We start from the raw sequence: 72,089 nt of genomic DNA, 5'->3' as shown, positions 1-72,089 counted from the left end.
ACAAGGTGTGGACCAAATGAGGTGTCTGTAGCAGTTTTCCAGGAGGAAAGTTTGCAGCAAGACCGCACGTTGTGAGGTGCGACAGATAGACATGTAGCAGATCTCTTTTGCTGGAGGAAGTGTGACATGAAGCATGTGTTAGAGACAGTGTGCCATCTGTGCAAAGAGCTAAAATGCACTTGAGATAGTGTCACTACTAAGTTTACCAGAGCGTTTTTATGTTGGGGCAGGATGTCCTCATGCCATGTAATAAAATATCGAAAGAGAATAGGTATGTTCTCTATTCAACAACAGTTTCCCTCGATTCCTGGCAATGGCGCCGATGCCAGAGTAACGGGTTATTACCACCCACAGGTGTTCTTAAATAATTGCATTTTGAAGTTTCGGTTACCTGATACCATAGTTTCAGATCAGGGCACCAATTCTGTCGTCGATTTAATGAACTAACTGTGCCACACGTAATTAACAGCTCCTTGGTAAGGACTAATCTAGTCAAACTTCTCAGATAATGTACCGCTGAACAAAAATTTTTCGTTCTACCTGAAATTCTGTTTACTTTTCCTTTAAGGATCACAAGGAAGAACTAAGATACATCCATGTGAATAAATGTTACAAGAGAAACACAGTGATTCCTACTCCAGTATTCTGTTCCAGAAATCTTCTTCCATTTTATCTAATACATACTTCAGAGATTAGTTGTACACCCTTAGCTTCTACTGAAACATGTTCTTAAAATACAAAAACAGTGTGAAAAAGGGCGTATGATGAGCTCCTCATAAACCAAGAAATTGGTTAGCCGAAACAAGTACTGTTAATCCGAAGAAACATGAATAACTTATATGTTCTCCCCGTCCTCAAATAAAAATACACTGGGGTCCAAAATTAAAGCAACAACGGAAATTTTGCAAGTTTCAAAAACAAATAGCATAATTTCAGTTTATTGCTTTAATTTCTAACACCACGAAACACAATAAAGTGCGACAGTAAAGTAGAAACAGTGTAAAGAATGCTTAACGTAAATAACTGTTGTATAAATAACGCTAGACCTATATTTAATTCGTTTTATCCAACTTCAAGGACTTTCACACACATTCCAACCGCTGGTTAACGTGCTCAGTATGAGGTGTGACCACCTCTGGCAGCAATAGTGCCTCACAACGAAGGGGCATGGTGTGAACGAAGCTATCAGTCTCATGCTGAGGCAGTACCGCTCATTCTTCCTGCAGTGCCGCACGCAAGTCGTTGGGAGTCTTTGGAAATGCTGGTGTGATGCAACCTGTCTCCCTAGTGTATCCCAGACGTGCTCTGTAGGGTTCAAGTCGGTGGATGGAGTAGGCCATGCCAAGCTTGCAACATTTTTTGTTTACAAGAAAACATCGACCACCCGTTCACTATGGGGTCGAGCATTGTCGTCCATCAATACGAAGTCTGAGTCCACACCACCTAGCAACAACTGCACATGACGTCTCAAGATCTAGTCACGATACCCCTAACAGCAATTAAACCTTGCCGATTCACCCACAGATTTTCAGAAATAGTTGTTCGCGTGGTCCACATAATCCCTGCCCATACCATTTGGTCTCTTTCCACAATGCTTGGCTTCCGAAATCGTGTTCCACTTTCCTTCCAGATGCGAATGGTTGGAGAATCACTCTCCAGACCAAATCGGGACTCATCTGTAGAAAGAACATTGGATCATTGTTCGACTTTTTTTTTCATCAGTCTACTGACTGGTTTGATGCGGCCCGCCACGAATTCCTTTCCTGTGCTAACCTCTTCATCTCAGAGTAGCACTTGCAACCTACGTCCTCAATTATTTGCTTGACGTATTCCAATCTCTGTCTTCCTCTACAGTTTTTGCCCTCTACAGCTCCCTCTAGTACCATGGAAGTCATTCCCTCATGTCTTAGCAGATGTCCTATCATCCTGTCCCTTCTCCTTATCAGTGTTTTCCACATATTCCTTTCCTCTCCGATTCTGCGTAGAACCTCCTCATTCCTTACCATATCAGTCCACCTAATTTTCAACAATCGTCTATAGCACCACATCTCTATGTTCGACTATCGGGGGTATGCTGTCGACTCCACTCTAGAAGTTCCCTTCTGTGAAGACACATCAGAGACACACATACAGAAGGTCTCCGACAATAAAGCCCACTCTGCCGAAGGTTTCTGTCACCGTTTGTGTGGATACAACACACCCAACAGACGCTGCGCGGTCAAATGCCAGTTGCTGTGCAGTAGTAAGGCGACACCGTCGTGCCCTTATAGTCATGTAGCACTCCATTCTGATGTCACACATGGGTGGCCCTGTTCTGGTCTTCATGCTACTGTTCCGGTCTCTAAAAATTGTCGTCACAGTAGAGAACAACAGAACGATTCTCATGAACCCATCGGGCCACAAGAGTTTGCGACTGTTCTGTTCCATTCTTCTTATGGCCCTCCACCGCGGAGATTCTGGTAGGCGTCTTCTATGTGCCGTACCGCCCCGTCTGTGGCTGTATACACAGTGATTGTGGATGTGGGACTACCCGGCACACAGTATCTTGTTTGATAGGTGCACTGACCTCACCGCTGGCGTGGTTGTCCTTTGACCGTAATGGTTCAAATGGCTCTGAGCACTATGGGACTTAATTTCTGAGGTCATCAGTCCCCTAGAACGTAGAACTACTTGAACCTAACTAACCTGAGGACATCACACACATAAACGGCCGAGGTAGGATTCGAACCTGCAACCGTAGCGGTCGAAGCGGTCCCAGACTGTAGTGACCGAAATGGCACCTTCCGTGCAAAACACGGTTTTACGGAAGTCTGTTGATAGTTTGTGCGATTATACCGTGGATTAGACACAAGACGGGGAAATAGAGATATCTTGCATAATTCTGGACACCAGTGTCTTTTCTATGCTACATTCTTTCAAAACTCTTACCATATACGTTAAACATTTTTTCGGGAAATTTTGCTTCATTTCTTTTCTGGCTGTCATCTGAAAACTTCTTAGAAAGGGGCTACGTGACGTACTCACATGCTTTGTTTATTCCCAAACAATTGTGAAGCTACATTTTTTATCTTTATAGTGCTTTAACATTGTCAAAACATTTCACTCTGCTGCTATATAGCGCACGTTGCACATATGATAGCGCTCTGAACCTCTTGTATGCTTCGTTTAACCCCTCATGTCGCTCACGTTGATTCGGCACAAGTTTTAGGTACAGGTATATCAACATTTTCGCCGTTCAAAGATAATATAATTTTCTAACTCGCCAGTTACAATAATGCCCCAACCAACACATTGCTGTTAAGGCAATAACAAACGCAATGCCGCTGAGAACATAAACTCCTGGAAATGGAAAAAAGAACACATTGACACCGGTGTGTCAGATCCACCATACTTGCTCCGGACACTGCGAGAGGGCTGTACAAGCAATGATCACACGCACGGCACAGTGGACACACCAGGAACCGCGGTGTTGGCCGTCGAATGGCGCTAGCTGCGCAGCATTTGTGCACCGCCGCCGCCAGTGTCAGCCAGTTTGCCGTGGCATACGGAGCTCCATCGCAGTCTTTAACACTGGTAGCATGCCGCGACAGCGTGGACGTGAACCGTATGTGCAGTTGACGGACTTTGAGCGAGGGTGTATAGTGGGCATGCGGGAGGCCGGGTGGACGTACCGCCGAATTGCTCAACACGTGGGGCGTGAGGTCTCCACAGTACATCGATGTTGTCGCCAGTGGTCGGCGGAAGGTGCACGTGCCGTCGACCTGGGACCGGACCGCAGCGACGCACGGGTGAACGCCAAGACCGTAGGATCCTACGCAGTGCCGTAGGGGACCGCACCGCCACTTCCCAGAAAATTAGGGACACTGTTGCTCCTGGGGTATCAGCGAGGACCATTCGCAACCGTCTCGATGAAGCTGGGCTACGGTCCAGCACACTGTTAGGCCGTCTTCCGCTCACGCCCCAACATCGTGCAGCCCGCCTCCAGTGGTGTCGCGACAGGCGTGAATGGAGGGACGAATGGAGACGTGTCGTCTTCAGCGATGAGAGTCGCTTCTGCCTTGGTGCCAATGATGGTCGTATGCGTGTTTGGCGCCGTGCAGGTGAGCGCCACAATCAGGACTGCATACGACCGAGGCACACAGGGCCAACACCCGGCATCATGGTGTGGGGAGCGATCTCCTACACTGGCCGTACACCTCTGGTGATCGTCGAGGGGACACTGAATAGTGCACGGTACATCCAAACCGTCATCGAACCCATCGTTCTACCATTCCTAGACCGGCAAGGGAACTTGCTGTTCCAACAGGACAATGCACGTCCGCATATATCCCGTGCCACCCAACGTGCTCTAGAAAGTGTAAGTCAACTACCCTGGCCAGCAAGATCTCCGGATCTGTCCCCCATTGAGCATGTTTGGGACTGGATGAAGCGTCGTCTCACGCGGTCTGCACGTCCTGCACGAACGCTGGTCCAACTGAGACGCCAGGTGGAAATGGCATGGCAAGCCGTTCCACAGGACTACATCCAGCATCTCTACGATCGTCTCCATGGGAGAATAGCAGCCTGCATTGGTGCGAAAGGTGGATATACACTGTACTAGTGCCGGCATTGTGCATTCTCTGTTGCCTGTGTCTTATGTGCCTGTGGTTCTGTCGGTGTGATCATTTGATGTATCTGACCCCAGGAATGTGTCAATAAAGTTTCCCCTTCCTGGGACAATGAATTCACGGTGTTCTTATTTCAATTTCCAGGTGTGTATTTTAACGTCAGAACAGACATAGAGAATAAAAGAGATATCTGTATAGAATAAGTTTAGTTCGGAATATCTCAGTTCATATTGTCAATATGACTCAGTGCGACATTAGGATGTCTCTGTTTTTCCCAAATAGATGCTGCAACAAATCCTCTGTAGAAGTACTTTAAAACAGTGTTTGTCCAATGTAATATCCAAACTTTAATTTGCTCGAATCGAGCATAGAATTACTATGACATACAAATGTATGCCCTGTGTCACCTGCGGTCATCATTTGTCTACTTTGTTTTGTGTATTACGTTTAATGTAATGTGCATGTTCGGGGATACACCACTGTTAAGTCGATCGTGGTTGTCATAACCATTTGTTTATCACATAAATAATCTTAATCGAGTCAGTGGCAATAGGTTAAGAACGAGAGGCTTGATATAATTTATTTTGACACCTCGGCTGAAACCACATGAATAATACCTACGAAAAAAATATACCTGGTCCAGATAGAGCATCAACAAAAATTATCTTTTCAACACTAATTATGATATATACAGTTTTGTGCTATGTTTTCGAAAACTGAAGGATCTGAGCAATTTCTACGATTTGGGGGCATGTGTGAGAAGCCTATGTTGTCTGACAACAATGTTCGAATGTTCCACGACAAAGCGAAATCTGCTGTAAATTACTAAAATAAATAAAGTGGTGATGCTACGGTGGTGGCTAAATGTGTCTGGCGATGGTGTGTTTCAGGTGGCAACGTGTAGACAGCTGACTTCCAACTTGGAACTACTTCAACCTAACTAACCTAAGGACATCACTAACATCCATGCCCGAGGCAGGATTCGAACCAGCGACCGTGGCGGTCGCGCGGTTCCAGACTGTAGCGCGTAGTACCGCTCGGCCACTCCGGCCGGTTTACAGATATTGGACTCACCTGTATTCATAGATATCATGAAAGGGAAATGTACACTGGTGTGCCTTGTGGCCTGGAATTGCTTCTCAAGTTAACTCGACTACGGCAGCTTGGCTGCTAGGTTGTTCACAACATAACTGTCTCGCACACGTGAGTGTCGTATTTATGTGCGTCTTAATGAAAGATAACACACCAATCTTCACCAAGTGCGCCAAGGTGGTCTCAAAGTTCGTGATGAATATATGACCACCCACACCTTAACATGTCCATATTCCCAAAGACATTGTGCAATAGTTTGGACATTTATCCAGCCCATTTTTGCGAAGTACTGGGATCAAGAACTGCACGCTAGTACTTCTCGACTACTAATGAAATACGTGAGATTTCATATGTTCGGTTCAAACCATTTATCGTTGAATCAGGCATGTCTAAGCTAGAGTATATGAGCAACTTTGGCGTTGGAAGTAGGTGCTATTTGCACTGACACAATTTATCTTTATCCCACTTTACCGTAGTTATTGACTTCAAGTTTCAGTACAGAGACACATATGTAGTGTCTTACAGTGTGTGTGTGTGGAGGGGTTTCCTTAATACAGCTCTATTACAAGAGTTACAGAGTTACCTGAGACATTGTTGCATAAACGTGTTTCGTCTCATTAATTTAACAAGTTATTATAACTACGCGTATCTCTTAATTTCTTGCCGTCTCCGTAATAAATGCAATAATGATTGCTTCACGTAGCAACATTCTTCCAGCTGGTCCCAAAACTACTTTCCGTTCGATAATTACACTTGCAAATTCCTCTGTTCTAAATGTAATTGGTTCATTAAATAAAAAATTAATTTAAACAAGTTTTAATGCATTGTTTTATTCTTAAGGAATTATGTCACGATGCCTAATTTCGGTCGATTTCTGCAATCATCTTCAGATTCTCCAAACCGTAAAAAACAGCTTTGGAAAATTTGGGAAATTTGTAGTAAGGTACTATGGGACCAAACTGCTGAGGTCATCGGTCCGTATGCTTACTCACTACTTAGTCTAACTTAAACTAACTTACGCTAAGGGCAACACACACACTCTTTCCTGAAGGAGGACTCGAACCGGTGACGAGGGAAGCCGCGCGAACCGTGACAAGATGCCTAAGACCACGCGGCTTCCCCGCGCGGCAAACGCATTGGACAATCTGAACATGGTTGTAAAACCTCACCGAAACTAGTTATCGTGCAATAACTTTTTAAGGAAAAATTGGGTATAGGTATTACAAAATTGTAGAGTAAAACTTTTTATTTCTTAAGTTACATTAAGGCCGCCGTTGCTACCCTGACAATGTCAGTCTTCAGTAATTAGTTCATATGCTAATTTGTCAAACACACAACAGCGGACGTGGTGGAAGCACCTCGTCAACAGCAGTACGTGAGATTGCACCTCCAGCGGGTATTCTCTGGTCGAAAGTCGGCAAGTTATAGTTGTTGAGAAGTTCCGCACGGCGGCGTCCCGGTGGAGCAGCGTAAGAGATCCAGTCAAAACTTTGGAAAAGCTCGCTCGCGATGAGAAATAAGGGTAACAGCCCGCCGCATCCTACGTGTGGGGTTGCAGAACCTGCTGGCACGAGTACTGAGACAGCAGAAGTTCCGATAAACGTTATTATAAAGGGTCTAACATTTTGTAATTAATAATTTGTTTCTGCTCTGTGTGAGAGTTAATTACGTCGTTATAAATGATTCCTTGTCACTAAAAGGCGAAGACAGGAAAGTCAGAGGTTATAGCGATATAATTCTAAAAAGTAATTGCTGATTTGTGAGTTGTGGGTTTACGGTAAGGGGACTATTGCTGTGAAACATTTTATTTCACAAACGTTCGAATTTACATTTGTCACCCTCAGATACTTACCTCCCCTATCTCTACGACGCTCCGTGCGAGTTTTCCATTGTCTTCCTCTGCGAGATCCTTACTGACATGTGCCATTTTTATGTCTTTCACTTCGTCAACGGACTTAAATCATGTTTCTTTTAATACAGATTTCACCTTGGAGCCAGGTCAGGTGAATAAGTTGGGGCTGCAACACTGGGATGCAGTACTTCGCTAGAAACCTTTAAACAGGTAATGTGGTATGAACCACTGCGTTGTCATGACGCAGAAACCATGACTTGTTGTTCCACAATTTGGGTCCTTTTTTTCCTTGTTTTCTCACAGAGTTGAGCAAGAACATCAAGTTAATAATGTTGATTACTAGTTTGATTACAATTCCGTGATTGTCGATAAAAATAATCGTCATCGCTTTGTATTGTGATTTGCTTGTTCGAGCTCTTGTAGCTCTCAGTGAAGTTGGGTCCTTGAAGTGCATGGAAGGATGCCTAGTTTCCGCATCACAAGTGAAAAATCAAGATTCGTCACAAGTTAGCACCCTTCCCAGCAAATCAGGACCGTTCTCAGTGGCATTCATAATGTCAATGCAAACATTTTCACGAGCTTCTCTTTGTTCCATCGTGAGAATTGCCGGCACCAGATTCGCACACACATTTCTAGTGTAAAACTGCTTATAAAAAAGTTGTCATTCACATTCTGTGTCAATTCCTATAGTTTCATCATTCTATAGAATAGTCATCCTATTGTGAGATCGACACAGATTATATGTATTTTTCACAATTTCGCTCGTCTCTTGTGTTGAATGGAGTCCTGCGAGTGAGACGTCTTGAAAGTCTTTTCGACCATCCTGGAAAAGCATGAACCACTCAAAGATTCGAATATTTCATAAACAGTCTTCGCCGTCTACTTCTTTTTGTGACATTTTTTCCAAATTACATGTAAAACTTCAGAGTAAATTTTTGTTCTCTATTACACTTACCTTTCTTATTCAGAACAAAAGAAGAACTCTTTCACAAACAAAGGCCACACTGACCTGTTTATAGATACGAGAGATGCAGCGGCCAACTAAGAAGGTTTCACGCTTTATGGCTACTGGTCGTTCATCTTAGGCGCATGCTTACCTTATGACAGCATCAGTTCCGTTATTTTATAGCCACGTCTTTTATTTACGATTTTTGAGCACAACACTTCAGTAACTTGCCTCCCTCATTTGCGTTGTGATATACGTCTGTGTGGACAATATTGCAGCAAATGCTACGTAAGGGAACTTATGCGACACTGTATTAGAAATATGAAATTGTTGTAAATAAATAATTCCAAAACGCGTCGTGAAGTACACATTTTCACATGTGTTCATTGCATAGTCTCATAATGCCTTTGTGTTGTATGTCTTATGCTGAAAATCACATTATAAGTTATGTTTTTGACGTTTGCAGTAATTTCTCTGTACTGAAGGTATAACAAGGCTTTCCAGTTGTAATAATGTACAGCTTTTAGTAAAGAAGAACAACTCTCAATTTATTAATTACGGCTGGAATAACAAAACAAACACGCACACACACACACACGATTTATTGTGCTAGTGATACGTGGAACATGAAACTAACTAACTAAGTAACTAACTGACACGAAACAATCCAAACAATGAACTAACTAACTAAGTAACTAACTGACACGAAACAATCCAAACAATGATCACAGGAGTGTAATGTGTTCTAAATTGTCATCTATAAGCAATGAAAAACAAAAGCACGCTCAATAACACAACAAATTTTGTATTTCATAAGTGAGATTTACATAAAAACCAAATGAAATTTCAGAAAGAGACGAAACCAAACGACTAGGATACATTCACTGTAAGTTTGGCCTCAAACTCACTGGTAATGAAACGATAAATCATCTGTCATCATGAATAAGGAAATCTACAGTGTATGCCGTTAGCCATCTAATACTCAAATAAAATTACAGGCAGGTGTAAAGTAATCTAAATGTATCAAAAATATTTAGTGAATCACCAATGCAGACGACTTTTTAACTGAACAAAGTACATCTGCCCCAGTTACGTTATAGCTTGTGACTTTCTGAAGTATTCTTTTCCTTCACCATTTCTCAGATGCAATACTTAACCTACACCATCCCACTTAAACACATATATGAAATGACATGCCCAACTGAATTCTTGCAGACTCCAAATGGAAGCTAAACGATCAATCTTTAAAACTCCGATGACACGTGCCTCACTAAAACTTCTTCGAAAAAAGTATGTCTGCCTGTGTTACGTTATATTCACCATCATCCACATCAAACTATCTAAACTCGCCCATTACGTCACAAGACAGTAAAATTAGGCTCACTGAAAAATCACCCAATGGCGCCTGCTCCCTATTCCATTACTTACCGCCGCCGTACTTCCATCTTTAGTTTCTTCCTAGTAGGTTTAGCTACACTACGGAATATCAACAAGTATAATACTTTGTAACTATGGAAGACCTACAAAATTCATTTACTCAAACCTTCCTGCGGAACTGTTCATTAAATCAAACATATCTCCACGTGGAACCTTGTCAGCCACTCATGAGCCTAATTTTCTTTTTCAGATAAATCCTTATGTCAGTTATAGCTTTGAGCACCCACTGAAAATTGCGATGGAGTGGCAAGAACATGGGAACGCGTCAAAACTCGTTCAAGAAGACCCTAGGCAGAGGTGAAACTTAGAATCCCTAATATGACTTCATTTATCGATCTCACTTTAGGAAGATAAACATAATCACAGATTTCAGTCAGAACTATGTGCATTACCTCGTAGCAGTCATTGAATTCACTGGGAATAATCAATCTTGCTATTAGAATTTGAGGGTAATACAATTTTTGCCTCTAAGTGTAGTATTGTAATTATGTTTCCTGTGACTGTTTTTTTAAGATGAATTAGTACCTCAAGAGAATGCTAGCTCTTTCATCGTAGGGTGTCTGTTCCGAGTACTTGATCTTAGACATGTAATGTAACGTTAACTTTGAGGTGAACAGCAGGTTACGGTGACTCTAACGTCTTATCTTACAAATGTCAATAAAATACACGAAAATATCTATTTTTAATATCATCGTCACAATCAAGAAGGTGACGTACTCTCACCAATTGTTACCAATACGCACTACGAGAAAATGCCGGTTCATGCATTCCAAGTTAGTCATGAAATTATCTTGATCTACTTACATTTGTGTCACATAATATCACATACATTTTTCATGTGTATGCACTATGATAATAATTTATGTTTTACTGTGTATCAGTATAGGGAAGATGTATAAAATACATAGTTCCCACTGGGGCAAACAGACTTTAAATATGCGTAACATAGCTACCGAAATAATATATAACAATATTACCTTTGGCAATCCGTTTGTCTAAAAAAGAAGGAAACATGTGGTATTATCTAGATTGTTAGTAGTTTCACCACCCAACAACTTTCCTTGAACGTAGTGCTATCATAAGCATTTTTTTTTAATTTAAACATCTTCACGTTTGGTCAACGTTGACACCATTAAGTTTTTAATTCCTTACGAGCTATGCATACTGCAAAATGAACATTTAAAACCCACAGACAGTTTTTATGCACTAATTTAACTTGAGATTTATATTAAAAGAAATTGCAATTATATTTCTTTCACTCAGACAGAAATATGACCTCCTTTTGTACCTTTTTTTGCAACAAGTCACTAATTTAACGAGACTACAAACGAGAAACGCAACGCGGTGAAAACAATCCAGTATTTTAAAGTAAACAGTGCTACAGGAATTGCTTCCAGATCTGAAGCCCACGTATAAAATCCATCTGTTGTTGGTGCAACACGAGAATGCGATTGTATACTAGCACGCTATTAACAAGATTTAAACCTCTTCAATGAAATCGTTTGAGTATGCTCAAGTCATTTTTCAGCAACGTGCTGAACACAATCGCTGTGTGCGCATGAGCGCGCGTGCGTGTATGTGTGTGTGTGTGACAGAGTGTTTGTGTGTATATGTGTGTGTTTCTGTATGTGTACCTTGAAAATTTCAGAGTAAGTCGACTTATGTATTTCAGAACCTGGTTTCAGTTACAGCTTAATCACTGTTTCACAGAATAATAAATAGTTTCTTATGTAACTGCAAATGGTGTGCGGCACGGAATGTGGTTATCTCTGGCTCAGTCCAATTTTCGATGATTAATGTGATGTGAAACTCAGAAGACTTTTGAATATAACTTTTCAGAAGCTAATGAGGGATTAATTCTGTACCAGACATCGACAGGATCCGATACGCTTAACAAGTAAAATATACAAAAATTAAAATTGCATATTAGAGATGCACCGTAAGAAGTCATCTACATATACATGACTGTTGTGCAATACACACTTCACTGCGTGAAAGAGCGTTCATGGAACAACTTTTCCCCTATTCCTCTACCGTTTCCTTCTCGAAGAGCGAGCAGAAAGGCGAAAACTTAGACCTTTCCGCAGCATTGCTTTTACGATCGGCTTACTTTCGTCACTTTTGCCATTTTACTTTCAAGATTTTCTGAAATACCACTTAACATATTTTTAATAGTGATGAAATCTGATTGTATAAGGTGCCCACACTGCTGTATGTATTTTTATAAATTTTGTTTGACCGTTCCCTAAAAATTTGAACAATCAATGTTGTCTCCCCTTTCCTTAATAGAAATAGCGTTACCTCTGCTTACGACAATGTAAATCTACAAAACGTGCTGTTAAGTTATACGCCACTGGCTTAAGAGAGTCTGCAGTACCATTTCAAAATGTATTAATTCAAGTCAAATATAGTTGCATATGATAATCTTTAACGTCAAAGCTGCAAAATCACGCATAGAGAAAGGTATCTCTAATTGGCAACGTCGATAAATATTTATTTTCTGTTAATTTCATGGTAGTTCTGTAACAGGACAGCAATAATAGATCATAGATTCACTTTCATATGTGTATTTGTCCCACAACATCCTAGGTAAGGGTGCAAATATATGGACATGTTTATAACTACGTTTAACTGCATAAAATCAACATAGGATACGTTAGAATGTCTAAGTCCTGTTTTATTGTGTTTGTTTTTTCTCATAACAAAGACAACGCTTTCGTTTGTGGGACTTTCATAGAAGTCTTCAGTTCCTGCATGAAATAAGTGCCAGAAGCATCCGACAGTTAAAAGCTTTGTATCAGAATATGACACTTCAACACCGTCATTGTAAAAACCCTTTTGGTGGGCTATTACTCTGACTTAAACTTCAGCATCACCTCCATATGCTGTCTTATGTAACTGATGGTGATTTTGACATCCTCTGTGGTTATCTTGTTTTGTTAGTCCTAGCCACAAATAATGTGCACTCTAATAGCAATTACTCTCAACCTGTTATAAGCCTTATATCTGCTACATAACACAGCCTCTCCTCTCAGTAATCAATCAAGCATTGGAAGGAATTCAAGAAACACGTTGTTATTTCTTTGAATTAAAGTGTATCATTTCGACATTTTATATGAAATATCTAGCTTCTCATTATCTAAATTTTTTTAAGGAAGAAGTTACTGTATGTATCAGTAGGTGAAGAAACATGTGTCCCTGAAAGCAAGAATACAAAAAATAAACTTTCTTATATGTTTATTTGTTTTTTTCGCTACAGTTTCTGGGTCGCAGCTCCGTCCTTAAGGGCCCATACATAAAAATAACATGTAAACATCAAGTCGCACCATAAAGATAGAAATCGGGATGAATTACATAAAAAGAGCATTTTTCACTGTCATTCGTTCCTGTAACACATGTTAAAAATAATTCCCCGTGAAATATGAAATTCAATTTAGGTTACAGACAGCTATGTAATGTAGTTCCCTAGGTTTCATCTGATTTACTTTTACTACACCCCTTCTCGCTTGGTTCACTTTTGTTGACGTTCACTTATAACTTTATTTCAGACTTTATCTATTCCGTTCAATTTGTTTCCTAAGGCCTTTGGCGTCTAAATAGAATCACTACATAATTGGCAGATCAATCCGCTTTCCTTGTTCGTTTTACTACTTGGTCAGTAACTAACTGTATAACAGGGTAGATAGGCCACAATCCTGTATCAATCCCTCCTAGATTATTGTTACCCTTTTATGCCTTTCGACGCTGTAATTTATCCTTGCAGCCGGAAGAATTTCAAAGAGTGTGTTCCAGTCAACACTGTCGAAAGCTTTCTCTAAATTTATAGTGGTAGATCAATTTTTCTTCGCCTCTTCCTATATTTTTCCTAAATGTATGTTGATCCTCCGCCAGGACGGATCTACCAGTCGCTCGATTCTTCTCCATATAATTCCTGTTGGCGTTTTGGGAGCTATATAAAAGGGAACAGTGCATTTCGTTGGTATGGAGGATAGGACGCGCCACTACATCTTTAATCAGTCATGTTGTAAACCTTACTGACACCATGATGATTTCTGTACGTTCTCATTCACAGCGGATGTAAGGGTGATATTATCGTTTATGCGTCGGTTATTTTGACGGTAGTGTGGTAAAAATTCGAAGCACTTTACCTAATATCTGCTACAGGCATTACAAATCTTGCTTCGGTCGGTTGTTCCGTCTGAACAACGAAGATAGCTGTAATCCTAAAGGGACTCCATTGTGATAAATAATATATGAACGAGCCCATCAACACGTATTCCTGGATTATAATTTAACATTATCTTGAAGTATTTACGCGGTATAACAATTAATCATCCATTGTCGTAGAACAAATACGATTTGATAACAGTATTTTTTAACTATGTACAAGTGGCCAAGCTTCTTCGGAAGCACATGTTTGACATTCACCTCTTCTGCCGGTACGCCATTGTTACAATTTCCGATACCCAAGGAACTGACAGTCACCCCTGGAATTCATCTTTTTTTGACTCATCAGTCGTCTCACTGGTTTGATGCTGGTCGCCACGAATTCCTCCCTTGTGCCAGGCTATTCATCTCAGAGTAGCGATTGCAGCATACGTCCTCAGATATTTGGTGGATGCACTCCAGTGGCTGTCCTCCTATAATATTTTTACCCTCTATAGTTCCCTCTAGCACTGCGCAAGCTATTTCCTGATATCTTAACTCATGTTTTATCATCCTGTCCCTTTTGTCAGAGATTTTCATAATTTTCTATGTTCGCCCATTCTGCAGAGAGCCTCCTCATTTCTTGCCTTACCTGTCCACATGATTTCCAACATACTTCTGTAGCGCCAAATCTCAGTGGTTCGATTCCTATCTATTCCGGTATTCTCACAGTCCATGATTCATTACTGCAGATTTCTGTGCTCAAAATGCACATTCTCAAAAATGTATTTCTCAAGCTAAGGCCTAACAGACTTCTTTCTGTTACGAACGCCGTCTTTGTCTGTGTTAGCCTACTTTTTATGTCTTTCTTGCTTCGTACGTCACGGGTTACTTTCCTTCCAAGATAGGAGAATCCCTTAACTTACTACAACTTGGCAAAATAAAATCTTGTGACTCCTAAGTTGTTTCCACAGAGCTGCTACAGTTGTAAGAAACATTAAAAACGAGGAGGTCTGAGAGACTGTCTCGGAACAGTGGACACTATACCGTGGAAAACTGAAATCTAAGCGCAGAAGCGAGTGACATTGAAGGAAACGTTTATGACAAAGGAACTATTGGTTTGCAGTAAAGATATAAGAGCTTCGTGTAAGGTGAATTTATTTAAAGTCTGTTTCAGCTGGATTACACAGAACGGATACAGCCGTCTTTCCACTTTTTCGTCCGCTGCAGAGAACGCTGCCGGGAGCTTTTGTCTCCCGGTTTCTTTATGCAGCCAGACACTCCTATTCTACACTCGGCACAACCGACTCGCTCCTTTTTATCGTCGCTGACGGATCATTAATTACGCCACTTGTTCCGTCCTCGCGTGTGGTTCCAGGCGTATTCAGTGCCTTTCAGCCCGTCTCCGGTAGCAGGCGGAAAGAACTAATGACAGAGCTCTATGCAACTGCCTCTCCAAGTGACGGGAACACAAAGTTGTCTGTCAGCCTTTGCTCTAAGTTCGCTCTTCCTCTCCCTGAGTATGTTTGGAGACCAAATTTAGAGGTTCGTCTGAGCAAATAGGAACATGTTCCCGCTTTTGATGAAGGTGTCTGTAGAAAATGCAATTTGGCGTTTTGACAATAGACCACTCATTATGCGACATCCTCAAGGGATGATTACACTTGTATGAAAAATGTAATGATGAAACAAAAGGAGGCATATGATTGTAAGAATTTATTCAGTGAAGTCAATAAATATTAAGTGTGCCGCTGGCATATTCATTTTGTATATGATTTGAAGGCTGCCAAGGTATGATAAATACGCAAAGACAGTACATAGGTATACGGGTTGGTTAAAAAAAAATGGCTCTGAGCACCATGGGACTTCACATCCGAGGCCATCAGTCCCCTAGAACTTAGAACTACTTAAATCTAACTAACCAAAGGACGTCACACACATCCATGGCCGTACCTGTCGCGCAGTTACAGACTGAAACGCCTAGAACCACTCGGTCACACCGGCCGGCTATACGGATGAGTCAGAAGCAGCCTGATAAGCTGAATAAGATATTGCAAGGTAGTTTGTGCTGCGAAATAATTGTTAACAAAAGAATTCTTTACGTTGTGCCGTTTCGGGTTTCATTAGCAACGAAGTTAGACATTCAGGCCGTTCCGCATGCGAATTCAAGCGGGCCGTCGGATGGTGTCGCCAAACTACTTCGTCGTTTGTGCAGTGTCCCGATTCGGTACCCCTGCACACTTCCGCTGTACCACATTACACACAGCCTTCCAGGTGCTGTCTCGCCACTTCACGTCCGCGGCTAATAAACAAACATATTGCGAAAAGCACCGCACAGCACCGTGGCGTTAGTATCACTCACAGAAATGAGCCTATTTGTAACACTGGTCATGCCTGGATTAGTTTATATATCTCTCTGCCGGGCATGTACTTAAACAGCTGCAAAGCCAACACCCAGCCAGACTTTCCGCGACGTCCTAGTATCCAGACCGGAGCACAACCATTCACAACCGGGAAGGACCTCGCCAGCTTCCCTATACGCTTCGCCGTCGTCCTGAGCGGTCTTCGCATGTCCTCGTGAGTCCATGGCCCTTCGATCCATGAGAGGCTACGCCGTCACCGCCCAACCGCCGCTCACACTCAGCTACAACCTCTGTTGACGCAGTCTGCATTACTTTCTAGACCTGCTTAGCTGTCACCAGGTGCTGAAATCGCTCTCCACGGAAGCCCTGCCTCGTGCAACTCGGTAGTTACAAACGCTACGAGGCAATCTTGCTTCAGTGATTAAATTTACACTCCAACAGAAACTTTTTGCTGGTGGATGCAGTGTAACCGTATTTCTTATTGTCTAGAAGTGACTCTTATATTCGTTATTGCCATAAAGCAGTGACAATTTTGCTGTGAGGTATGTTCCATTCCTCAAATGGCTCTAAGCACTATGGGACTTAACATCTGAGGTCATCAGTCCCATGCACGTCGAACTACATAAACCTAACTAACCTAAGAATATCACACAAATCCATGACCGAGGGAGCTTTCTAACCTGCGCCCATAGCAGCAACGCGGTTCCGGACTGAAGCGCCTAGAACCACTCGGCCACAACGGCCGGCTAATGTTCCATGTTTACCGATTTAATAAACAGTTGTTCACCATTACCGGCGGCACGTCAATAGGCTTTATCCCCTTGCGGGTCACAGAATTAGAAGTTTGCTTTCCTAAAACCGAAAAAGAGAGCGGTTCAAGATCTGGGCATGGGACGTTATAAAGGACGGAACACGAGCCCAGGGCTGCGCTATCATCTATACTGTAAGAACTACTGACACTAATTGTATTTGATGAGACGCTTGAAATTCCGCGCCCAACTCGTAATAGGCGCAGCGTGTAGAATTAGTTCCGCATCAATTATTTCCACAGCAAAACCTACCTTACTACGCTCTTATAAGATTTTCAGACTGTTTCTGACCACTCTGTAGACGATTTTATGCGACACAGCTACAAAGTGAAGTTCACCCTTAGAGAACGCCGGCACTTGGCAACTGAATGTTCCACAGTAGCTATTCCGAAACAGCTGCACAAAAAGCTAGTAAGATTGTCTACTGAAATTAGAGCCATCTTCGTCTAATAACTGTCTACTTGAGAGGTGAGGTTTCAGTCGGAACCATTGGGAACAGAGGCTCTCCGGTTTGGTATTGCTTGAAGAGATCTACACGAACTTTTGTAACGGATACGGTGAGGCCTCTATAGTATATGGACGTAGAGATTATTCGCGGTGTTGTGGCAGTGTTCCTGAGTGCTGAAGTCTGTGACAACCTAGAAATACAGCCGATTTTCGAAGAGCAAATCATTTAAGCAGAGACGTACGCGAAAGCGGAAAAACACTGCGAAATGTTTTTTATTGCATCTTCATTTACTACATGATATTGAAATGTCAGTTCCTAAATATTACTTTCCAAATCCAATCCTAAGTGAGATAATGATAATGAGTAACATAAGCTTGCATGCGCCATCACCTTTGTTTTTCTGTTTTCTTTTTTCCTCACAATATTTATTCATGCGATGTTCTTTTTTTCAGTTATATGCAGTCACAAAGTAGATAATATTTCCGTCTTTTGCAAATCCCGAATTTCTGCAAAAGTGTGTGCATGTAAGAACTTAATATCCTAATTAAATTTGCAACTCCCTGATACGAAAATCTTGCTCCAAGACAACATTTGTTTCCACAGTTGCTCATGAAGTTGCAGCATATGGTTTTTTAACTATTCTTGGCAGACAACGGACTCTACAAAGGCTAGGATTTGTTCCAGCAGCTTTAACACTATCGATACTGAATGAACCCGACAACAGAGGAATTGATGCACCTGATATTATTGCTACTCAGTTTGAAAATCAGATCATCCTTAGAGGACAAGGAAAGAAAAGACTGCTTGAGGAAGCAGAGGAAAATGCATCTGATTTTCACAAGTTCATTCGTATAAGGTGAAGCTTAATACAAACACGGTGAGATCTTTGGTTCAGATTTCCTCTAACTTATATTTTAGTAACTTTACGTTTCTTTTCCTCACAAACCACTGAAATTATAATACATAAATTTCGCATGCAATAAGTCAATACTATACTGAATTATTCTGTGGAACGGAATTTTCATTTAAAAAAGTTGTAATGCATTTACGCAAAAGAAAATATAGGAAAATATTCTGTTCCACCACATTCGTAATAATAGTGTATCAAACTTTGTACAAAAATATATTAAACGTTCTGACAGGTTTTTCAAAAAAGGAACCTTTTTATCCACATTCCTCATAAAAATTCAGTTTTTATAATTAAAAACGTGTAAGTTCAGTAAGCATTAAAATGTGTGTCTACGTAGCACCCCTTAACGAAAGTGTCAAATACAAATGTATTGCCTGATAAACGTTGGAATGTATAAGGTTTTCTTTTTTTTTAAAGTATTGCAGATTCACCTACATCCCGTTTTAAGCATCTTGTTACTCGCTGGAGCAATGACTTGATTAATATACATTATGATGATGGCTCAGGTAATGCTAAATCTTCTTCTATCGAAACACAATTTGAAGTAATATTTCCCTTGCTCACATTCATTGGCTACTGTATTAATTACCACACGTAATTTTCTCCTGTTACGCGACCAGCCACTGCTAGTGCTATAACCTGTTAAAGCTGAACCCATCGTACCATTCTTCCCCAGTCAATTCAATCCTATTACATAAACTGAGTAATTGAGCTTGTTTTACGTAATCGAGATCCTTATTGAATATATCTGTTAATTTGAGTCCGTCTACCACTTCCATTTACGTAGCGATTGTATTTCTGAAACAATTCACATTGGCTATTACCAGCTGTATCACAACTACTGCAAGCGACAGGCTAAGGTTACTAATGCCAATTATTACGAGAGAAGATGTTGCGTAGGTCACGATCAGGACCGAAAGATGTACAAAATTTCAGCAAAACAAGACAGCACCAGGAGGCGATCAAAAAATGGTTCAAATGGGACTTTTTTGCTGAGGTCATCAGTCCCCTAGAACTTAGAACTACGTAAACCTAAATAACCTAAGGACATCACACACATCCATGCCCAACGCAGGATTCGAACCTGCGACCGTAGTGGTCAGGCGACTTCAAACTGTAGCGCGTAGAACCGCTCGGCCACTCCGGCCGTTGGAGGCGATAAAATACACTCTTAACAGCGATGGCCGTAATAATACAGACAGACTATAAAAATCACTAGGCCACTAAGAAAACACTGTTTGCTAAAAAAATTATTGTAACAAGTTTTACAGTAACCAGTACCACCTGCACGTTAAAATTTTGTGATAACTGGCTTATGACTGCAGGCATTCATTGTCCTGTATCTGACCAAAAGCCAAAAATCTAATTTTGCCCTCTATGTTCCAAAACTTATTCGATGAAATGTGTACAACTAGCGATGAAGGTATCATTTGGTAACACAGATCTTGCAGACTGTTCATAGATTGCATTACACTGCGAGTTAGTTTATATGCCTTTTCCTGGCTAGTGTTTGCATAATAAATCCAAATGCTTACATTTTTTTTTACTACAGTAGACTCTGAATTACGCAGTAAAAGCCACTCTACTGGCTTTCGTCGTATTCATTTATTTCTTTCTGCAGAAGAAAATTCTGTCTTCTCAAGTACATTGATTATGTATTTTATCCTTCCGTGTGCAGATCTTTATATAACTCTGTATTCCTTCGCTATCACGGCTGGGTTTCTGCGATTGGACATATACGTACAAGCTTCGAGTGTAGTACTCCTCACAGTTTTGCTGCCGTCCTTGTAGGTTGTAATTTACACTACACACTCATTTGTTATCTTTGACCTAAGCTAAGTTTTGTATCCTGGTGCCTAACTCTTCTGGTGTGGGAAATGTGACCTTTCTTTGTCTTAGATACTTCGCTTTTGAAGTTCAGCCCAACATACCTGTCTTTCACATTACTTTGCGTTTATTTACATATACATGCTTTCGTACAGTTTATCTATTTCCTTCTGCATATCAGTCATGTAATCTTCTGCCGTTAATGTAAATTGCTATGAAATTGTTAACGAAATGTGAAAGAACATGTCTCATGCGTGACACATTTCATACATCTTTCTACTTAGAATCGAAGTGCGGCAGCTGCTAAAAACACACCAGACAAACAATAATACTAATACTCCGTTTTGTGGTCATTGATAACGTTGTGTTCCTTGGTTCGTTTTCAACCCTAATCTTTTGCTTAACCAGGTGACGTTGTTTCAGGGTCTCATGCCGTCAGAGTAAACGTGGGCATGCAACTATCATTCTTCTGTTCTTCCAAACACTCCATAAGCTCGCCCATTCAGCCTCCTGGATTAATAGTTCTGGAAGGAAAGATATAGCAGAGAATATTCATTTAGAGGTAATAACTCATAACAGGCTTTGAAAGTGGTTCAGCCTTGGGCAAACACAGCTTTCTTTGTTTTTTTCCATGCACACATAGCCCTGTGAATTTGCATTAACATCAGTGGGTTCGTTTTTGTATTCTGTCGAATTGCAGAAGAAAGCTACGGTACTCTATTAAGTTTTGGGATTGTGTTCATTATATTCATAACGTTCTAAACACGTGGAAGCGAGTTAAACGAACATTAGTATGTGCTAGTACGGTACACATTTTCTTGAAAATGTTGCTAATATAATGACCACAATCCCAAAATTATACGCATTAATGTGCAACTTTTATCTTTCGTTCGACATAAAATAAAAATGAACTTCCCGACAAATGTGCAAATTCACAAAAACATCACTGGATAGAAAAGAAGAAAATTGTGTTTTCTGTACGCAAGATCCTTTTCAAAACTTCTTGATACTAACGAAAAAGTTATCACTAGACTGTTCCAAAGATAGCAGGAGCGGACAATTTCGAGAATTATCGCACAATCAGTTTACCAGTTTACGCATCCAAGTAGCTGAGAAGAGCAACATGCAGGAGAGAAGGAAAGAAAATTGGGGATCTGTTAGATGGCGATCAGTTCGGCTTTAGGAAAAGTAGAGACCACACAGAGTCTATTCTGACGTTTCGGTTGATAATGGAAGCAAAGCAGAAGAAAAATCCTGGCACATTCATAGGAAATGTTGATCTCGTTGGGGCAAGACATTGAGGTCGAGCGGTTGTAGGCGCTTCAGTCCGGAACCAGGCGGCTGCTACTGTCGCAGGTTCGAATCCTGCCTCGGGCGTGGATGTGTGTGATGTTCTTATGTTGGTTAGGTTTAAGTAGTTCTAAGTACAGGGGACTGATGTCCTGAGATATTAAGTCCCATAGTGCTTAGAGCGATTTGGTTCATTCGACATGGTTAGGCAGCAAAGATTTATACATCGAAGAAGCAATGACGGAAATATAAGGAAGGTTAAAAGTTGAATTAAAACTCACGTTGGGAGTATATGAATGATAAGGTTCGCTGATGACACTGCTATCCTCATAAATCTCAAAAGGAATGACCGGATATGTGAAATGGAATGAACAGTGTAATGAATATACCAAAGAAAGATGAAAGTAATGAGCAGTAGCAGAAATGGTAATGACGAAAAACTTATCATTAGAATTGTGGATCAGGATGCTGAGGAAGTTAAGGACTTCTGCAACATATCTAGCAAAATAACCCGTGATGGCCGGCGCAAGGAGGACATAAAAAGCAAACTAACGCTGGCAAAAAGGGCATTCCTGGTCTAGAGAAGACAATTAGTATCAAACATGGGTCTTAATTTGAAGAAGAAATATCTCAGAATGTATGTCTGGAGCATAGTATTGTATCATAGTGAATCACAGAGTGTGGAAAAAGAAAACTGAAGAGAATCAAATCATTTAAGATGTGGCGCTATACAAAAAATGTTGAAAATTACATGGTCTGGTAAAGTGAAGAATAAGGAGGTTCTCCGCAGGATCGCCAAGGAAAGGCACATATAGAAAATACTGACAAGAAGCTGTAAGCGTATTCTCATATCGCTCGTTTGGATGTGGAGTGTCTTTGCGGGGAGCCGTTTCTGTGGAGTCGAGCGCGGGACACGAAACTGTTTTTTTTGTGTAGTGGGTACCTCTGCATGTGAGAGGCATTGTTAGTATGGAAATTGAAGTGTTTCTACAAGTGCTATTACAGTAAAGTGATAAAATAAGCAAATGATTCAGAGCAAAGTGTGTCAAGAAGTAATTTAAAAATGTGCAGTGCTGCTGATAACGTATTTGTGTATCTACATCTACATTCATACTCCGCAAGCCACCCAACGGTGTGTGGCGGAGGGCACTTTACGTGCCACTGTAATTGCCTCCCTTTTCTGTTCCAGTCGCGTATGGTTCGCGGGAAGAACGACTGTCTCAAAGCCTCCGTGCGCCCTCGAATCTCTCTAATTTTACATTCGTGATCTCCACGGGAGGTATAAGTAGGGGGAAGCAATATATTCGATACCTCATCCAGAAACGCACCCTCTCGAAAGCTTGCGAAAAAGCTACACCGCAATGCTGAGCGCCTCTCTTGCAGAGTCTGCCACTTGAGTTTGCTAAACATCTCCGTAACGCTATCACGGTTACCAAATAACCCTGTGACGAAACGCGCCGCTCTTCTTTGGATCTTCTCTATCTCCTCCGTCAACCCGATCTGGTATGGATCCCACACTGGTGAGCAATACTCAAGTATAGGTCGAAAGAGTGTTTTGTAAGCCACCTCCTTTGTTGATGGACTACATTTTCTAAGGACTCTCCCAATGAATCTCAACCTGGTATCCGCCTTACCAACAATTAATTTTATATGATCATTCCATTTCAAATCGTTCCGCACGCATACTCATAGATATTTAACAGAAGTAACTGCTACCAGTGTTTGTTCCGCTATCATATAATCATACAATAAAGGATCCTTCTTTCTATGTATTCGCAAAACATTACATTTGTCCAAGTTAAGGGTCAGTTGCCACTCCCTACACCAAGTGCCTATCCGCTGCAGATCTTCCTGCTTTTCGCTACAATTATCTAATGCTGCAACTTCTCTGTATACTACAGCATCATCCGCGAAAAGCCGCATGGAACTTCCGACACTATCTACTAGGTCATTTACATATATTGTGAAAAGCAATGGTCCCATAATACTCCCCTGTGGCACGCCAGAGGTGACTTTAACGTCTGTAGACGTCTCTCCACTGATAACAACATGTCGTGTTCTGTTTGCTAAAAACTCTTCAATCCAGCCACACAGCTGGTCTGATATTTAGTAGGCTCTTACTTTGTTTATCAGGCGACAGTGCAGAACTGTATCGAACGGTTCCAGGAAGTGTAGGAAAATAGCATCTACCTTGCAGCCTGTATCTAATAATTTCTGGGTCTCATGAACAAATAAAGCGAGTTGGATCTCACACGATCGCTATTTCCAGAATCCATGTTGATTCCTACAGAGTAGATTCTGGGTTTCCAAAAACGACATGATACTCAAGCAAAAAACTTGTTCTAAAATTCTACAACAAATCGACGTCAGACATATAGGTCTATAGTTTTGCGCATGAGCTCGACGACCGTTTTTGAAGACTGGGACTACCTGTGCTCTTTTCCAATCATTTGGAACCTTCCGTTCCTCTAGAGAATTGCAGTACACGGCTGTTAGAAGGGGGGCAAGTTCATTCGCGTACTCTGTGTAGAGTCGAACTGGTATTCCGTCAGGTTCAGTGGACTTGCCTCTGTTGAGTGATTTCAGTTGCTTTTCTATTCCTTGGACACTTATTTCGATGTCAGCCATTTTTTCATTTGTGCGAGGATTTAGAGAAGGGACTGCATTGCGGTCTTCCTCTGTGAAACAGCTTTGGAAAAAGGTGTTTAGTATTTCAGCTCTACGCGTGTCATCCTCTGTTTCAAATCCATCATCATCCCGGAGTGTCTGGATATGCTGTTTCGAGCCACTTACTGATTTGACGTAAGACCAGAACTTCCTAGGATTTTCTGTCAAGTCGGTACATAGAATTTTACTTTAGAATTCACTGAACGCTTCACGCATAGCCCTCCTTACGCCAACTTCGACATCGTTTAGGTTCTGTTTGTCTGAGAGGTTTTGGCTGCGTTTAAACTTGGAGTGAAGCTCTCTTTGCTTCCGCAGTAGTTTCCTAACTTTGTTGTCGAACCACGGTGGGTTTTTCCCGTCCCTCACAGTTTTACTCGGCACGTACCTGTCTAAATCGCATATTACAATTGCCTTACTTTTTCCATAAACACTCAACGTTGTCAGTGTCAGAACAGAAATTTTCGTTTTGATCTGTTAGGTGGTCTGAAATGTGCCTTCTATTAGTCTTGCTAAACAGATAAACCTTCCTCACTTTTTTTATATTCCTCTTCTTGCATGTCGTATCCTTACTGTATCATTCATCCGCGCCGTGTTCGGTCTCCCAGAAGGAACTAATGTGAATCAGCAAAAATTAGTTACTATAAAAGAGTGCAATCAAGTGGCAGTGATTTGTAGCTAGCGTGCGAAAGTGCGTTCGTTCATCGCGTTTCCGCATTATCAACTATAAGCCGCGCCGCGACGGTTACGCGCAAGCTCCTATAAGTGAGAACTGCGAACTTAAAAACTAACTTTGCGAACAGTGTTAAAATATCATTACTAGTGTCAAGGAGGACTAGTACCAAGTATCTGTGTATGTGTGACGAGCGTGAGAACTTTCGTTCTATCATTCGGCTTCCGCATCATCAACAATCACCCGCGCCGTGTCGGTTGGCGTACGCTCGTCTGAATTACATTTTGGGCTTTTAATCATCAAGATTGTTAATTGGGATAAACATTTAATACTTAGAATGTAAATGGTGCAACCTTCGATTCCTTATCGTCTCAGAATATAGATGTTCATACCTGACGTCGAACAGTGTTGCGTTTTAACGTAAAGTGGCTCCCCTAAACCCGCTTGCCTATTTGAATACATAATTTCAGGAAGCCAGTAGCAGTGTGGAGCAGAACAGCACGACCGCCACTGGATTATCAGGTACGTGGTGTGGACAGGGCGCACGGTCAAGAAAAGCAGAAACGTCAACCATTTTAAAGGTACCACATTTGTAATCCCGGGCGTGTTACAAAGGGACATGATAACTTCCACCGTATTAGAGGGAAATGCAGAGGGTTAAAACCCGTAAAGTAAGACTGAGATTGAAATACATTCAGCAATTGTGGACGTAGGTAGGAACACCTAGTCTGAGATGAAAAAAATTAGCGCTGTAGTTGATCTCGCGGCGGGCCGCATCGACACATTCAGAAGACTGATGACCCGAAATATAAAGGAAGTCTATGTGTTGCTTCCAGATCGAAACTTTCCCTCTTAACCGGAGCATGCTACGTAATTCAATTTTATGGCACATTAAAACTGCTAAGCAGCTGACAAAGTACAAAATAGGTAAGGCTTTCGTGCCAACTTGTTGAGAAACTGCCTTTTGACTTCTGTATCTGGTTCTCTGACTGACATTTGTTGCACGATTTCTCTGATATTTCACCAGCGCGAGTGGCTGGTGCTGTCAAAGCCTTGACCTCCGTGGCTGGTGGTGGACTGGAGTCGAGCTGGCGGCCGCAGTTAATATGTACCTGGCACGCCAATATGCAGTCACTTTTCCGTGATCATTTCTGAACGACCGTTCCAGGTAGCAAGAGTAGAACCGCACCGGAAATAACCACGGCGAAGTCCTCAGACATTGGCATATAACCTGTGGCCGCAAACTCGACTCAGGTCTACAACCAGCAGTGGAGAATGAAACGTTGACAATGTCAGCCACTCGTGCTGACGAAACACCATAAAAATCATAAAACAAACCTCGGCCGAAGATTCCGAAACTGAAGCCAACAGACAGTTTGTAAGAAGAGAGAATGTCGAAGCACAAAAGTCTGCTATACATGGACTCTAAAATGCATAACTTACGTCTTATGAGCATTTCAACTACAGAACAAGTGCTCATAGAGCTTATGGTATTCATTTTAGTGTCCACGTTCACTAGACAAATTTCTACAGTTTTTCCTTGTTTTACTCCATACCACCTCCTTCCAAAATATGGAAAGTAAAGAGCTTGCGGTGGAAGAGAATTAGCGAAGATGAAGAAGCGCTCATAGTTCTTAAGGTATGTATTTTAGAGCCCATGTTGAATAGGCTTAATTGCTTCATATAATCGTGCCTGTCCTATCGCTGAATATTGGTTCTTCATGCTGGGGCTACCTGTACATCTCCTAGCTTTCAAATTGTTCTGAACATCATTTGACCAAGTTACCACACTCCTAAGAAGAAAACGCATGACGGAACTTATACAAACTATAGTCTACTGATTCACACCTGAATATGAATATTGACTGTCCTCTCCAGTGTACCCTGTGATGGACCTTATTGGCATCTTAAAATTGTGTATAGAATAGTGAATGAACCGTTTGTACCATCTATGGAAATGAGAAGAAGTTGAAATAAGCGTATGTATACAGGCAGTTAAGTAAAATGGAAAGCTTGCTGGACAGCGGATTTCATCTCACCTCTCCCTTAAACGAGAACATTAGTCGCTTTGGGGGTCTGCAGCTGACGTAGGACCAGTACGTCCATCGCCAACGCACGTCATGGCAGTCAGATGGTGTGGGCGTGCTGATTGGATGTGTGAAATGAACACAGGGTATGTGTTGAAGCAGCAGATTCATTCTTGTGATCATCGTATATAGACTTATTCGTGACCAGTTCTAAATACAGAAAAGAACATCTGTCAGAGCAAATCTTCTCATACTGCTTAAGTGACAGCAGATGTAATATCTGAAGAGAATAAACGCAACTCCAGTCCACTCATTAAAGCTTTTTTTCTCTCTCTAATCCGCTAAACTTAGCTTATTTGCGACTTTCCGCAGTAGTTTGATTCTTTTAATAACGTGGTGTGGAATGTAACATTAATCTGTAGGTTATTCACAGAACGAGAATTTCAATGACGCATCATATTGAAACATTTCATAAAAGGGCATCAATTACAGAGCTCGACAGACTTAATAGTTAAAATTACTTTCACTGTGTAATTTAGAGTAGTCTGTGACATAGACATAAAACTGGTAGACAGAAAGAACACACCTTGTGTGGATGGAACATACACATGTAACAAAGAACTATGGTTTATGAGAACAGTGAAGATTATATTGTAACTGGTACACTGATCTCATTTAAGTAAGTACGACGTTACAGAGTAAACTCCAAGAGAGCAAAGGAAAACACGAAGCATGAAGAAAAAATGGGACGAAAACGTGTAAATTTGATGTATGTGTACAATCAAATTAATCATTACTTTCAGAAATTGTATGACGTAGTCAAGAGAGCTTCACAAATTGAGGAAGTAAGTAATGAGTTGATCCCCCTCTGATCCGTACCGAAGCAGTTATTATGCTTGACATTGATTGATAGAGTTGTTGGATGTCTTCCCGAGGAATATCGTGCCACATTCTATCCATCTGGCTCGTTCGATAGTCAAAATCCCGAGCTGGTTGGAGGAGCAAGCCCACAGTGCTCCAGATGTTTTTAGTTCAAGAGAAACCCGGCCACCTTCCTGGGAAAGATAGGGTCTGTAAAGCATGAAGACACACAGTAGGAACTCTCACCACGTGCGATCGGGAATATTCTTGCTGAAACGTAAACCTCGGATGGCTTGCCATGAAGGCATGTCAGACCATGAAGGCACCCAGGCCATCACTCTTGGGTGTGGGGGCTTATGGTTGGCGACAGTCCCGTGATGTCCCACTATTGTCGCTGCCCATCGGGGCTCACTTCCACGCAGGACTCATCACTGAAGATAAATGAGCTCCATTCAATGAGATTCGAGGTCAAAGACATGCCTGAAGACTCCCTAGACCGCGATGGGACACCAGCCTGACTGTTGCCCGTCATATGGCCCGACAAACAAGAGTTATTTCCAGGGGTACCATTTCGTTTATAGCGGGACCACTTTAGTTGTTATCCACAGCATCCTTACACCAGAGTGGTACATCGAAGATGTTTTACCCACTGATTTTATTACCCTTCAGTGGAAACCACCCTGGCCTTACACTCCACATCCTGGCCTTACACTCCACCGAGATACTACCCTACCGCTCATGCTAAGAATTTCTATTACTAGTCTTCGTTCTTATCCAACCATACGATGGCCAGCAAGATCACTCGAAATCTCACTATATTAGGACGGCAGTAGGACTATGAGCAGTGTCCTGAAACCAACTCGGGATATGACGATCTAACGTGCCAACTGGACAGAATTTGGCACGATATCTCTTTGGAGGACATCGGACAACTCTATCAATCAATGTCAAGGAAAATAACTGTTTCATCAGATCCAGAGCTGACCCAAAGCATTTTTGATATGCTCAAATTGTGACACTATGTCTCTTGAACAAATTGCCGAAGTTTTTTTTTAAATTGGGTCCATTTGTTCGTCTGTACATGAACATTAAATCTATCTATTTCCGTCCCATTCGGATAATCCTTCTTGTTTTACAGTATGTATCGCTGCCACCACCTGTAACATATTTGCTAAAAATACTATATCTTAAAATGTCCAAAGCTCATAACTTAATCACACGCTCAATGGTGAAAAACGGATCTAAAACCTTTGCATCGTAGGGAGTGTAAGTGTAATTGATTTTGACTTATCAATATTGCACGAGGTTGTGTTATAAGACTGTTGGTCACCATCACACAAACGAAATCAGTCATACTTCCAACTGGCAGAGAGTATAAATATAAAAAAAATACATGTGACTCGTTATACTCAAATTGTGAGAGATTGTTAAGGTTTAGAAATCAGTTGTACGTAAAAGTAAAATGAACAGGTTTCTCACGGATCAGATGGTGTTGCTCAGCTGTTATCGGTATTCCACTTTTTGTTTTTATGAGAATTTCGAAAAGGATTCAAGACAAATACGAATTGGTTCCTTAGACATAATTATAAAACCGTGAGAACTGCATTCTTCTGCACAGTGGTTCTTTTTATTTTGCCCATAACACGTATGATTCCATGGTTGTCCACAATTAACAATGAAATGTCAGCTCTAATGACTATTTACAGTGTAAAAACCACAATAACTTAATCGTTTGGGTCGAACCTTCTTCATCAGAATTTTTGTAGAACCTCTGAAAGCAGCAAACACAGAATTTAAATAAGAAAAACGAAAATAAAATTATGTAGCCATCATCAATGGATAAAATGGTCTAGTAGGAATTGCATGTGTTCTTTGGGGTTTCGATGGCGCCACAATAACATTCGGGTGCACAGACCTCGAAGCCATATCTAGGAGACAAACATTGAAGTAAGGCGAGTGAGTATTTTGTGAAAGTGAACATGAAATCAAAGAAATACTGAATCACCAAAGATGATGCCTAGCCACGCCAGAACGCCCCGAAATTCAAATCCCGAAATGAAGAAGAAGCTAATGACACACTGTACTTAAGTTCACTAAATAATTACTGATGTTAAAAAAAGTTCAGCAAATTTACTGAAGCAGGCTGGGGTGGCCCAGCAGTTCTATGCGCTACAGTCTGGAACCACGTGACCACTATGGTCGCAGGTTCGAATCCTGCCTCAGGCATGGATGTGTGTCGTGTCCTTAAGTTAGTTAAATATAAGTAGTTCTAAGTTCTAAGGGACTGCTGACCTCAGAAGTTAAGCCTCATATAAAGGTCTGATCAGGGTAGCTCCAGAAAATAAAGTCGGTAGTTTCCAACCGCAAGGTGGAACGAGTATAATATCTTTGAGTAGGAGGATCTTTAATGATTAAGAGAGCCGGGCGAGCGCAATGAAAAAAACTAGGAGTCGCAATTAGATGCCTGGTTGAAATAGACGTGTGCAGACAGCTTTTAGGTAGGAGTCGCGCTGAAGCGATTCAATGATATCCTGTAATTTATTGTCAGTTACTTTTATATATGTGTCGATAGTTTGGGTTAATTTCTGAATGCTACCGGTGAGGTATTCATCACATTTTGCGTTTTGTTCATCATGCTTAGCTTTCTCAGCACAGTATTGAGCAAACTGTTCATCACGTTTAGCACTGTCTGCACGGTTTTGCTCAAATTGTTCATCACACTTTCTGTCACGTTCGTTCAGTAGTGGAAGAAAACAATCTAATTTATCTTCAGCTAGATCTGGGGATGTCACCTAGGTATTTCGGTTTTGCAACTCATTCTGCTGGGGAAGGTTGCTAAAAACTATTTGAGAATTCTCAGATGAAGCAATTTCTCTGTCTGTGGAACAATATTGCAAGAGAAACTGGTTGTCGGAATCAACCACATGGCTTTGTGAAGGTTGAATGAACATGAACCAATCATGAGAAACTGTTTCTAGTTGGCTCACTGTGTTCTGAGAACCCGAAGGCAAAAGAGGAGCCGATGCGAAATTTTGTGACTCTGTGGCGTCGTTACTTGCCGAAGCATTGATGTCAAATTCCTGATCACTTTGTGAAGTAGGTGGGTTAGCTGACAAAACTAGGTCATTGTCTCGTGGTTGTTGCTTACGCGCTTTTGAGGAACTGCGTAATTGTACCTTATCACCCTGTCGATTTGCTTTGGACGTCTTGAGGGAGACAATATGGTGGACAAAATCTCAAAATGGTCGTAGTTCACAAGACCATATTTTGTACACAAAATCAGTATAAGCAGAGGCAGAGCAAAAAATAAACATTCACAGGCGTAGCAGCAAACTTAATATTAAGCAACTAGCAATGCAGCGCACAAAACGCAATACTACGCAACTAGCAAGCAGCGCACAGCTGAAACAGTGGTAGCGAAAAGAATGCTCGAAAACAAAGTCCACAGTTACAGAAAATATATCCAAGAACGTCACCACAGATGATGTTGCCAAGTGAAAGTATCTAACCAAAATTGTAAGCTTTTTTTATTCGTGAAAGTATCATTGATAAGATTCTTCTAAATTAATTATTCAACAAACCTGCATCTGACTGCGTCTGTGAACTTGTATCTTGCACTCCTCCATTTTGCCAGAACTAACTGCAACATGTATTTGACTCAGCAATCAACTTTAAGAGAGTAATGCCATTTGTGCAATGGCCTTACGAAGGTACTGAAAAATTATCTTTAGGACCTGATGTTTATTCAATGAAATTATATCTTGACTTGAATAACGCTAGTTGTGCAATGGCATAAAGTTAGTTATTTGAAGTAACTTTTCTCTGATAACGTTAGTTATAGCAAAATCGATTTCAAACTATGAACTGCACATATATATTGCATAGAGGACTCATTTTCATCATGTTCTTTCATTGGTGGGTAACTTTACTTTACTACTCATTTTCATATTCAGTACAAGCAAAGGATGTGGATTATGATTCAGGTTGTTAGATTTAAACACAATGTTGAAGTCACTATATATATTCTTATATTTTTAATTCATACACAAAACCCACAATTTCCAACATTTCTCTAGCACAAATCACTCTTGCAAAAAAATTTACAAATCGCTTACAGTGTCGAACCTTGAACATACAAATCCAACTCTGAACATTATCTAACAAAAACCCTTTTGAAATCATTATATATGTTCTCTCATATATATGCTAAAATTGTCTTATGGTAACTGCGCAGCGAGCGCTACTCCTACCTTAAAGCTGTCTGCATACGTCTGCTATGAGCGGTTCTAATCGCTACAGTCTGGAACCACGAGACCGCGACGGTCGCAGGTTGGAATCCTGCCTCGGGCATGGATGTGTGTGATGTCCTTAGGTTAGTTAGGTTTAAGTACTTCTAAGTTCTAGGGGACTGATGGCCTCAGAAGTTAAGTCCCATATTGCTCAGAGCCATTTGTTCAGAGCCTTTTGAAGCATTTTGAACACATTTGCTTCCTTCGGGCACCTACCTGCGACTCCTCGGTTTTTTTTTTTTTTTTTTTTTTTTTTTTTTTTTTTTTTTTTTACTGCGCGCACCTGGCTATCTTAACCATCAAAGATACTCCTACTCAAAGACATTATACTCGTTCCACCTTGCGGTTGGCAACTACCGACTTTATTTCTTTATTTTCCGGAGCTACCCTGATCAGACTTTAGCACATACCTTTCATCGTAGTGCTCAGAGCCATTTGAAGCATTTTTTAAAGTTACTAAATTAGTTATTTTGTCACCTTTAAGCTGTTCATTTAATATATTATGACTTACCACGCAATGTACAGTAATTTCGTATTGTTCTAGTAAAGGGACATTATAGCCTTTATTTTGTATACGCAAATCGCGAGATCCTCTTCCCTTCCGTTATGAGGTGGCCAGTCTCATAAGTATGCATGGCCATGACTGACTTCCGAAAACTGTTAAGCCGAAAGGCGTCTTTGTATTCTTTGTACCTTTACTTAAAGGACCTACCAGTTTGGCCGATGTAGTTCATTTTGCCATAGTTCCATTTGATTTTGTGACACGTGCTGAGTCCTAAGTGTCGAATTCGGTTTGTAAATTGTTCCTTATCTAGGATCGCAGCTTATTAATGGTTTTAAATAATCCATTGACATTAAAAGTTGTGGAATATTTGGTCGATGTAGTACAGTATATCGACTGTCTTAAATATATCTTACCCAAGCTATTTCGAAGGTAGAACTGTACAACACTAGAGATCGCCTGTAATTCAATTTTCGAATGACGAGCTAAGGACGACCATAGTCGTTTTCAAACAAGTAGGATGACCGGCATTCGCTTGTTTCGGGTGAGTGCGTAGTTATTACTGACGATTGTTCTGTTTATAAAGGAAATTTCAACTTGTAGTGGCTTTGGAACTGTGATCGTCGCTTCTAGACGCCCTTGTTTTCCTTAGAATTTTCCAGACTTTCGCAAGGATATTTTTCAATGGTTTGAAAATACGGCTTGTAGATTTAAAGAGATGCGAGAACAGTCTATTACGATCGGCACATTGCGAAAGGATGCCGAGGAAAATATGTGTGAGAACCAATCCCTTCGAAACAACTGAAGGATCTGATTTTAAGAGGTCCATTTCGAGAGAACGGAGGACACTGTGACAAACGAAGGGACACCGCAAGCTCCATTCCTACATTAATAGGGAGGTGCGATGGTCGAGCTGCAGCTCAGAAGCGATTCAGTTGGAGGAAACTGTGGTATCGCTGTACTGCCGCACAGAGTTACAATCGCATTAAAAATAATTTTTTAACTGAATTTTTTCAATATGAGAATGCTGAATGGCAGTTCGTTTTCATGGTTAAAAATCATTCAAAGGCCAAGCTCGCACAAAATACTTGTTGTTCAAGAAAATCAGTTTCAACAGTCTTAGTTGTCATCTTCAGGTTTTAAACTTTTTTTTTTTAGTAAAACATGTTCATCTTATGCTGACATCGTTCTCAATATACTGAATTTTATCCATCTGACATAGCCTGATGAAACTGGTTGTCTTGAATAAAAAATATTATGTGTGGTCATGGCTTTTGAATGGCTTTTAGTAATTTTCTTTTAACGGAAGCATATCATATTAATATTTCAGCATTGTGATACAGTTTAATTGCATTACGTTATAACTATACTCATGGTATGATGAAGATGATGTCCCACACTCCGTGACAGAGCGTAGGGGACGATGCTGGAGACCGTTACCGCCGTACTAGGCAAGGTCCTAGCGGAGGTGGTTTGCCGTTGCCTTCCTCCGACCATCATGGGGATGAATGATGATGATGAGGACGACACAACACCCAGTCATGTCGAGGCAGTTGAAAATCCCTGACCCCGTCGGGAATATAACCCGGGACCCCGTGCTCGGGAAGCGAGAACGCTACCACGAGACCACGAGATGCGGACTCTCATGGGAACAGTGAGGTAATTAATACAAAATACTCAGGTATGAGATACAAAAAAACAACAATTGGAAGGGTTACATACGTTGCTAAAGAAGAGGTAGAGGCAACAGTAATCCGCATCGCTGAAGACACCAATGTATGAGAGGGTTAAGAGGGTGTCATTAATGAAGATGAATAGATGATTAAGACAAAGACAAAGGTGTAACGAAACGATACGACTAAATATCAATAGGATGAAAATATTTTCTACATAAACATCTGTTTTCCCCAAACCACCTTATGGTGTTTGTCCGACAGTACGACGGTCGATGAACCTTGGTATGACCTTTATTTTCGCTTTGTCGTTGTGATCTCTTGATGTGACGTATTCGGTAATCATAAGAGGTGAAAACCTATCTGGAAAAGACTTGGAACAAATAAGGAATACAGCTACAAACTCACTTGAGAATGAAGTAAATAAAAATAGTAGGAAAGCTACTTCTAAATGGCTGCAAGATAAACGTAAAGAAATACTAAAGTATATGGTCGTCGGAAAGACAGATTCAAAACACAGAAAAGTAAAAAGGACGTTCAGTGAATTTATAAGCAAAGGTGCAGGATTAAAACTGCAGGTTAAGCGTAAAGAAATACTAAAGTATATGGTCGTCGGAAAGACAGATTCAAAACACAGAAAAGTATAAAGGACGTTCAGTGAATTTATAAGCAAAGGTGCAGCATTAAAACTGCAGAAGGAATTCCGCTTTCAGTCGTAGTGGTCAGAGCGGATAGATGCGAAGGGTATACACTTGAGGCCTACATGAGGGAGGGAGCTGTCTGCTACCGTGACAGAGAAACAAAAGGAAGTAGATTTGAAAGAGGTAGGGGATCCATTATTACAACCAGAGTTTGACAGAGCTTTGGAAGACTTGTGATCAAGTATGGCAGCCGGTATAGTTGGAAATTTCTAAAAACATTGGTGACAATGGCAAAGAAACGAACTTCAGTTGGGTGCTTTACGTAGTTGATTGTATACAGCTGTTAAGTAATTTGCAAACCGCATATTTAGGCCTTCAGCTGCAAAATTTTGTATTTATTCTCTGCCTACTTCGACTGTTCCTGTTATCATCATGTTTCTTCCTTGAAGATGATTTTAACAGTCGAAACCGGCAGAAAACATACATACAAAATTGTATAGATGATGGCACAAAAATGGTTTCTCCAAATTATTCAAATTGTTGTGAAGAATCTATTAGACTAAAGAAATAACATCACATTTTTGGGATACTATCATGCATCCTGTTCCGAAAATAAGAAGAGCTAACAATTGAAAAAATATAGGCTCCACAATCAGCTTAACAGCTCATGTGTCCAATTTAGTGGCAAGTATCATATACAGAAGACTGGGTAAGAGAATTAAGAATCCCTTAGGTGATTACCAGTTAGGTTTTGAGAAAAGTACTGGAAAGGCAGCACTGGATAATGGAAGTGTTGCACAATAGATCCGATGTAATCTGCACTACTTGCCATTAAAATTGCTACACCAAGAAGAAATGCAGATAATAAATGGGTATTCACTGGACAAATATATTACACTAGAACTGACATGTAATTACATTTTCACGCAATTTTGGGTGCGTAGATCCTGAGAAATCAGTACCCATAACAACCACTTCTGGCCGTAATAACGGCCTTGATACGCCTAGTCCTTGAGTCAGAGCTTGGATAGCGTGTACATGTATAGCTGCAAATGCAGCTTCAACACGATACCACAGTTCATCAAGAGTAGTGACTGGCGTATTGTAACGAGCCAGTTGCTCGGGCACCATTGACCAGACGTTTTCAGTTGGTGAGAGATCTGGAGAATGAGCTGGCCAGGGCAGCAGTCGAACATTTTCTGCATCCGGAAAGGCCCGTACAGGACCTGCAACATGCGGTCGTGAATTATCCTGCTGAAATGTAGGGTTTCGCAAGGGATCGAATGAAGTGTAGAGCCACAGGTCACAACACATCTGAAATAACAAGTGTAATGTGCTGCGAATAACTAGAAAGAAAGACCACTTATCATTTAGCTACAATATAGCAGGTCAGCAACCGGAAGCAGTTAATTCCGTAAAGTATCTAGGAGTGCGCTTTAGGAGTGATTTAAAATGGAAGGATCATATAAAGTTGATGGTCGGTAAAGCAGATGGCAGATTGATACTCGTTGGAAGAATCCTAAGTAAATGCAATCCGAAAACAAAAGGAGTAGGTCGTATGTAGGCTGTTTAGGTTTTTTTATTAGTCACACCGCCATCACGTAGCGCTCTGTATGAAAATCACTGGCTATGCTGTCAGCAATCTGTGGCTGGTTGGAATTGTTGCAATACTCGCCATTGTATTGTTGGGCAGCTGGATGTTAACAGCGCGTAGCGTTGCGCAGTTGGAGGTAAGCCGCCAGCAGTGGTGGACGTGGGGAGAGAGATGGCGGAGTTTTGAAATTTGTAAGAATTGGTGTCATGAACATATATATATATATATATATTATGACTATTAAGGCAAATACATTGTTTGTTGTGTATTAAAATCTTTCATTTGCTAACTGTGCCTATCAGTAGTTAGTGACTTCTGTAGTTTGAATCTATTAGTTAGCTGGCAATAGTGGCACTCGCTGTATTGCAGTAGTTCGAGTAAGGAAGATTTTTGTGAGGTAAGTGATTTGTGAAACATATAGATTAATGTTAGTCAGGGCCATTCTCTTGTAGGGATTGCTGAAAGTCAGATTGTGTTGAGCTTAAAAAATATTGTGTGTCAGTTTAAGCACAGTCTTGTATAATTTTTCTAAAGGGACATTTCAAGGTTACATTACGCTTGTTTGCCAACTGTTTGAATACTGCTCAGTAGTGTGGAAACCGTACCAGATAGGGTTGGTAGAACAGATAGAGAAGATCCAACGGAGAGAAGCGCGGTTCTTTACAGGATCTTTTAGTAATCGCAAAAGCATTATGGAGATGATAGATAAACTCCAGTGGAAGACTGCAGGAGAGACGCTCAGTAGCTCAGTACGGGCTTTTGGTGAAGTTTCGAGAACATACCTTCACCGAGGAGTCAGGCAGTATATTGGTCCCTCCTACGTATATCTCGCGAAGAGTCCATGAGGATAAAATTAGAGAGATTAGGGCCACACAGACGCATACCGACAATCCTTCTTTCCACGTTCTACACGAGACTGGAATAGAAGGGAGAACTGATAGAGGTACTCAAGGTACCCTCAGCCACACACCGTCTGGTGGCTTGTGGAATATGGAAGTATATGTAGAAATGTAACGTCCAATTTTCAAAGTGCCGTAAATGCGAACAAGAAGTGACCGAAACATGTACCATCACGCAGGGTGATGCGACAGAATGGCGATGACGAATACAAGCTTCCAATGTGAATTTACCGCGATGTCGCCAAACACGGATACGACCATCTTGATGCTGTAAACAGAACCTGGATTCATTCGTGCAACCAGGTTCGTCGTTGAGTACACCAACGCAGGCGCTCCTGTCTGTGATGCAGTGTCAAGGGTAACCGCAACCATGGTCTCCGAGCTGATAGTCCATGCTGCTGCAAAAGTCGTCCAACTGTTCGTGCAGATGGTTGTTGTCTTGCAAACGTCTCCATCTGTTGACTCATGGATCCAGACGTGGCTGCACGATGCGTTACAGCCATGCGGATAAGCTGCCTGTCATCTCTACTTCTAGTAATACGAGGCCGTTGGGATCCAGCCGTATTGCCCTCCTGAACCCACTGATTCCATATTCTGCTAACATTGGATCTCGACCAATGCAAGCAGCAATGTCGCAATACGATAAACCACAATCGCGATAGGCTACAATCCGACCTTTGTCAAAGTCGGAAACGTAATGTTACGCATTTCTCCTCCTCACACGAGGCATCGCAACAACGTTTCACCAGGCAATGCCGGTCAACTGCTGTTTTTGTAAGAGAAATCGGTTAGAAACTTTCCCTCGTGTCAGCACGTTATAGGTGTCGCAGACCTTGTGTGAATGATCTGAGAAGCTAATCATTTGCATATCGCAACATCTTGTTCCCGTCGGTTAAACTTCGCGTCTGTAGCACGTGTTCTTCGTGGTGTAGCAATTTTAATGGCCAGTAGTGTATGTAAAGTGCAACAGTGCGTAGGTGGCACCAAAATAAAATACAACACGAATCCTTTGAATACTGAAGGAGTGTTGCACATATAAATTTTCAAAATTATTACTTGGCCTAGATGACAGAGAATCAGGTCAGGCTCATACTTTGTGTCACCCAGTATCTGAAGTATGTGGGGGGCGCCAGTGCTGCAGAATGGAGGGTGCCATTGATAACATCTTGACACACCAAGACAAGCCGTGAGTTTCACCTCGCTGGCTGTATGTGGCGGTACACGGCGTTGCTGATTTGAATCCTGCGCTTGCACCTTCAAGACACCAGTAGGCTGTGATTTGCTCGAAATGAACGTCTAAGTGCACGTCTCTCCTCGAGAGCACTGAGGGTGGCCGCACGAGTTGTTGTTGAGTCGCTGCAGGTTCGCGCTCGCGAACTTCTGATCCAGTTACCTGGGTGATATTGCTGTTGGATCCTGCCCTGTACAACACCAGACTGCTGCTTCCTCATTTCTTGTTGCGCTAGAGTGTGCTAAACAGATTGCCTTCCACCATGCCATAATAGACAACCATGTTCTAAAATCACAACATATGTTTCTAGACATCGCTGTTTAAATGACTCTTTACGCCGTGCGACAGTCACGGTCACCCTTTCATGAGTTCAGCCTCCTGCAGCTGCAACGCAACAGCATCACTCTCTCAGACTCCACACCCACTGAAAATCGTGACCCCATGTTTGGGGGTGCGGTTGGGGGTTACTGTTACAACTGGTGGTCAAAAGAGGGTTTCACGATGACGCAGATACTACTGGAGTCGGAAGTGGCTAACCAACAGGTGATCAGAAGTGGGCCTCATGTTGACCTGGTCGTAGCTGGTGGTCCGAAGTGGCCCTGACCTAGTGGTGGCTATGACTGGCCCCTGTTTCAGTCGTCATCATCATCACATCACCTTCATTCATCTTGTAGACAACGCTTCACACAATACAGTTCGGTGAGTGAGATGCATCTTGTATACCGTGAAAAAAAAATGGCTGAAATGGCCTTGAGCACTGTGGACTTAACATCAGTGGTCATCAGTCCCCTAGAACTTAGAACTACTTAAACCTAACTAACCTAAGTACATCACACACATCCTTGCCCGTGGCAGGATTTGAACCTGCGGCCACGAGCTTCCAGATTGAAGCGCCTAGAACCGCACGGCCGCACCGGCCAGCTATACCTAGGAAATGGCCACTTTCATTACATAGTTCATTGGCCAAGCTATCGTAGGGAAGTTCTTGTAATCTGAGGGTAACTATTCAACAGCCGGGCGAACTTCCCCACCTCTCCAGCTTTCAGTTTAACTGTCGTGAACAGAATTAGATACCTGCCAGCTCTGTATTTTGAAATTTTCCTGGGCGCGCAGTTACGAAAACATCAAGATTATGCCAGTGAAATGTCTCAATTCTTGACGTTTCGTTCACTGGGCACGTGAACGTGCATGGGCTATGATACGCTATGAAAACTGCAGTAACTTGCAGTGTATTGTATACTCTTTAGTATGAACCTGGTGCTCATTTCCTGAAACTGGCTCTCATTATGAAAAAGCAGTGTTTTTTAGCTGTGGAAGTAACGGGGAGTAGTGTAAAAATCTTGTGACAACGTGATGTCTGAAATATCTACGCAGCCAAACGAAGTAAGTGTGTGCTTTACGTAAGGAAATGGTTGACAGAGCAGCAGTACGTGAAATATTGTATTACGTGCAGTAGTTTTTAAGCCACTGGAAGATAATGGTTGTTGTTTTCCAGCCCATGGAGTCCGGACGTGATGAACAGGGAAGAGTATGTTCCCCTAACTTTTGCATAGCACATAATGGAATTTCAGACAGTGATTTTAAGGTAGATACTGCGGAGAAAGTGAAGGAAAATGTTGATGATTAGTTGTGTTACGAACGTTGTAGGTAATGAAGTACAAGGGGCGATCTAAAAGTTTCTGTTCGAGGGTGTTGCTTCGGTGTATGCAGGGTGGCTCAACTCCGATGCCGGTACGTAGGCAAGGGATTAGTGTAGCATTCGTGTCTTTCCGAAGTACGTGAGGCAAACGCGAAAAAGTTAACTATGGAGACATTATTACCAAATGCATCCAAACAGAACTGACATTGCATATACGCTGAGGCAACGTCCTCAAAAGGAAAATTTTTTATCTCCCATTATGTGAGTATTTCAGTGATCTGCAAAGTCTGACAGAGACGTTTGTCAAGCAACTTTGTAACGCTCCTGTCCTTACTACACACTTCCGTTATGAACGTGTAGCTCTTAGTTGTATCCTGTCATACACACTATGTGATCAAAGGCCTCCGGACACCTTGCGGAAAATGGCTTAAAAGTTCGTGGTGCTCTCCATCGGAAATGCTGGAATTCAATATGGAGTTGGCCCACCCTTAGTATTGACGACAGCTTCCACTCTCGCAGGCATACGTCCAATCAGGTGCTGTGAGGTTTCTTGGGGAGTGGGAGCCCCTTCTTCCCAGAGTGCTGCACTGAAGCGAGGTATCGATGTCGATCGGTGAGGCCTAGCACAAAGTCGGCGTTCGAAAACATCCCAAAGGAGTCCTAAACGACTGAGTGTAACTACTCTGCCACAGGCCGTGCATTATAAACAGGCTCTCGATCCTGTTGAAAGATGGAATCGCCATCCCCGATTTGCTCTTCAGGAGAGGGATGCAGGAATGTGCTTAAGACATCAATGTAGGTCTGTGCTGTGATAGCAACACGCAAAACAAAAAGAGGTGCAAGCCGCCTCCATGGAAAACATGACCACACTATAACACCACCGCCTCCGAATTTTACTGTTGGCACTACACACGCTGGCAGATGACGTTCACCGGGCATTCGCCATACCCACACCCTGCCATCGGATCGCCACATTGTATACCGCGATTCGTCACTTCACAAAACGTTTTTCCACTGTTCAATTGTCCAATGTTTCTGGTCTATACACAAACCAAGGCGTCGTTTGGCATTTACCGGCGTGATGTGTGGCTTACGAGCAGCCGCTTGACCATGAAATCCAAGTTTTCTCACTTCCCGACTAACTGTCATAGTACCTGCAGTGGATCCTGATGCAGTTGGGAATTCCTGTGTGATGGTCTGCATAGATGTCTGCCTATTACACATTACGACCGCCTTCAACTGTCGGCGGTCTCTGTCAGTCAACATACGAGGTCGACCAGTACGCTTTTGTACTGTACGTGTCCCTTCATGTTTTCACTTCTCTATCACATCGGCAACAATAGACCTAGGGATGTTTAGGAGTGTGGAAGAATCGCGTACAGACGTATGACACAATTGTCACCCAATGACCTGACCATGTTCGAAGTCCGTGAGTTCCACCGTTTCTGCTCTCTCTCAGGATGTGTAATGACTACTGAGATCGCTGATATGGAGTACCTGGCAGTGTATGTCAGCACAATGCACCTAATGTTAGAAACGTATGTCTTTGGGGTGTGGGGATACTTCTGATCACATAGTGTAACTCCAGCATGGAAAGCATCACAGACGGCCGAGAAATACATGATAATCGTTCTTGTACGTGTACTGACTTACGGCCTGGAACCAGAAACCCCTAATTACATACTGCAACTCACTTTATACCACTGTCCACAGTAAGTTAATGGTGGGAAACATCGAAAGACGAAGTCGACCATGAACATTAAGTAATTTAGAGCTGGATCACTTAAACAGCTGATCCAACTGTAAATTGTAAGTTGTGATTATGTAGAGTTGCCCAGCATAATAGATGTTTATGTTATTTACGGATGTGCTGCCGGATTTTATCGTTCTGACGACATGACTCATCACTTTTGTTGGTTACTGTCGGCGGCGCTGCAATTCTATGGTTTGCAGAGGGCGGCCCTTCAGCTTCTCGTACACGTGCAGCGGCCTGTTCCCTGGGCATAATGTAGTCTCCATATCTGACATTACCTCATTGCCTCTTCACATTAGCATGAATGTAATTTGAGATAAGACTCCGACAAAGAACAAAGAGATAAGAACACTATGATGCATGCCCAAGAAGTCAATTTCAACATTTCACTTAACGTAGAGTTTCAAGTGCTGTGATGTTCAATTCCGTCATTGTTGGTTTCACACAATTAACACGTTTTAAAAGGTTGTGTCTGCACAAAATATTTTATTTCCTGTGTGCGCAGATTTCCGGCTTTATGTTTCGTTGAAACTTTTTGCTACATGCTGTATATTCTGGGGAAAGCAGTATTACAGCACGGCAGAGCAAATACCCACTTTACTATCATAGACGTAATGACTAGACGACCTACTAGCAAATGCGGCATTACTCACTTATTGGAGCCTATAAAGTCGTTAATATTCGATGTAGGCGTTTATTTCGAACAGGTTGGAATTACAACTACGTCTAAGAAACGTACTAGTATTATTCGAAAATTTGAGCTTTTGTTAGTGTGGAAGACGGTCACATATTCTGTTGAATAGAGCAAGGTACTGGTTTAGGCCGGTAGCCTTGCTTTCCAGGTAACGGAAGGAATTCACGAAAAGTTCATTAAATGTCACGAGTGGTGGCTGTACTCCCTCACCCAACGTAAAGCGCGAAATGTAATAGAATACAGCTGGGGGAACTATTCTTCCTTGCGGCGCCAGCATACGGAATGTCAGTTAAACTATTCATCACTGTTTTTATGGTTATTTCTACGTCCTTTAGCTCACAGTGCACAAGTTTTTAATAACACGGCACAAGACACGTTACTTGGTACCATAAAAAACAAACCTGTGTTCTGTTTTACTAATTTGAAATTGTGTACGTAATTGCGTCTACAAGTAGAAGCACACTCCAGGGTTCTTGTTGTGAGAGTCAATCGATCTGTGAGCTCGCGATTTAGTTTCTGGGACCATCCCGACAGCAGAGTTATTTCTATACCAGTACATATCTCCATATGTGTTATAACACTCTCAGAAGCAAGGTGCACCTTGGTTTTTGGGCAAGACACACTCTATTATAATTGTATTCATGTCAGGTCCGAGTTCAGGTGTGCTTATTGTGCCACTGGTAGCCAATGTAACGTATTCCCCAGTTGGCCTGAGAAGCAATGACCCATAGTGACGAAGAACGATATTGCACTTGAAATGTATTAGCAGTTGCGAATATGGACAAAGATTAGCAAGTATAATGGAATGACGACAACGAAACTTTCTACCGCACCGGTACATGAACACAGATTTCCAGCTTTCCGCGAGCAGCCGCTATACCATTTGATTCTTAGAGCACGAATCACAGCCAGACCCAAACATCCGTATGCCGTCAACCACGTATTTGCGACCTGTACTCCTCCATTCATTATGTATATTCCCTTACGGGGAGCCATTTTACTTGAGAACCGCTCGTCAGGTGTCAGCGGATAAATACAATATGGCAGTGCCTATGTTATTCCGGATTTCGAAGCAATTCTGCTTCGGAATGCATGCATGACCGAAGGAGCAGGCATTGCGACGACTACAACCGCTATGAAACACATTAAATTTATTCACCGACATCGGGCGTGTGACTTTCAAGTAAAAGTTATCGCCATCTGTAAATGATGGGACCGATGACCTCGCTGTTGGGTCCCCTCCCCCAATCAACCATTCCACCAACAAAGAGTTTCAAGTGCGTTAATACAAGGCTGTCCTGATAGACTAGGGATTTGGAAAGGTATTAACTATCACGGGGTTGGTCCTCTTCCCCCAAACATGAAGCTCAATGTACACTATACACGATTTTTTGAACTCCTTAGTCACTAAAACATAAACTGTTAATTCGAGAGGCCAATTATCCATCTAAAAATAAGTCCAATACGACTTTTTCTCCAAAATACCCAACTAATCGACGGCAGAAGGATAGATCGCTATTAATAGACCCAGAACTCTTGCAGTTCAATGAGAATAACAAACCTTCCAGCTCACAAACATAATATTTCCACTCCAAGCACGACATTGCTCGTGACACGACGCACGAGCCAGTGGACGCCCATCCACGTGGTATTTCCTCAATAGCACCGTGGCGAAACTGAAAAGAGATTTGTCAGTGTGAAGGGCAAACTCTTTTAAAAAATGTGGCCAAGGCAACTTTTCAGCATTTAAACGTGCATTCTTGTCACACACGCTTTGCTGGGCCCGGTAGAACAAAAGTAAAAATGAGGTTAAGGGGGCAGGAGAGAAACAGCGGTGGGAAGTGGTAGCTGGGAACAGGGGCCACAGAAACACAGAAAGAGGACAATGTCTGACAGTTTCCCAATTGGCACAACCAATAGATTTGCCTTGTTGCCACAGGTAAGTAAGGAAGAGATTCCAGTAGAAGTAGATGTAGTTCAGAAGCAACAGAATCACACTAGGAAACCAACTTTTTCAAAAAAAAGTTGAAAGTAAGAGGAAAGTTATGTTGCTAGGTAACAACCATGGAAGAGGTGTGGGCCCGATTTTGCAGGAAAAATTAGGTCACGGGTACCAGATCACAAACTTTTTCAAGCCAACTGAATGTCTTAACCAGGTGGTAGAGGATATAGATTTCTCGTGCAAGGGTTCCTCAAAGCAGGATTATGTAATGATAGTGGGTGGAGGGGGAAACAGTATTGATAGGATCGAGGTTAAGGTGTCAGGCAAATCCATAACCTTCCATGAAAACTCTGAAATGATAAGTAAATGTAGCAGTATGTCACATAGCTCCGAATAAATCGTGACATTAAATGAACCAAAGTAATACGAGTAACGAGTGAGCAAATGGAATACCACAGACTAACACAAGAATGCCTAAATGCATGTCATACCTTCACACCGTGAGACAGACGCTATTCCGAGCGGAGAAACGAGAACAGAAGCCGAGAGCAGAACCATGTTAAGCTGGAAGGCCCTACGATAAGGGATGGACGGGTACCCACGTCGCCAGCTAAACGCTAAGACCACACCAGCTGCAAGTTTTAACATGAGAGTTTTTCGCGTCTCTGTTACGTCAAGGACCACCCCCCGGCCCATTTTAAAAGCTACAGCCCTCCAGAAAAACAGTATAGATCTTACGATAACACAAAAAGGGCCACACCACCCTCAAGTTTTAGTGTGAGACTTTTTCGCGTCTGGGTTACATTAGGTCCACCCCCCAGCCCATGTTAAAAGATAGAGCCCTCCAGAAGAACAGTATAAATCTTACGATAACGCTAAAAGGACCACACCAGCTGCAAGTTTTAGCGTGAGACTTTTTCGCGTCTCTGTTATGTTGCAAACTTTAAAAACATTGCCCCACAACGAAAAGTATAACGTTTCTCATTGGATAGACAGAATTTTTGTAGCCGGAGCTTAAGGTTAACATTGAGACCCTGATTGGTCAGATGGAAACATAGCCAGATAGTTTTTTTTTTTTAAACCAACTTCGGTAAATGGTAGTAAGGAGAAGTGAGGAGAAGAGTTAGTTCCGAGACAGCGAGCTGGAGGGCAGCTGCGCAGGCCGCTGCCCCCCTCAAGATGCATAACCAACGACAAGGTAATGAACGCACGCGATGCCGCATAACAGCGCATAAAGATTCACTCAGAACTGTATAAGTCTCACCTGTTACAACCCCTTTTTGCGTAATACTAGTGTCGATCGTCAATTAAAGCTCATGGTGTTCACATTTGCCACTTGAAGTAAAAATCTGAAACGCGATGATTTTCCTGATGTATAGATATTGAGAAGCAACATCAGCAACTGTAATTTACAAAAAGTTAGATAAGTAATTATAGATAATTAAGGGTCACTGTAGACCATTTTGATAGATTTCTCTTTTGTGAAACTTAATTTAAACCTAGATTATAGATGTGATATGGAATAGGTCATCCTTCGATCCATTGTAGAACTTGGACACCCATTCAGGAAATATTCTTTTACATTTTTTGTCGAACGCAGTTGGTTTTTACCATCCTGTATTAAAACATTTTCTTTTATCAATAGTGCAATTTATAAACAATGTTTTGTAAGTAGAATAAAATTTCCAATGGTAAACTTAACTTATTTGTCGACGTTATTTTACCAGCTAACTAAAAAATAGGAAAGCCTTGAACTCCTTCCACTAAATTTAGTTAGTATTAAGATTCTTTTACAGGGAGTGCAATGGAGCTGACGGTGAAATCATTAAGTATTTGGTTATATCATCGCTAGTCTCAATGAACTCTTCTGAATTCTGCATGTCATGTGTGGTCTGGCGTCTCTTTACCAGCATCAGGTCCCAGGTTCAAACTAGTCAATTCCCTAAAAATCATGCTCAGAGCGTAGTTGCAGGAAAGTGGTAGGGAGACACGATATAGAACAAACAGACACCACCATGAATGTTGCAAAATGGCGACCCTGCCAGGATGGTAAAATACCAACCAAATGTCTAACTAGGTCAGAAAAATACCTGCTGAAAAATTTTCATAGTAAATTTAGTTTCTTAAAGTTATACATAGTCGAAAACAGTAGCTGCGGCGATAGGTAGTAAGAAAGTATTCAATACAGACATTCTAGCAGAAACAATAGCATAATTAAGTTATGAATTTTAATATTGTAAGTTTTCTCTCCAATGCAAGTGCACAGTTGGCGGATACATCGTTGACAAGCAGGTTCTGACCCCACAAGTAAGTGAATGGTTTGTCAAGTCGTGTGTGCAAAAAGTTTATGAAACGCTTGAGACCGTATGATCGTATGCTGACTCGAAGTAGGGTGCGTGAATTGCTTTTAAAACAGAAAATAAGGGATCTGGAAAGATTCGCAATGGAAGATCCAGACCTTGACCACATTGAGGTAGAGACACAGCATGAAAATGGAGAGAGAATAGAGGACAGTACAACAGACGATGCAGTATCGCGGAAAATAGGACATATAACGCATCATAACGAAGATAATGTACGCCAAGGCACAGAAAACCTAGGTCAGCAAACGACAGAGGAGCAGGAAAGGAGAGAGACAAAAAGTGGTTCAAATGGCTCTGAGCACTATGGGACTCAACTGCTGTGGTCATCAGTCCCCTATAACTTAGAACTACCTAAACCTAACTAACCTAAGGACATCACACACATCCATCCCCGAGGCAGGATTCGAACCTGCGACCGTAGCAGTCGCACGGTTCCGGACTGCGCGCCTAGAACCGCGAGATTAGCGCCGCCGGCGGAGAGAGACAGTCGATGAGGATTTTAACTTGCGTCTTGAATACGTAGAACCCATAGTACAAGTAATCAGAGCTCCCTCACCACAGAGCACAAGGAATGCGAGCATAAACGTGTCACAGCACAGTTCAATGCAATCGGTTGCAAACCAACAACTGGGCGAAAACACAGAGCGTAGGACGGCGGAAGAAAACGGAATAGTACCTAAAAATCTGTCAGAATTATTACAACAAATTACGGAAACCATGACAAGGCAAAGTAAAGACATAGCGAACCAAATTCAAATTCAGAATGCAGAAACCACGAGACAAATGGGTGAGATTAAAGAACAAAACAAAAAAAATTCAGTTACACCTAAGTCATATTGAAGACGAGGCAAAAGAATCTCGAGAAGTAATAGGAAACTTAATAACAGGTCACAATCAATTGAGAACAGACATTGACAAGGTACAAGCGAACGTACAAACATTGCGTGATGACATTCAGGACGACATCAAAACATTATGTAACAACACCCAGAGAGAAGTCAAGAAACTAGAGAAACAGATAAATGTAATTACTCGACAAGCAGCAGGTACAGCTCGTGAAATTGTTGAAAACAGTGTGTTACACAAACGTATCACAAAAGCAGCGCTGAAAAGATATAATCGCATAGTCAAAATAGAAGCGCAAACGAAGCGACAATTTCAGAAATTGCGAACAGAGTTGTTGCAAACCATTGAAGAGCGTAGTGAACACGATCGAACAAGCACAGAGTCTGCAACCACCTCCGTATCTGCAACAGCACCGGAAAAACAAACACGTAACGAAGATATTCCGCATTTGCGATTCCAGTCACAGGCGGAAAGTAACATACGTGAAATCAGACAGCCTGCACAGCAACAAACACGTTTCGAAATTCTTGATGAACAAACGTCATCACAAACACATACGCAACCACAAATGTGTGTTTCAAGACAGTCTGGATCGTACAATGAAGCAGCAAGGTTAGCCAGACAAGATACCCAACCAATACGTGACAATGGAAAGCCAGGTCGCGAAGAGTACAGTGCAATGGATTCAGCTACACGTTCACAACCGATGGAAAAAAATTATTGCGTACCACTCCAACAATACTACGCAAGGGAAGGCGAAAGTTACAGTGGACAATATGCAATTTATCTATCACAACGGGAAAGAACGACGGGAGAAATGACAAGAAACAAAAGTGGCGAAGAATCACGAATTTCATATGGAACTATGACGAAGTACGACAACGATCATTTTCTCACAGTCAGAAAATTTCAACACCTTTAAGAAGCAAACTCATTACATCCATGACCTTTCGTTGATCAATTCCGAGTAGGATTACCAGAACACAGGACGCTAGCACCCAAATTAGAGTTTATATGTGCACACATGTCAGGAACAGTCGCAGAAACCATGCAGAATGTTGCAGAGACATGCCGATCGTACGAAGATTTCAGAGAGAAGTTTCTCTCACGATATTGGTCCAGCGAAGCACAGAACAGAGTGAAGTACGAATTATTACAGAACCCATATTTTGAAAATTCAGGAGAGAAGAGTCCCGTGAAATTTTTCGAAGTAATGGCAAACAAAAATCAATGCTTAGATGTACCATACAGTGACGGAGAGTTGATTAAATTATGCGCGATGAAGCTATCATTGAAATACCAGCAATCATTAGTAGGTTGCGGAGGCAGTGACGTCGAAGCGTTTAAAGGTATTCTAAGGGAACTTGAGTTCATATTTTCGGAAGATGACGCAAGAAAAAGACTAAGCGCACGTGAAAACGAAAGCAAAAAACAATGGAATCCACAAGACACAGTACCAAGAAACAATAATTACGAACCATGTGATAACTTCGCACCAAGAAACGAGAATAGATTTCAACAAAGAACCGGTTATGGATTTAGAAGAGGATATGGCAATAACTATAATTCACCCAGGAACGGCAACAACTATTACAGAGGGCATAACGACAACTGGAACAGGTAGTGGACAACCAACAGACCGACAAATTATCAACAAAGAAACCATTATCAACAAGCTGAACAAGAAAAGCGAATACAGATAGAAGAAGTGGAGGTAAGACCACCAAACCCCGATAAACGTTGGAATTGACAGCTAAGTGCCCGTGCCAAAGAGAATGACTAAGCGACCCAGGACAATTGCAGCACCTTGAACAGAGAAGTAAATATCTTATCACGAGAAGAGAAGAAGGAAGAAACAAATCCGCTGTGACCAGATGAAAACGAAGACAAGAAAATAACAATATCGTGTTGGGATGAAATTAATTGGGAGAAAACTGACGAGGAAGATGAATTACCAGAGGCATGCACAACGAATGTAGGAGGAAAGCATGAAGTAATGAGTATTGCAGAGCTATTTGACATGGAAACCAGGGAAAGCGAATTCGATGTGGATAATGCGAGGTCGACATAAGTTGAAAATAAGATACAAGTTGGCACACAACCCAACGTATATAATGAAGGAAGTTATGAAGCGATAATTAGAGCATTTAGATGCGATTATGGGGAAGTAGCGACGAAGAAGGAGAAGATAGACGAAGATGAGGAAGAAGTAAGAGGATGTAGAAGAAAGCGTAAATGAAGGAAGAAATAGAGAAGAGGAAATAAAAGAGAGAGAAGTAGCAGTCGAAGCTTATCCTACAGAAAGTTCGAATTCACAAGGGAAATTCCTAAAAAGAATCATGTATGATTCAGTGGAGGATTCGTTTATGCAAGAAGAAGAAGAACAGAACCAACCCTTTCAAATTCAACCACTTGTGAAGGGCATGGTAATGCTTATCCCAGTCAATATTGTAATTGATAGCGGAAGTGAACTGACTGCGATCTCAGAACATTTATTCATACAGTGTAATGCCAATGAGGAATTGCCAGTTCTGAAAACACGTAAGATTAAAGTAAGAGGTATTATTACAAACAATGCTGTGGAAGTTACGAGACAAGCAAGGTTAACTCTTCCGGGCCAAGGTCAAGAGATCGAAGCCGACTTCTTGATTATACCTAAACTAACTGCACCTATGTGCAGATATTTTAAATCGGAGATGAGCGATAATAGATATGGGGAAAGGTAGCGTAACATTCGGGAATGTCACATTTATCTTTGAGCAAAAGCTAAAATTAGAAGAAATACCAGTTATAAAGAAACAATTAAGAATGACGCGAGATAAAGAGGATGAAGAATTAGAATGGTATGCACAAAAGAAGGAATCGTCTCAACTCATGTTAGAAGTCCATAAAGAAATCGACGAAAAATTGCAAGAAGTTCAAGGTATTTAGGAACACAGTAAAAGAGAATTAGATGGTATTTTACGAGATAAAGCAGAGGTATTTTTAACTAAGACTGGCAGTATTAAACACTTTCAGTACAAGTTTGAAGTAAAACAGCACAAACCATTTAGAGTGCCACCCTATACAATCCCATTAAGCTACAGGAATGAAGTATTCCAGGAGATATCTAAAATGTTAGATGACGATATTATTGAACCAGCTACCTCCACATATAACAGCCCGCTCCATATTGTACAAAAACGAGATATGAGCATCAGGTTAGTGCTTGATTCCAGACAGATCAACACAATCATAATCACTGAGACAGATCGCCCATAGAAATTAGAGGAATTTTTACAAAACTTCCATGGTGCTAAGATATTTTCATCAATTGATTTACGGAGTAATTTCTGGCAAATAGAATTGGCCCCAGAATGTAGAAAATTTACAGCATTTATCATATTCGGTAGATGTTACCAGTTTAAACGATTGCCATTTGGTTTAAAGTTGTCATCAGCAGCGTTTATTAGTGGATTTAATACTATACTCGGTCCTGAAATTTTACAAAAATTACTTTTTATGTTGATGAAGTGATTATAGCAGAACCCTCTTGGGAACATCACAACGACACATTAAATCAGTTTTTACAGATCAAGAAAGAGCATATGGTCACAGTAAATGTAGAAAATCCAAATTTGGAAGGTGAGAGGTCAAATTTCTAGGACACATAATTACGGAGAAGGGGGTAATGCCAGACTCAGAAAAACTAACGGCAATCAAAGAATTCTGTACTCCATATAATAAGAAAACTGTCACAGGATTTCTAGGTCCCACCGGATTCTACAAAAAATTTATTTCGATCGACAATCTCGCAAAACCACGGCTATGTGCACTGACTGGAAAAAACACGCCGTGGGTATGGGATCAACCAGCCAATGAAGAATTTCTAAAAGTGAAAAACGCACTGACAACAGCACCGATTTTAGCACATCCTGATCTAACACAAAATTTTTGTATGGGCGCTGATAGCGCGAAAACAGGTTTAGGAGTTGTTTTATTCCAAGAATACGAACAGGCAGGGCTAGGATCATATAGAACAATTGCATTTGCCAGTCGGGTACTCACAAAAAGCGAGAAAAACGATTCAGTCACAGAGCTGGAAGCATTGGCCATTGTATGGGGCTTCCAAAGTTTTCGATACTTCCTATTCGGAAGAAAAACAAAAGTATATACTGACCACAAAGCATCAGAATTTCTGTTATCCGCCAAACTAACTCATGGGAGGTTAGCTAGATGGATGTTAAAACTACAGGAATTAGATTTCACTATTACACACGTACCACGAACAGGGAATGTATTAGCAGATGCTTTATCACGGTGTCCACAGGGTGCATCCAATAACATAGGTTTGAAAGCAGCAGAAGAGCAGTTTACAATGTACTATATGAAACAAGTACCTTTAGAAAACTACATTACGACAGCATTGAAAAACATAGGCAAAGAACAGGACAAGGATCCCGAAATACTAGAAATCAAACACAAGTGGAGAAGTAAGGATTTTCCAGACATTCGACAGTACTATCTCGTAAAATACAATCTTGTATTTTTTAGATGAAATGTTGCAACGATTGAATGGTTAATTTATATCCCAGATAAACTAATTAATAAGTACGTATGGTATACACATTTAAGTAATGGCCACTTTGGACCAAAGAAATGCTTTTTAAAAATAAAACAAACAAGCCATTTTCCTAAAATGAAAAGACGCATGAGAACAGTATTAGTCAAATGCAAAAAATATATGAGGGCTAAACATGTCACTTTCCTAACAAAGCCACCTATGTTTCCAATAATCCCTAAAATATTAAAACAAACAGGTGCAACAGATTTGATGGGGGCCCTCCCACTTACAAAAAATAGATATATTTTTATCTTTGTCATTTTGGAACTTACTTCTAAGTATGTTACCTTGACACCATTAAAACGGGCAACAGGTCTTGCAATAAGTAAAGCATTTAGACAAGATTTTCTCAGACAAGTAGATCGAATGGAACGAACAATTTCTGATAAAGGCCCACAATACAAATCAGTAAATGGCAGAACACATTAAAACAACACAAAATAAAACCCATCTACATATCTAAGTACAAACCTAGCGTAAATCCAGCAGAACGATCTATGAAGGAAATAGGCACTTTATGCCGATTATATGCAGGCAATAGACACAACACTTGGGATATATACCTTAAAGATTTTCAAGAAGTAATAAATGAAATGCCACATAGGACTACACTACTACCTCCAGTTACTGTACTTAAAAATATTGAACCCCAAAACATAACCAGAGAAAATGTTACATTTCCTATTTAACATGTAGACAGCACAAACAAGTCATAGCAACAACACTCTTCAACATCAGAAGGGCAGCCATTAAAAGAAAAGAAAGAGGAGATAGAACAGCAATTAAAAGAACATTCTCAGTAGGCCAGAAAGTATTTGTAAAAACACACGATCTCTCCAGCAAACGGAAACACAAAATACAAAAGTTTTACGCTGCATACAAAGGCCCTGTTATAATTAGCCCAATTGCTCATGATAATGCTGTGGAGCTAATGAACCCAAATACACAGGACTTCGCCATGTGAGTCATATCAAAAAGTTTAAAGATTAATTTTATTACTCGTAAATAATCAACACAATATTTCAAGATTTTGTTGCAGATAAGATTGTCAGGAGAAAGAAGAATGATGAGAGCATAGATAGCCTCACAGCATGAAATACTAAAATACTATACACCACGACACTACAAAAAAATAAAAAATAAATTGAGGATTCCTGAGTAGACGTTAAGATTCCAATTATCTTAGAATTGTAACATGGAAAGGGCGCCGAATTTGTTAAGGTTTTTAAGAAGGCGCAAAACAATGTACGTACTAGTCATATGTTAGATGATTATAAGTAAAACTTTTTGTAAGAACCATTGTAAAAACTCGAGCAAGGAAGAGATGCAATGACCCACAAGTTGCAGCGTGAGAAGTATCAAGAAAGAAAAGGACGTAATTAGAAAGACACACTTCCTACAAGGTAGAAGCGAGACCAACAGAAGGTCCTTGTATAGAAAGTGGACAATAAATGTGCACACTAGGAGGAAACCTGCTGGGATGGAACACGGAGCCGTACAGTGACAGAGCCCTGCACTGATGCGACGGGATGCCGAACGTCAGAAGGGACCAGTGGAGGGACACCGGACTTTCACTGCTCGTAAACCCCCGAGCGCCCCGACTCAGTATACCAAGGAAAAAAGAAGACCGTTTGGGCAAGCCACCACTGGCAAAAAAAAAATATGTGTAAAAGTCACACTACTGCTATTAAACAGCATGTTGATGCACAAAACTGAAGAAGAACTTCCAGAAATTAAAAATGACAGGCCCAAACAATTTATCAAACTGTTACTAGGATGAGAACTTCAAAGCGACTAGTTATCAATAAATATTTCCATATCCTGCCCAGAGAAGAACCAAGAAGCAAATAAGAAGGAGAGAAAAAGCAGGATGACTAGAAGTTGAAGATTCGCAAGATTGAGACCAAGAAAGAAGATGGGTGAAGAATAGATGACATACCTTCCCAAATCCCTATCCAGTTGTAAACTAGTCGTCTGCAAAGTATTACAACGAAAAACGACCGCTTTCAGCGACATATAACGATGACTTTCACGCATAGAAAGCCAGTAAACCACGAGATTCTGCACTCACAGCTCCATTCCATTATGGGACCTCCACAACAGCAACACACACTTGCAAAGCCAACAAGGAACAACAAACGAAGCTGTACATCAAATACTTGCCCATATCCATCTCGGTCAAGTCCATCGCCTTCGTGCAAAAACGTTTGCCAACCTCATGTTTAAACATTCATAGAATTGTGTGAATGTGTGAAATCAAATTATGTGATGTAGGAATTGTGCAAAAGAAACGTGTGAAAACTAAATAAGTTAAGCACATCAGACAGCTAATAAACTACAAAATAGCTGTCATTGACTATGGACTTAAGTAAGAAATAGGCTATTCGTTAAAAGTATGTCATTACATTTGAAATGGACAATAAATCAAGAACACAAAGTAAGGCATAATAAATGTTAAAACTATATACCACTTATTTTCTCCTCATAAAAATAAAAGAGTAACTATATTTTACTTATTTTCTCCTCATAAAAACAAAGAGTAAAAAATTATCTTGTTGGATGTTTTCCCTTTTTTTAACATTTGTACCATTTATTAGGATAATATCTCAATACTTCTGTATGTATATTTCTTTGTGAAAGCAATTCTTGGAAATAACTCTTATTTGTTAGTGTAACAATGTTGAAATGAGTGTCTAGAAACAAAAACATTTAAATTGTATATGATATTTAGAAAATGTGATAGGAATAGATTTTACTTAGTTACTACATTTATAAAAACAATATTTGTAAGAAAATCGATGTGAAAGACTCCTCGCTTTCGATAACAAACTTCTTAAAAAAACAAACTTCACACTTAAATAAAGAAGGAAAATAATTAAAAGTTAATAATAGCATAAAAATATTCTTCTCTTGTCATTTTTAATTATAATGTGGAAGAATATAAAAACAGAAATTAGTAATACAAACTAGCATAGAACAGAATAACGTGGCTGAACAGTACAAAACAAAATTTTGATAAATTAGAAAATTTTTGACTGACTTAGACAACGATTCAATCATTGCCTAAATTCAGTGCAAAAATTAAGTTCGAAGGGTGGTGATATGTATGGTGGCAGGCAAATTCAACACCTTCCATGAAAACCCTGACATGATAAGCAAATCCAGTAGTATGCCACATAGCTCCAAATAAATCGTGACATTAAATTAACTAAAGTATTACGAGTAAAAACTGAGCAAATGGAATACCACAGACTAACACAAGAATGCCTAAATGCATGTCATACCTTCCCCCCTGTGACACAGACGCAGTTCTGAGGGGAGAAACGAGAACAGAAGCCGAGAGCAGAACCGTGTTAAGCTGGAAGGTCCTATGATAAGGGACGAATGGACACCCACGTACCGAGCTAACGGCTAAGAAAACACCACCCGCAAGTTTTAGTGTGAGACTTTTTCGCGTCTCTGTTACGTTAGGGCCACCCCACAGCCCGTGTTAAAAGATAGAGCCGTCCAGAAGAACAGTATAGATCTTACAATAACGCTAAAAGGACTACACCAGCTGCAAGTTTTAGCGTGAGACTTTTTCGCGTCTCTGTTATGTTGCAAACTTTAAAAACATTGCCCCACCACGAAAAGTATAACGTTTCTCATTGGATAGACAGAATTTTTGTAGGTGGAGCTTAAGGTTAATATTGAGACCCTGATTGGTCTGATGGATACACAGCCAGATAGTTATTTTTTAAACCAATTTTGGTAAATGGAAGTAAGGAGAAGTGAGAAGAAGAGTTAGTTCCGAGACAGCGAGCTGGAGGGCTACTACGCCGGCCGCTGCCCCCCTGAAGCTGCCTAACCAATGACAAGGTAATGAAAGCATGCGATGCCACATGACAGCGCATAAAGCTTCACTCAGAACTGTAGAAGTCTCAGCTGTTACAACCCCTTTTTGCGTAATACTAGTGTCGATCGTCAATTAAAGCTCATGGTGATCACATTTGCCACTTGAAGTAAAAATTTGAAACGCGATGATTTTCCTGATATATAGATATTGAGAAGCCATATCAGCCACTGTAATTTACGAGAAGTTACATAAGTAATTATAGATAATTAAGGATCATTAAAGACCATTTTGATAGTTTTCTCTTTTGTGAAACTTAATTTAAACCTAGATTATACACTCCTGGAAATTGAAATAAGAACCCCATGAATTCATTGTCCCAGGAAGGGGAAACTTTATTGACACATTCCTGGGGTCAGATACGTCACATGATCACACTGACAGAACCACAGGCACATAGACACAGGCAACAGAGCATGCACAATGTCGGCACTAGTACAATGTATATCCATCTTTCGCAGCAATGCAGGCTGCTATTCTCCCATGGAGACGATCGTAGAGATGCTGGATGTAGTCCTGTGGAACTGCTTGCCATGCCATTTCCACCTGGCGCCTCAGTTGGACCAGCGTTCGTGTTGGACGTGCAGACCGCGTGAGACGACTCTTCATCCAGTCACAAACATGCTCAATGGATTACAGATCCGGAGATCTTGCTGGCCAGGGTAGTTGACTTACACCCTCTAGAGCACGTTGGGTGGCACGGGATACATGCGGACGTGCATTGTCCTGTTGGAACAGCAAGTTCCCTAGCCGGTCTAGGAATGGTAGAACGATGGATTCGATGACGGTTTGGATGTACCGTGCACTATTCAGTGTCCCCTCGACGATCACCAGAGGTGTACGGCCAGTGTAGAAGATCGCTCCCCACACCATGATTCCGGGTGTTGGCCCTGTGTGCCTCGGTCGTATGCAGTCCTGATTGTGGCGCTCACCTGCACGGCGCCAAACACGCATACGACCATCATTGGCACCAAGGCAGAAACGACTCTCATCGCTGAAGACGACACGTCGCCATTCGTCCCTCCATTCACGCCTGTCGCGACACCACTGGAGGCGGGCTGCACGATGTTGGGGCGTGAGCGGAAGACGGCCTAACGGTGTGCGGGACCGTAGCCCAGCTTCATGGAGATGGTTGCGAATGGTCCTCGCCGATACCCCAGGAGCAACAGTGTCCCTAATTTGCTGGGAAGTGGCGGTGCGGTCCCCTACTGCACTGCGTTGGATCCTACGGTCTTGGCGTGCATCCGTGCGTCGCTGCGGTCCGGTCCCAGGTCGACGGGCACGTGCACCTTCCGCCGACCACTGGCGACAACATCGATGTACTGTGGAGACCTCACGCCCCCGTGTTGAGCAATTCGGCGGTACATCCACCCGGCCTCCGGCAGGCCCACTATACGCCCTCGCTCAAAGTCCGTCAACTGCACATACGGTTCACGTCCACGCTGTCGCGGCATGCTACCAGTGTTAAAGACTGCGATGGAGCTCCGTATGCCACGGCAAACTGGCTGACACTGACGGCGGCGGTGCACAAATGCTGCGCAGCTAGCGCCATTGGACGGCCAACACCGCGGTTCCTGGTGTGTCCGCTGTGCCGTGCGTGTGATCATTGCTTGTACAGCCATCTCGCAGTGTCCGAAGCGAGTATGGTGGGTCTGACACACCGGTGTCAATGTGTTCTTTTTTCCACTTCCAGGAGTGTAGATGTGATATGGAATAGGTCATCCTTCGATCCATTGTAGAACTTGGGCACCCATTCAGAGAATATTCGTTCACATTTTTTGTTGAACGCAGTTGGTTTTTACCATCCTGTATTATTAAAACATTTCCTTTTATCAATAGTGCAATTTATAAACAATGTTTTGTGAGTAAACTTAACTTATTTTTCGACGTTATTTTACCAGCTAACTAAAAAATAGGAAAGCCTTGAATCCCTTCCACTAAATTTAGTTAGTATTAAGATTCCTTTACAGAGAGTGCAGAGGAGCTGACGGTGAAATCATTAAGTATTTGGTTATATCATTGCTAGTCTCACTGAACTCTTCTGATCGCTGCATGTCATGTGTGGCCTGGCGTCTCCTTACCAGCATCAGGTCCCAGGTTCAAACTAGTCAATTCCCTAAAAAACACGCTCAGAGCGTAGTTGCACCAAAGTGGTAGGGACATACGATATAGAACAAACAGACACCACCATGAATGTTAGACGGGATACAGTATTGAGTGTGACCTGGTAAAATAGCCTCTGCAAGGACCCATACCAATGTCCGGCTGGTGCCTACTTTCGTGTAGCATCATGAGTTCTGGCAGGCAGGTGCTAAATAGGTCAAAAACTCACAACATTCTCACAACAGGAAACTAAATAATAATGTTAGTATATTTAACCAAAATATTGTTGGGTTAAAGAAAAAAGTAGATTCTCACAAAAGTAAAACAAAAAAATAATATTACCATTTTTCACCAAAATATTCTGGGATTAAAGGGTAGAGAAGATGGGCTCATGGTTTTCTTTAGATGACATTGAAGCTGATAATGTAATAGATGTATTATGGCGGTCTGAGCATCATATTGTGTCTGATATGGAAAAGGTATATATCAGTGGCTATAAACTAGCTGCACGTATGAGTAGAGAGAATAAGGTAAGAGGAGGAGTTGCCATAGATGTCAAAAGTTTTCACTGTGTAAAAAGCTTGGATACAAAGAAGTTTTGTCTATACAGAAGCAAGTGCCTGTCAACTTAAACTGAAAGAGGGCTCTTTTATAAGTGTAACAGTACATAGGTCCCCTTCAGAATACTTTCATTTATTTCTGGAAAACTTGGATGCCATGTTGTGCTATCCGTCAGCTAGGGGAAAGCAAATTAGTATTTGTGGGGACTTCAATGTTGATTCACTGAAAGAGTGTAACAGGAAGAACGACATGGAAGTCTAACTCAGTTCTTTCAATTTGACATATGTCATTAAATTTCCTGCTCGGGTAGTAAACGACAGCAGCACATTGATAGATAACACTTTTATAGATTTAATAGACCAAGATAAGTTTAAAAACATAAATTCTTGCCCTTTTGAGAATGGTGCTCAGCTAGTTACAGTATATGACATATTGATCCATTCTGTAAATCAAACCTACCCTCCAAAGTTGTGCATTCAACTAATGACTCAACAATGAGAAATTTCAGAGCAAATCTTCAGCAGTTAGACTGGGATGAGGTGTACAAGGAACCTGATGCTAATTTAAAATATAACTTATTTCATGACACATTTGTAACAGAATTTGAAAACAGTTTTCCCAAGAAAGGGCGTTAAATCTAATTATAAGAAACCATGCAAAAAAACCTTGGCTTACAAAAGGAATAAAAATATCTTTTAACCACAAAATGGAACTGTATCTAGCAACAAGAAAGAGTAATCACCAAAAAACAGCCAAATATTATGAAAACTGCTGTGCTACATTAAGAAAAGTTATTAGAAGTCCAGATGCATGTGCATCATGTGTGAGATTAATACCTCTGATAACAAAATCAAAACAATTTTGAATATTATTACAAGGAAGACAGGGCAACCAAGAGTACAGGATGACACCATTACCATCAAAGCGAATAGAAACTTGACAAACAACAAGCCAGAAGTGGAAAACATTTTTAATAATCATTTTTTAAATGTTGTAGAGAAAATAGGATGTAAATGTCCATTAGAAGGAGCAAGTCAGGTAATGGAAGAGGCCTTACCCACACCGTTTGATACAATTGAAATTCCACCCATATCTCCTTCTGAAATTTGGAAGATAATAAACTCTTTCAAGAATAAAGCTCATATGGAATTTATGGTATTTCCTGCACGATAATAAAAGCTTGTTCCCAAGAGATAAGTGGGCTTCTTAGCCAGGTATGTAATAGCTCTCTGAAGCAGGCTGTTTTCCCTGATAGACTGAAGTATGCCATTGTTAAACCACTGCATAAAAAAGGGGATACGTCTGATGTCAACAACTACTGCCGAATCTCACTTGTGACTGCATTATCCAAAATTCTTGAAAACGTAATGTATTGTAGAGTAACTTCACACCTTTTTAAAATTGAAGTTTTAACAAACTGTCAGTATGGTTTCCTGAAAGGTGTTTCAACGGAAAATGCTATATATACTTTCACTAATGAAATATTAAATGTTCTGAGTAACCGGAAGTCACCCTTTGGTTTTTTGTTATCTCTCAAAGGCTTTTGATTGTGCAAATCATGGAATACTTCTAGATATGCTCAAGTATTGTGGTATGAATGGGAGAGCGCTCAAATGGTTTAAATCATACCAAAGTGGAAGAGTGCAGAAAGTTGAAATAAGCAGTTCACATCATATACAAAAACTGCTGATTTTTCAAACTGGGTAGCAATCAAAAATGGGTTGCCATAAAGTTCAGCCTTGGGTCCTCTGCTGTTCTTAATATATATTAATGACTTGCCATTCCATATTCACTAAGATGCAAAGCTGGTACTTTTTGCCGATGATACAAATATAGCTATCACGCCTAACAGAGAAGAATTAGCTGGTGAAAATGTAAATGATGTTTTTCAGAAAATGGGGTCTCATTAAACTTTGACAAAACACAGCATTTATAGTTCCACACAGTAAATGGAATGACACGATTAATATATATAGACTTCGATCATAAATCGTTAGCTAAGCTAGAATATTCAAAATTTCTAGGTGCCAGACAGTGGTGGGAGACAATTTTACAGACGAGCTGCTAGATTTGTTACAGGAAGGTTCAAGTAACATGCATGCAACAGTTACTACAATGGACAAATCCCGCCTCCATGCGTTTAAATTTTAAACGCCAAGAGTGAGCCATTTTAAGGGAAGAAGCTTTATGGACCATTACTGCTAGCATGATTCTAATATGGGATACGTCCAGACTCGCCTCTTGCTCTGAAAGAGCAGAAGGAACCTATTGCAACGCATTGGCGCAATCCGCCGAACTGGTAGCGAGCTTCTGCCCTAGTACGGTAACTTTGCAGCCGAACTCTTACTTTCGTAAATTGACAACACTCGAAACCATCCACGCAGCCATCCCGAAATTAATTAACATCGAAAAAGGTTACATCTGACAACAAATCAAACGGCAAAGGAATCAATTAAGGTCGATTTTTCAATCACATCTAAGCTGAAAGGGAATTATACCGAACCCCTGGACACAGTAGGCCCTCTTATCAATATGTAACTGACCTTTTCACTAATATTTAAGAGACAAGCTAGTTAGGATGGGCAGAGGAAGGCGGAGTTTGACTGACTGATTGAACGAATTAAGATTGGAGTTTAACGTCCTGACGACATCGACGTCATTAGGGACGGAGCTCAATAACGGATCAAGAAGGAAATCAGCAGAGCGCTTTGATAGCTATCCTATATTTATCTGATTCGTAGTACTTCCGAGTACGAGATCGAGCGAGGTGTCTGTGTGGTTAGTGCTGAGGACTCGCATTCTGGAGAAAGATGGTTCAAATTCACGCCAGGCAATCCGGATTTATGTTGTCCGTTATTTTCCTAAACCGCTCCAGGAAAACGTTCCCGTGGTTTTATAAAGGGCAACGCCGATTTCCTTTCCCATTCTTAAAGCCTAGCGAGCATGTCCTCGGTCTATATAAGGACTATTCGGAAAGTAACGTCCGATCAGCGCGAAATGGAAACCACAGCGAATATTCAATGAAGCTTGTCGCAGGTGTGTAACGCAAAATCTGTAGTGTGCCTGTCGATCACATCACGTTGCTCATTTCGGTTTTGAACTCACATTCAGCACATACAGGTGAGAAGAAAATAGTGTTTCCCGCCAAGTATCAGGATCTGGTCAGAGATTTCGCCTGATGTCATGCAACCCACATGCCATACTTGTCAAGCGTCTCATTTTCATTTTCATGACAATTCTCGACCGCGCTCTTCATGGACTATAGAGATTTCCTGCAGCGTTTTCGTTGGAAAGCGATTTTTCACCCACAATACAGCCAGTAATTGGCTAGAAATTAGTAATCCGTGGTCACATGAAGCGCTGGCTGTGAAGACAACATTTATGTTCAGACAAAGAGCCATAGTCTAGCGTAGAGAATTGGCGGAAAGCAGAGGCAGCTGCCTTCAGTAATTAAAATTTTGGGAAGCTGATACAACTCTATGACAGATGTCTAATTCGGAGCGGCGACTATGTTGAGAAGTAGCTGGCAGGTGTAGCTAACTCTTGATTTTCACAGTGGTTTCCATTTCGCAGCAGATCGGACTTTACTTTATGGAAAGCCCTCGTACATCGACGTCGATGGGATGTGATACCCCAATACTCTTTCCCTTCCGAAAGTAAGTCTATCGTGCCAACCAACAATAGCTCCATGTCGCTTGGGGGGTTCGACTGAGACCCACGCGCATTTCTCGAACTGTAAGACAACTGTATTTACAACGCATACCTCATGAATAGAGCCTCAACAGTTTTTAGAGTAAACCATTTAAAATGTTTGTAAGAACTGATAATAGAAACTTGAATTGTCTGGGAACAGATGGGCCTTAATACTATGTGCCAAGTTTTAAGATTAGCAACTCTCGGGGCGGTGATAGAATCATCTACGGCAGCAAGGATCTTGAAAGTACACGACAAACCATGACACAAATAACAGTCAGAATCAATTATAGCAACACTGTGTGGATGATGACGAGTCTCTGTTACTCTTTAGAACTAATGCAACAGTTGATAAACTGTGGGCCGAATACACTGTCGTTTCCGGAGCCACTCGATCTCACTCTGCAAGTGCATCTGCATGCAGGACTTGAACACCTCACAGTCGCCTGCTGCGTCGATGGTGCTTACCTGACACAGATCAAGAGAGCCGTCCAGCTCCAAGTTGTTGCTGCTCATGCCAGAAACACATCCTCTAGCAAGTGCACTGCGGCCTCCCCTCAACTGACAGGCAGCGTTCTCCTAAGACTCCGACAGCGCTGCCTGACTGTAGGAGCAGCGGCGCATGTTTGTCACGCAGAGCAGTAAGCACATCAGTAATTCATATGGACAACAGCAGTAGTGATGTCTAGTAGTGTCTCCACTTTCGTTTCGTGGTGTTAGTATTGTGGCTTCACCGTAGTCCGTGTCATATTTTAGGTCATTAGTTACCGTAATTATAGCAGATTCCAGGACGACTGCCCGCTGTTTTCACGCTGCCTGGACAGGTAAGATGCACAACGGGTCTCTTTCATCGAAGTTCCCTGCCAGTTCCATTTTTCTCATCGCAATAACGGTTTTAACACCCTTACGACAACCCTGAGAATGTTGTAATTTATAATGGTCGAATTATTTCATTCCTCGTAAGTCAAAGCAATTTATAAATTACATTTGAATAACCGTGGTGCAAAGATATATTGTTTCTAAAAATAAATACACTCCTGGAAATTGAAATAAGAACACCGTGAATTCATTGTCCCAGGAAGGGGAAACTTTATTGACACATTCCTGGGGTCAGATACATCACATGATCACACTGACAGAACCACAGGCACATAGAGACAGGCAACAGAGCATGCACAATGTCGGCACTAGTACAGTGTATATCCACCTTTCGCAGGAATGCAGGCTGCTATTCTCCCATGGAGACGATCGTAGAGATGCTGGATGTAGTCCTGTGGAACGGCTTGCCATGCCATTTCCACCTGGCGCCTCAGTTGGACCAGCGTTCGTGTTGGACGTGCAGACCGCGTGAGACGACGCTTCATCCAGTCCCAAACATGCTCAATGGGGGACAGATCCGGAGATCTTGCTGGCCAGGGTAGTTGACTTACACCTTCTAGAGCACGTTGGGTGGCACGGGATACATGCGGACGTGCATTGTCCTGTTGGAACAGCAAGTTCCCTTGCCGGTCTAGGAATGATAGAACGATTGTTTCGATGACGGTTTGGATGTACCATGCACTATTCAGCGTCCTCTCGACGATCACCAGAGGTGTACGGCCAGTGTAAGAGATCGCTCCCCACACCATGATGCCGGGTGTTGGCCCTGTATGCCTCGGTCGTATGCAGTCCTGATTGTGGCGCTCACCTGCACGGCGCCAAACACGCATACGACCATCATTGGCACCAAGGCAGAAGCGACTCTCATCGCTGAAGACGACACGTCTCCATTTGTCCCTCCATTCACGCCTGTCGTGACACCACTGGAGGCGGGCTGCACGATGTTGGGGCGTGAGCGGAAGACGGTCTAACGGTGTGCGGGACCGTAGCCCAGCTTCGTGGAGACGGTTGCGAATGGTCCTCGCCGATACCCCAGGAGCAACAGTGTCCCTATTTTGCTGGGAAGTGGCGTTGCGGTCCCCTACGGCACTGTGTAGTATCCTACGGTCTTGGCGTGCATCCGTGCGTCGCTGCGGTCCGGACCCAGGTCGACGGGCACGTGCACCTTCCGCCGACCACTGGCGACAACATCGATGTACTGTGGAGACCTCACGCCTCACGTGTTGAGCAATTCGGCGGTACGTCCACCCGGCCTCCCGCATGCCCACTATACGCCCTCGCTCAAAGTCCGTCAACTGCACATACGGTTCACGTCCACGCTGTCGCGGCATGCTACCAGTGTTAAAGACTGCGATGGAGCTCCGTATGCCACGGCAAACTGGCTGACACTGACGGCGGCGGTGCACAAATGCTGCGCAGCTAGCGCCATTCGACGGCCAACACCGCGGTTCCTGGTGTGTCCGCTGTGCCGTGCGTGTGATCATTGCTTGTACAGCCCTCTCGCAGTGTCCGGAGCAAGTATGGTGGGTCTGACAACCGGTGTCAATGTGTTCTTTTTTCCATTTCCAGGAGTGTATTTATGACTTATATCCTTATATTCTCGTGGCAACTTCTCCTAACCCTTTTATATACATTGATGAGCCAAAACATTACGACCACCTGCATAATAACTTTGTAATGGGTAATTTAGACTTCTATATAATGTTGTTGTTGTGGTGTGTGTTACTGTAAAACATATGAAAATGTAGCAGCAATAATAACAGTATTATTTGAGAGAAATAAATGAACTGCGCTAATTGGTATTTATGTGCTGCTGAGCCCGAATATAACGAGCTTAAATAATTCCGTACATGGCATTAAAATGAATGCACCAAATAACTAATATATCACCCCACCATCTCTACTCATAACAACCCTGGTGGCGTAAATATTTATATTTGAAGTCACTGATGAATTAGTTCTGGAAAAATTAATCTTACGCACCAGCCATAAAATTATTTCATTAAATAAAGTCTAAGATGGTTCTATTGAATGTTATCTTCACTTTTACAATAGACAAATAATAAATTCCTGTGGCTTCTTGTCCTCGCAGTTCAAATATTGTAATACCGATCGAAATAATTAGTGTCTGATTATTTCTGCAGTTTAAAAATGCCGCTCCACGTGCCCACTTAATGGCGGTATACAAAGCACAGTCTGGACTGCTGCGGACACAAAACTTAAAACATTCATACTTGGTTATTTAGTTAGTTAGTATTCCATTTCGAAAATTTTAGGTTACATTTTTGCTTTGACCACTTATGACTACCTTTTACAATAATTAAAAGAACAGACCTCAGCAGATCTTCGTACAACACAGAGAAGAAGAACATTAGAATTAAGAATTCCACAGACATTACAACGCCTATACACTCTTTTAGTGGTATTACCTGTTGTTACGTGGTTATTCTTTCTAGGAAACTGGTTATAAATAAATAAAACTTAAAGCCGTTATTTCACAATATAATAATTGTGGTGTTACCGTCAGACACCACACTTGCTAGGTGGTAGCCTTTAAATCAGCCGCGGTCCGATAGTATACGTCGGACCCGCGTGTCGCCACTATCAGTGATTGCAGACCGAGCGCCGCCACACGGCAGGTCTAGAGAGACTTCCTAGCACTCGCCCCAGTTGTACAGCCGACTTTGCTAGCGATAGTTCATTGACAAAATACGCTCTCATATGCCGAGACGATAGTTAGCATAGCATTCAGCTACGTCATTTGCTACGACCTAGCAAGGCGCCATTATCTGTTTTATTGATACTGTGAATCATCTAATGTCAAGAGCGACGTTCATCATTAATGGATTAAAGTTAAGTATTCCACCAGCTACGTCCGTTTTTCTCAACTCTAATTCCCTTGACATGTTCCAGACCTCACACCAGCGTGAGCTGAGACGCGTGCATTTCGGCCTCCTTTAGTAGTACGGTGTTGGCTCTCCTGCCAACCACAACAATAATAATTTACAATTTAATAATAAGTCTTTTCTCAGTTAAAAATCATTTTTTCGAAAAGCACTCGTTAATTCACAAGTCCCGGGCACTGTCCGACACATTCGCGTTGACATTACGACTTGTCGGTCTTTGGTAGAAACACATCGCTCACTCTGCGTAACAGGAATCCAACAGTTTGTTGGTTGGTTTCTGGAGCTATGTGGACCTAGATGTCTACACACACGTCATATAATTTACATCACACGAATCTGGTCGCCGAAAAATGAACGTGATTTCACTGTAATGCTCCTAAAACCACTGTAGCTCGGTTCTCCCTCCGAGACGAAGTTATTCTTCTGAAAGGTGACTTTGCAATCGGGGAAAACATCAAGCATGCAGGGGTGCTGGTAGTTAGCGGCTGTCACTGTGTCTTAGATTATTATCACCGGTCCCATCAAAGAGCAGGAGAATGTCTCCCATAGCATACTACTGCTCCCACCAGCCTGCAGCCATGGCGCCCTGCAAGTTTCGAGCCGCCGTTTACCTCGATGGCGGCGTTAGTGGAAACGACCATCCATCTAGTGTGAGAAGAAGTTGATCCACCGTAAAAGCCGACATGTTTCCATCGATCGACGGTCGAACCCCGATGGTCCCGTGCGTAGACGATGTCGTCGTTGGGTCAACATGTTGACACGTAGATGTCTGTTCAAATGGTTCAGATGACTCTGAGCGCTGTGGGACTTAACATCTGTGTTCATCACTCCCCTAGAACTTAGATCTACTTAAGCGTAACTAACCTAAGTACATCACACACGTCCATGCCACAGTAAGGATTCGAACCTGCGACCGTAGCGGTTGCGCGGTTCCAGACTGAAGCGCCTAGAACCGCTCGGCCACCCCGACCGGCGATGTGGTCTGTTGTGGAACTTCATGTACGATAAACGGTGTGCTCCTAAACACTTGTACGTGCACCAGCATTGTGCTCTTTCGGTACAGATGTCACAGATCACCACCTATCCTACTTCACAGAGCAGAAAAGCCTCCGAACCACACTCTCTGTGAAAAATCGTGTACGTCGAACCATTTAGCGTTTAGTGGTAGCTTCACTGTTCGTATACCTTCTTCAATAAGATCTCACAACAGTAATAGGTGAACATTCGACCAATTTCGCAGTTTTCGAGGTCCTCGTTCATAAGCTCTAAATAATAATAATCTGCTCTTTGTAAAAGTCTCTTATCTCACTGGATTTCCGCATCTGCAGCCCATACCTTCGCTAAGGTGATCTCTCGTCCGTGTCTGCTTCACTTGCTCACTTACGTTAGCGTGTCACGTGTCCCCAATGCCAACAGGCGGCATCCAACATCGAGGTGCGCAGTGGTCATAGTGTTTTGGCTTACCAGTGTGTTTTGCAAATGTCACTGTCAGCTGCAACTGAAACCATAGGGACTCCTTTTCTTCTACGTACGGATATACGGAAGTTCCACCCTCAAGTGGATTTAATACATATTGTAATGCCCAAAATTTCGATCACTACAACTTGCAGACGTTAAAAAACGTGGAATTTAGAAAATGATGCATGAATTTAATACATTTTGTAATGCCCAAGATTTCGACCACTAGAGGATGTAGACGTTACAAAACTGTCCTACCAGTTGTGTAAGATAAGAAAGAAAAGAACACTGTGTATACGGCAAAGGTAAACTTGTCAAGAGACAACGAGGAAAGTCGAATCAAAAGATACGAGCAGAATTGAAAAATTACCTTCTCACACGGTTAACAAGCTACACAAACCACGTGTCGGAATCATTTGCAGCAAGTGGTTTATGAACAAAAGTAATTGACTTGTTACTTTCGACAGTTGCTCATTAGTGCGGCAGGTATTAAGTGCTGCTCCGGCACCGGCAAGCAGCGGACGGTATTTAACGCTCTTAGCCGCTAGGAGCACTCAGCGTAATCGAGGAGGCAGAAGCGCCTCACTTCGGCGTGTCTGCTCCGCTCGCATTTTGGACGAGGCCGCCCGCGGCTCCCAGCTGCTGAATAGGGCGCTGGAACAGGGCCGGTGTGGTGGTGGGGGGTGGGGGAGTGGGGGTTGGAGAGGGGAGGGGAGGGGCTAGGCGACGCTAACGCCACCGCCGGCACCGGCACCAGCGCCACGGCTGTAATTAAAAAGTTGACGCCTGCCGGCCCTACCTGACGCGTCGCATTTTTCACGTTAGCCCGCCTCATTGGTCTCTCCAAACTGGATGCAGCCGTGTCACAACAGGCTTTTAGCGCGGCCAACGTTGTTATTAAAGTGCCGCACGTGGCCGGCGAGATCTCTTTAAAGCTATGACACGGGCCGTTCCCATCTTTCCGAGGCATGAAACTTGTAATACCCTCTACCTTACAATTGTAGTAACCTCTTACGCTATTCTTTAAGCTGATTGGACGCAAAAGCACAAAGTGACACCCGAAAGTCCCTTTAAGAGACAAATGTTATGGTTTTAGCAAACCTAACGAAAGCGTCAACAAATGTAAGCAGTTGGGGAGATTGTTATAGAGTGGAACTCTTTTCAAACTTTCGCCTCTAGCCAGACCTGTAATGGAAGATTGATATATTGTGTCACTCCATTTGTAATTGGAGGCATTCACTTTCTCTCTGCTACAGTAATTTTCTGAAATTAGAGAAGTTACACAGGAAAAAAAGGTTTTCTTTCCAAAAGGGAACACTCGTTCCAAGGTACAACGTGGTCATGTACCTAATATCAAACATCACACTCAAATTTGAAAGGAGTTGAATTCGAGCAAATCTGTCAGTTCTGTAATTAATCGTCGCTCTGTTACATTATTACTATACTGCACAACCAAAGCAAATTAAGAAGAAGTGTTACCAACAACCACTTAAAAGCTAAATACATTTTGAAATACACTTATCAGCCGAAACATTATGACCACCGGTCCAGTAGCCGGTATGTCCACCTTTGGCAAGGATAACAGTGGCGACGTGTAGTGTCATTCAAACAATGAGGTCTTGGAACGTCGCTGAAGGGAGTGGGTATCACATTTGCACACACAAATCAACTATTTACGGTAAACACTGGGGAGGCGGGCGATGAGCTCTGACGTTGTGTTCAATACTTCCTAGATCTGTTCAATCGATTTCCGATCTCACGACGCATTTTTTTTTCTTTTTTGGCGGGGGGGGGGGGGGGGGGCGGGGTTGAGGGGCAGCACATCAATTGGAACTTGCCAATGTGTTCCTCGAACGACTTCATCCCGCTTCTGGCGACATGGCGCATTACCTTCTTGAAAAATGCCACTGCCGCCGGAAATCATGATCCTCATGAAGGGGTGTATGTGGTTTGCAAGCAGTGTACGATACTCCTTGACCGTCACTGTTTCTAGCACAAGCTCTAGCGCACTCTAGGATGCCCAAGTGAATGTTCCCCAGAGGACAATGGAGCCACCGAATGCTTGTCTCCGTCCAGCAGTACTAATGTTAAGTAACTGTTCCTCTCGGGGACAACGGATTGAAGCCCTTCGATTGGCATGATGAAGAAGGTTCAGGATTCATCAGACAATGCAACGCTCTGCGAGTGAACCAGCTCCAGTGCCTATGGTCACCTGTTGTTTTCAGTCATAGATGTCGAAGTCACGGCGATGTCGTGATGTAAACATTGGCACATGCTTTATATAGGGTGGGGCCCCTCCACGCCTACGTGGTGAACAAACAAAAAGTTCTACTGTCACCTCCGTATAACATGTTAGTTTTTGAATCAGGAGTCACAGGATGCGGGCTGTGATGTTATCCATGCGTCTGGGTAAGATAACTCATTAACATGGTCCATCAGGAGATAGAAAGTGGACGAAAGCGATCGAAGGGTAGCGGTTGTAAGGGCAGAGGAAAAAAAGTGCCAAGGCAAGCGCCAAGGGGAAAAATCGTCTGTGACAGTAGGACCGGTAGTAAGGGCAGAAGCGGCTTGCTAGCTTCGACAGTGCATGCAAGGTGTAGTTATATTAGTGAGAGGTATCGTGCATCGTTACCTTTGTCGTTGCTGGAGCTCGTTGCGGGGCTTTCTTCAGTTGAGGCGTCCCTTTAACAGTTCAAGGTCGTCATAGGTTAGTGTGCGATCGGTCATAGATCGGTTCACAATGTAGGGGGTCTGCTCGGCTGGTTTGCATGCTGTGTACAGTACGGTTTCCCTGCGATTGCCTGTTTTTCGGTGGGTCGAGCATGTGGGGTTACCAGTAGTAGCTGTGTTGCAGGGGCTCGCCAGTACCGTCGTCTTAGCGTGCTATGGGCCATAGATGTTTAGTTCCTTGGCAATAGTGTCTTTGGTCTATTATGTTTTCATCTATGGTTGTGGTCGTAGTTACCCAAAGAAAGGATACACGGGTAGCTCGAGTGTCTCGTGTTATTGTGCAGTCGTGTGGAGAGCTTTAGAAATACCTGCAAGATGGTATCTAGGCGATATTCCCGGTGAAGGTCGACGGTGCGTGTGTATGGCGGAGCGTTGCTTATGATTCTGAGTACTTTGTTCTGTATGAGCTGCAGACGACGCGGGCGCAGCGTATCCTCAGACAGGGGCTGCGTACGTCATTAGGGGTCGATTAGTGTCATGTACATGGACCTAGACACCCTCCTATTCAATGTGCTACACCTGTTAAGTATAGGGTAGAGTTGTTTGAACCTCGCGTTTGGTTTGTTGGTCACATGTTGAATGTGGTACCCCCAGAGTAGTTTCCGGTCCAGCCAAATATCGAAGTATTTGACCTTCTCGCGGAAACGTATTGGGCGTATATGTAGTGTTATTGGGTTGCAGTGCTGATGTTTGCGCAGTAGTTTCGGTCTTGTAGTGAACAGAACGGCTTCGCGATTGTCGACGTTTACTCTAAGACGCCAGTCCCCATTGGCATATGTGAATGTGGTCGGTTGCGTGGGGCCATCGTTGGATGTGTTCAGTGCACTATGTGTTCGGACACACTTGTGCTCTGCGAGGATTGAAGTCTGATTTTAGTTGCAACACAGTTCGCAGCCTGTCCTGATTTGCCAGTCTGCCTACTCTACGACATGATATATCTGTAATGAGGGGTGGCCACTCAACGCCATGACGTCTCGACGTGGTTTCACCTTCGTTTCGCCACGTATTGAAGGCACTCACGACAGCACTACTCAAACACCCTACAAGTCGTGCGGTTTCCGAATTGCCTCCGGCCAATCACAATTTGCCCTTGGTCAAACTCAGATACACCGCACCCATCCCCCATTCTACACACGAAAAGCACGCTCACTGAAAGTACATGCATCGTGCGGTGCGTCTGACTCATAGCCATTGCTCGCCAGGTGACGCCGCTGTCGTCTGCATGGGTAGGTAGGTGGCCAGAATG

Source organism: Schistocerca gregaria, chromosome 2, assembly GCF_023897955.1.
Source record: "Schistocerca gregaria isolate iqSchGreg1 chromosome 2, iqSchGreg1.2, whole genome shotgun sequence".
Classification (NCBI taxonomy): domain Eukaryota; kingdom Metazoa; phylum Arthropoda; class Insecta; order Orthoptera; family Acrididae; genus Schistocerca; species Schistocerca gregaria.
The sequence above is the reverse complement of the archived record's forward strand: the minus strand, read 5'-3'. Positions refer to the sequence as shown.